Here is a 72089-nt window from a genome sequence, read left to right on the forward strand (position 1 = left end):
CTTCTCAGTTTTCTCTAATGAAATATTTTTACTTGATCAATTATTTATTGCCCTTCATATTTATCTTCATCTTAAATATCTATGTTTACCGCAGGTGCTAAAATGTTATGCCATTAAGTACTGACAGCCCTGTTATTTGTACAACTGTGTGTGTGTGTGTGTGTGTGTGTGTGTGTGTGTGTGTGTGTGTTTGTGTGATTTTCTATTCCTATTTTTTGACATTTTGGCCTAACCTCACTTCCTGGGTCTGTTTTAGCGTTAAAGGGGTTACGTTTTAGGGTCAGGGTTAGAATTCAGTATAGCTTAATTTTAGGTTATAGATTGGGATTAAGCATTGATGGAGTTAGGGGTGAAGAAATGTATTATGTTATTGAGGGACCTCACAAGTACAAGTACAAAAATGCCATCAAACAAATTTACTAATCACATATGAAGTCTCTGACAACTGATTTTCTGAAAGTACTGAAACGACAAGAAACCAGTAGCTACCTGGTGGTAGTCAGTCTAAAGTCTTATAGATGCCTTTAGGTAACTGTATTGTAACAGTATTGTCCTTTAAGGCAAGTATCAGATTGGAGCATTTGTCTCCATTACACAGATAAAGCTCAGCAGTGTGAGCGTCACTGCTGAAGGAGTGAACAGAGGTCAAAGTGCAAATGGAAATTTAAGTCAGATTGGTTGCTATGGTAAACAAATTTTGACAACAGTTTGTGTCTAAGTAGAACACTGTAACAAAGGTGATGATGCTGAAAATGCAAACCCGTAAGAAGACAATGACACGTTTTACCCTACAAAATCTGATGGAATGTAAAAAGTTACACATCAGTGAGTAGTAGTAGTAGTAGTAGTAGTAGTAGAGAGTTTTTTTGGTTCTCTTGCCATTTGCAGTCCTTTGGATGACAACATCACAGAGATGTTCATTAACGTTGTTGGTCCAGATTAAAGGACGGGTTTGCAATGTTTCAAGTATGTCCTCAAACAAGAGTCAGGTGACCAAATGAACATTGAAATCATTCCTCCTGTTCATACTGACATTTAGAAGATCCCTTCATAATGCCCTTACAATGTAAGTGATGGGAGCCAAAATCCACAGTCTTCCTTCTGTGCAAAAAAAAATCCAGTATGAACAGGAGGAATGATTACAGCGAGGAAAACCTCTTTCAATGTTCATAGGGGCACCTGACTGTTGTTTTACGGCAGACTTGAAAAATTGTGAACCTGTCCTTTATGATGCGCAAACAATACAGCCATCAAATTGATGTGGAAATTTAATGTACACTGTCATCAGAAAATGATTCCACATGCTTTTTGTGACCCTATAATTTTTTCTCTGGTATCAGTATCAGGTCAGCTTTTCCAATTTCCATTTCTACACAAGGAATACAATAATCCAACAAATGTCATGAACTTTACCAAGCACAATAAACAGTAATCCTCTGTTGATCTGTGCTCATGCAAAACTGATTCTGACAATAATGTTTGATGTTTAAAGGTTCTATATGTAGAACTGTGAAGCAATTTACATGTATTAAGAGTTTTGTTAATAGTTAACATTTGTAACATAAAAAATGAAACCCTCCCCGACTTTCTCGATTGTCTGTATCAAACACTATATACTACTCAGAGCTTGGCAAGAGAAAAATCTAACATACAAAGGGGAGAGAATCACTGTGGATCACCATTACTCACCAACACTGCAGAAGAAGAGAAGGGAATACACAGTCATCAAAAAACAATGGAAAGTCAAAAAAATCAAGTACCAAATCATAGTGTATCCCACTATGCTGAAAGTCCATATCAACAGTGAAATAGTGGCCTTCAACTCTGCTTGGGAGGCAGCTGAGGGCCTACAAGGCCAGGGGATCACCATGGAGCTATAGGAAGAGGAGCGGCTCAAGAAAGATCTGCATTGCCTGGGGTGGACAGCAGACAGTGCGCGGAACAAGCGCACCCGAGTGGACCGAAAGACTTTTCGTGATATGGAGGGACTGCTCAGTGAACCAAATGGTTGTGGAACTTTCAGCCACATTGTTCATGTGATAACAGGTGGTTTTATACGCAGGGAGATTGTGCCCTCTGTCTCTGCTCAAAGATGGTCTCTGCTGTCAGATGTGAATGTCCTTTCTCTGACCGTCCACTTACTCCTGGTCGATGACCTCTGACCTCTTATCAGTGGATGCTGTGAGTGGTTTTGGTCTGTTCACAGACAACTGATTTTGTCTGTGTCTGGTGTTCATTCAGTCTCTTGCCCAGGGGTCCTTGCTGTTCCACTCATGTAGTGTTCCCTACAGCTGTCACGTGTGATGTCATGATGATGTCATACACCCCTCCAGTCTTCCTCTGTTGACTCCTTGTGATCTGGAGACTCTGGCTAAATCTTCTGACATTCCAGTTATGTAGGGGAGTCTTACTAGCATACCCCTGATGGCAGAGGTGGGGGACTCGAGTCACATGACTTCACTCAAGTCAGACTCAAGTCACAAATTTGAGGACTTGAGACTTGCTTGACTAACATTGGTAAAAGACTCGACTTGACTTTGACTTGATATTCATGACTTGAGACTTGACTTAGACTTGAGACAGATGACTTGAAAGAAGACTTTTTCAATTCAATATTTGCATTTTTCTAGATATTGAGAAGTTACATTTTGTTTTTGAAACATGATCGCACATGATCGGATTTATCAACATATCTGTCCTGCTGATTTCTAGTGCAATGCACGCAAACCTAGGAACCTACTAGGATGCGGCAGACCAGTGGAGGCCAATGCACAAGTCAGCTATCATGGAGGGGGCTAGTCCAAAAATAATAAAATACAGATTTAAGGATAAGGAGCCTCATTTTAAATTCGCAAGTACAATGACAAGTGCAAGGTGGTAGGTCTGGCATGCGGACTGGGTGGGCATCTCTATGCGCACCTGCTATTTTTGGTCCATGTATGTGCGGTAGCACGACATGCAAAGGGCTGAGTGAAGTTGAATATAGATCATTTATTTAGTGGGTGTGGTGATTATTAAATACTCTCTCATCCCATCACATCACTGCTCTCTTAGCTCTGAAACAGTTGTGCCAATCACAGTTGAATGTGATAGAGACAGCTCAACAAACAAAAAATTTTCTTCAGGAAATGTCTGGATGGTTCAGAGTATCATGACATGAACACACATCACCCCAAACTGCAGCCAAAGACAGATTGAGTGTGATTTTTCATCAGTTAGTTACTATAATAACAAAAGAAATAAAAAATAAAGAAGCTGATTTGGTAAGGCTGTTTATATGATTATATCAGACCAACGCTATTTCAGCAATAATTCTGATGTATCTCACCTTGTACATGGTCACATAGTTTAGTAATTAATGTTACACAACTGTGTTTGCATCGCAATGTGTTTCAAGGATAAAACATGTGACGCTACTTTTGCTAAAAAGAAAGTTGATGAGGCTGGTATAATGATATACATGTTCATGTGTGATGAGGTGTGTGTGGTTATACTGTATAAGCCTGGTGACATCAGGTGATTTAATCAAGGTAAACATAGTGATGTCATGCGTAACGGCACTGCGCTCTGGCGCAGCACTTCTCAGAGGCTGCGGATTTATAAACATATCTGTCCTGCTGCACTCAGATGCTGCAGGGATTTAATGAACTGAAGTAGAAGCTTTTCATACAGTATAAACAGCTGTGGACAGCAGATACTGTAAGAATCATTTATAGATCAATGCAGACTGACTTACTGACTTTCCTGCTTTAACCACCATAAACGTTATGATCTGTGCTGGTTGGAGAGTTCGTTCAATTAAAATGAATTATATAAACTTATAAAAAAGTTATTGCAACATGTCTGCAGCAAGTATTTAGTTTGATCCTGTTGATAAAATCACCGAAGCAGCAGCGGATTGATGTGCCACAAATCGACATGGTTCTGAGACATCTGTTTTCAGGGCAACGTCTAGGTCTGCAGCTCAAAAATCAGTGACACAACCACCACAACATCCAACTTCATCTGTCACTAAAAAACCCACAAAGAAAGGTACGTGAATGTCTCTTTGTAGCTAACTTTTTGCTGGTTTGTTTACAGCTTTAGAGCTATAGGGCTATAGTATAATTAAGAGCCCCACTCTCCATTGTTGTTCATTTAGGAGGCTTGTTATAGATTGCAACAAAATGTCAAATATCAGCAAGATTTATAAGGTGTTAGCAGGCTGAAAAAAAGTTTTCATTAATGTTGAAAATAAAACTCAACTTTTCATGACCACTGTCTCTTAACTGATTTAAATACGGAAACTGGGGTAGATCATCAAAATTTCATATAACTTGACTGGTCTTGCTTGACTTATAGACTTGCTTGTGACTTGCACATATGTGACTTACTCCCACCTCTGCCAGGTGGCTCTCAAAACAACTAGAGCAAACATTTGACAACTTAGCAAACTGCATGCACTGAGGACGACCTGAGATGCGACTGAAAGAAGCTAGTAAGTGAGCCTTAGACATTAAAAGAATAATTCCATCATTTCTATCAGCTGCGATAACATTGTAGTTACCAAAGTATATGGACTGCACTTATAATACACCTTTCTAGTCTTCCGACCACTCAAAGCACTTTACACTGCATGTCAACATTCCGACACTCATGGCAGGGGCTACCACGCAAGGTGCCAACCTGCTCATTAGGAGGAGTATCTAATGCATTCACACATACTCACGCACCAATGGCACAGCCTTTGGGAGCAATTTGGGGTTCAGTATCTTGCCCAAGGAAACTTTGACATGCGGACTGGAGGAGCCGGGAAACAAACTGCTGTTCTTCCAATTGGTGGATTAACCGCTCTACCTCTAAGCCACAGTTGCACAAGTAGAGACCTAGGAACATGGTGACAACACCACATCAAACATCACAACAGGGAAAGTAATGTGGAATAGATGTTCTACTGCTTTATATTGTGATGTGTGTTGGTCTAAGGTCACCAGCTTGCAGTGTAGGCACTATCCATAAGTTGGGGGTGAGGGGTCAGCTGGAAGCACGAATGGTAGTCTAATAAAAGGCTCGAGTTACTGTATGTTTAGTCATAGTATGGTATTGCTTTTTCTCCAGAATAAATATTTGAACATAGGAAAATGTATGGGTTATCTGACACATTAAAATGTCCCAGATAACCTATAATGAGAGCCAAGCCTTTTTTACACACCTTAAGATACAGACGATGCTAAAAAGCTGTGTCCATGTGATCAAAGTATTCTGTTTATTACGCAACAAGCTCTAAAATGTCTTAAAGTACAAGTTCTTATTTGTAATATAGTGTTTGATGGGCATCCCCACCCACTCTGTAAACTGCTGAGAGGTCAAAAAGCACACATAAACACATAAACACCTTTAAACTCACACTCAAAGAGAACACACCTCGTCCCTATCTCTTACAGTTACTCATTTACACATTTTGCAACACTGAGTAATGCAGCAATTCAGCATTCACATCACCCACTCAAGACACCCACCCTGGTTTCCACACAGCACCCCCCTAACCCATCCTAGCTCTCTATATAAGGTCCTCTGCTCTGTCCCTCTATCTTCTCTTGCTAACTAACAGTTAGCCATGGATACATTCAAGTTTCTAATTCTGCACTTATGGCTGTGTGTCTGCAGAGCTGGACCACAGACACAGCTCAGGTGAGCCACTTCCCAAAAGCTATCATGTTCATTATGACAAATCAATCTTGTTTGAAAATTTTTATCAAAATTGTCATCATTGAAAAATCATTTTTTCATAATAATTTAACCTATAAAATGTCAACATTAATAATAAACAGGTTTGCCTAATGCCGAAAACAATGCCTTCAAATCAATTATTTTCTCATACTAACACTACAAAAATCAAGTCAGTTTACACATCATATGAAAAGTAGCAAATCTTCTAAATGAACAACTAAAACTGTAATATCAAAAGGATTAATGATTAATTGTTTTGTCAGTCCATAAATCAATTAATTTGCTAATTATTCAAATGACTGCATTATGATTGCATTATTCATTCAAAAGAGTGTCTGCAGTATTCACTACTGATTTTATTTAAAGGATGGGTTCACAATTTTTCAAATGTTTCATCCTTGGTGATATCCCCTCTTGAACTTTTAGGTTTTCGTACTTTACTGTAAAGGGAAACAAACTTTAACCTGAATCTGTTCCTATGTCTTCCTCAGCCTCCACAGAACATACAAAGACAATGGTAAGTTGATTGTCTTCAGCACACTTTAACACAATAAATTAAATGGCAAACTAATGTAACTTTGAATATAAGTATAACTTGGATGGCATGCTCCCACAGAGCTGAGCCAGTAGCACAGCATGTGATCCGCTGCATCAACCACACTGTCCTTGAGATGGTTGTGGACTTTAGTTCTCAGACACTTATACACTGCGCACCTGTGTTATGAGTAAACACAGCTTAAACATTCATATAGCAACCTATAGAAAGCCATAAATATTACTATATGTCATCACAGCAACAAGCTCTCTATACCATTTTATTTTTTTGCAATATTTGTTTGTGGAAAAACTTTCACAATCACACTTAATTAAGAGACCATAACAGCCATAATGATGTCAATGAATGTTATTGAATAGGCAGAATGCAACATTTTTGAATTGTGATTCAAATTGAGTTTTTTAATAAATGCAGGTCAAAATTAACCGATAACACTCTCTATGTATGAAAATGTGTACCAGCTGCACAAAGAACTTAAAAAGTTTAAATATTTCAATTTTTTGATATTCACATCACATATTACACATTAACATTTCAGGCTAAAAATGTGTTTGAGGTGTTTTTATTGCTCTCAAATGTAAAAATGGGTCCACTGTGAATAGTATGTAAGGGTCAAAGAGTAGCAGCCAGTGTCTTATGGATATGTTTTTTTTTTTAAATATTCCCTCAAAAAGAAGTTACAAATTATCAGAGAATTAAAAAAAGAAGAAATTAAAGAACAGTGTTCTTTGTAGTTAAGATGTATTCAACATTATCTTTAATGTAAATGTGATTTTAAGTAGTGAGGGCATTAATAATACACCCCTGACTTCATAGTGTCCCCTCCACCTCTGAAACCAAACCCATGCTCATCCATCCATTGAAGATGACACTTGAAGATGACAAAAGTTTTGCCCCTTTTGCCTTGTAATACCTAGCTAGGTTAGTCAAGCCATGCTTACATTAACATATAGTGATAATTTAGTCTCCACTTTACCGCAGACTGTTGACCTGGCAACCCATGGCCTTGCTGTGAGGCAGCACTATTAATACCAGAGCCACCATGAAAATCCTTAGAAAATGTATTTCATTTTGACTCATCTCTAAACTGATTAATTATCACATTAACCTAGTGATGAAATTTTATCAGTTAGTAAGTTGAATAATTTATCTCACAAACCAAACAAAATGTTGGCAATAACTACATTTACAATGGTGGTAAATGATAAAACATTGTATTACATTGTCAGTTTTGAACTAATGCATCTGCCTGTGTTGTGTTTCTCTAGCAGCAGTGTTGACCTCCTGTAACTTTAACCAGGACAGTGAGCCGTTCTGCAGTTTCAGTCAGGACAACACAGACAGCAGTGACTGGACCCGACACAAAGGTCCAACCCCGACACCTGGCACAGGCCCCAGTGGAGACTACCCTGATGGAAGTCAGTTCTGAATGCATGGTTTATTTGAATCATTTCATTACAATTCATGAATAATTACCTCGTTCGTAACCAGGCCATGACTGGGGTCAATTTGGAGTTCTAGGATGGAAACACTGAATTCCGAATCATGATAAGATAAAAACATATCATACTTCTGTCTCGATCTGTCCGCAGAGGGATTCTATATCTACCATGAGTGTGACAATGTGTCGAATGGACAGAAGGCTCGTCTGCTGAGTCCTGCCCTCTCATCATCAACCTCTCAGATCTGTGTCCAGTTCCAATACTACATGTATGGCTCTGACAGTAAGAATGTGTTGAGAGTTCTGGCCAGGACGCCTAGCAGTGACAAAGAGGTCTGGAAGAAGACTGGTTTCCAGAGTCCATCCTGGCTAAAGGGCTCCGTCACCGTGTCCAAACCCAGCAGTCAGAGCATCACTGTGAGTGTTAGCAGGTCACTGCAAATATTGCTTTAACAATCAAACATGGAGACATATAACTGAGCAGCAATATGGCAACTAGGATTCATCTGGTAATTAGATCATGAGTGGAAAACATAATTAAAATTTTTAGTATTTGTTCAGACCTCACTGTTAACGATTTAAATCTTGAAATTTTGAACACACAATAAAGTATTACTGACAGGCGTGTTGCATTAAAATAGTTAAAAGGTAAATCTGAAACAACTCATTCTGACATCAAGGCTTTTAAAACTAGTTGTCTTGTCTGGTATTTCTCTGACATCATAAAATAGTCTGTGTCACTTTGACAGAAACTGTATTGGTAACAGTCTTATTATGAAAAAAAAAATTTGAACTGGAGTAATGAATGAGGAGGAAAAAAATCACACATTTTCTAAGAAATGTATTGTAGTGTAAATTCTGATACATAATTGCCTATTCATTTTATTTTGAAATTGGTATAAAATTCAAATGGATGTCAAAATTCAAATGCTGAGATAAATGTATAAAAGTTTTTTTTTTTAAATCCACATCCTCTTGTATAAATTACTTGGATTATACAATTAATATTTACCTAGAGTGGGTACATTGCATTGGATAAGACATAAATGTTTACAGTAGCATTTACAGTATATAAGGGTTCAATTTTTGATCTATTTAATTTCAAGTACAGTCTCAACTGATGTTACCAATTCAATCACTTCCTGCACAGTGAATCTTTTATGAGAATTAGCCATATCTCACTTACAAACACCTCTTCCCCTGCACCTGCCAGGAAGACTGATAGCGGCCAACTGCAACAAACCAGACATGAATAAAAAGTCATTGTGTGTGTGTGTTTGTTTGTTTGTTAGTGGTTGAGACACCTCAAAAAGAAACAGAGGTTATTAGTCAATGGCCCCCAACTGAAAAATTGGCGCCTCGATGACCCAACTCCAAATATTTACATGACAGCAGTAGATGGAAACCTAGCGACTGTTTTGGGAAAGAGAAACACAAAGTTGAGCTAAATGAACTGCAGCTTACTTACTGTAACTTGAGTTAAATGCCATGAGAATTCATATGTAGTCTAATAAGACTGCAAAGCTAAAATCAATCTATAACTCATATCCAGAGTTTATAGTACAACAGTTTTTTCATACTATCGATCAGTATGATGATGTTTTCCCTCTGTGTTTATAGATTGTATTTGAGGCTCAAAGAAACCTCAGTGCTTCCTGTGACTCAGCTCTGGACAACATTGTCATCACTGAAGGAGCATGTCCTTGTGAGTTAGCTGAGCATGACCACACACACACACACACTCACACACTCATTGTTGTATCACTGATTGTAGAAATGTTTTCTCCACAGCTTGTTTTTCTGGCTGTGATTTCGACATTCTTGATGATCTGTGTGGATGGACGACTGAAACTGAAAATCCCGATGTGTTCGGCTTTGGTCAGTGGCTTGGGCCGACAGACACTGAAGGCACCGGACCCGAGGATGACTTCTCAAAGCCTGGATGTAAGTGATTCTTCTTTTCAAAAGTCTGTATGGAATTGTAGTTGACTGTTTTCACAGTCTGCCCGAACGATGCAATCATGTACACAAAAGAACATTAAAGTTACATGAGTTCAGTAAATATGATCTGACTGAATACTGTTTCCTGCGATTTGCATGAATTTGAGTGTTTTTGCAGGCGATGTTCACCCCTAACAACCAATCTACTACCTGCACACATTAACATTAACATTATTTTCCTCCTGACCCTCTCCTTTTTGTTCATGACTTGGTATCATAGAAGCCTCAAACTACGAACTTCATCTTCAACAAACACTTAAACAACACTTACACAATAAAACACATGGATGTGTTTTGCATCCACATTGATATTACAATATTTCTGCAACCGAAATAAGTGTACAGTGGAAACTCATATTAGTTACACTATTACATACAGTTTTCAATGGCATGGGCTTTTTATTATATAACAAGCTAATTATTTCAACTTATATTATCAATAAATATATTACATAGCAGGGAGAAAAGATGTGTTTTAATTTATATTGATAAATCAGATAACAGACCAATAAAGTTAAGAAGATGATCTGGCAGTTAACTAAATTATCTGCATCATTTTACTGTTACGTTAGCATCAGAGCTTTAGAACATTCTTACCATGAAAACAGCTACAGTAACGCAAAGTAAGCTAGCTCAGCTAGCTGTAAGCTAGTTAATGCAGAATGTAACTGCACTGCACCAAAGATTTGTGGTGGATGTAGTCATGTCTATTGAGGATATTTTTTGGTCATAATTAAATTAAAAGTCCAAATAGAAAATTAAAAGAGATAAAATTAAAGATTAATTTTTGGGAACCTTCTGTTGCTGCAATAGTTTATTGAGGAACATTTATTTTAACATTTTATTATCCTATACTTAGAAGTGCAATGAAAAATTAGGATTTTAACGCCTATTTCCACTTTTATTTGAATACAAATACAAATTATTTTGCTGCCTAAACACATTAACAGTTATATTCTTCCAGACAGGATAACAAATGACTAACTCTACATAATCATAACTAAATCACTGTAATAGTAGTTAATAAAAACCTGTGGCTGTGAGTTGGCAGCCAAATGAGCCATCAGTACAGTCATGTAAAGTCTGTTCATCTTTAATAGGGGAAATTCAGGTGCTAAGCAGTAATCACAGGGAGCACAGTAGGGAATAGCAAGATAGAAGCAAAATACAATAAGCAAAATAAAACAAGGTAATTATAGATCACAAAAATATTTTTAAAAAACTGTATAAGATTAAATGAAATACAAGACACTAACAAAGTGTCGATGTGTCTAAGTAAGAGAAAAAGTTCTGAGTATAGTGGTGGATCCATTGATCCAGTGGTTACAGAATCAGCTGTGTATCTAACGTCCAGCTTGTGCTGTGACCCAGTGAGCACTTCTGGAAACACTGCGGCAGACCGCTGATCCAAAGCTGTTCTCTGAGAAGTCGGTGCAACAGAAAAATAGTGGAGCTTATGTTCACCTCATGCTTCAACAGTCTAACCCTGTATTAAATCAGGCCTATACATTTTTAGACTAGTGTATTGGGTAATGTCTGTTTCTTATACAGATACACTGTTGTGGAGCAAGCACCCAAGACTTTCACTCGCCTTTATACTTGAAGTGACCAGTGACAATAAACGTGATTTGATTTTGATTTGACCATAGCCTCTTTCACACATGCACTGCAACCCTGAAGTTATCTGGACATTACACCTGGGACACACTGGATGCATGAGCAGTGCGTGTGCTTTTCATTTTGGCGCCCATGTTTCTGAGAACCGCGCACGTCACGCGGAGAAAATAGGCGAGACCTCAAATCTCTAGAATTGAATGCTCTAACCTGGTTAGAGTAGCCACACAGCCCGCATGAGAAGCTGCTGCGTCATCTAGAGATTCGAGGTCTCGCCTATTTTCTCCGTGTGACACGCATGGTTCTCAGAAATAGACAGGGAACACGATATGCAACAGGCTAGCTAAGCTGCATTATGTTGACTGGGCCTGAATGCTCCGCTGTGAAGCTGGCACTAATAGGAAAGAGGACTTCCTATGATTTCTCATAAAATAAAAGCTGTTTTATTTCTGGTGAAAAGCTTAAAAAAGCCGAATTACTAATGCAGGATACTTTTTGCATCAAGTCCTGCCACCTGCAAACTCTACCTAGGTGCCACCCCACACCTAAACCAGAGTATTTCCAGTAGGTGAGAACGTGTCTGACACAGACAATCTCCTGTTGTGTGCTATATGTGTGAAAGGACCTGATTCTCCTGATTTTCTACCTAAGTTACTTGACACTGCCTGTTTATTGTTTGCAAGTGGCCATGGTATCAACATAATGTTAGTCATGCATGCCAGCAAATAACAGCTAGTAAAGCTAGTCGCTAATGTTAGCCTCTTACCTGCTGCACTGTCCAATGCATTCTCGCCGTCAAACTGATAGGGAATTGTGGTGTTGGAGTTGTTAATGCTACCACTGGACAAGATGTGCATTCACTGGAATTCAGGAACACGCACATACAGACAGATGACAAATTTAAGGAAAAACTGGTACAGGTCTAAATACTTGACCCCTACAGTGAGGGGATCTGGTGGCTCTGTTATGCTGTGGGGGGCATTTTGCTGGCATGGTTTGGGTCCACGTTTCCCCTTAGAGGGAAGGGTCACTGCAAATCAATCGAAAGTTGTTCTGAGTCATCACCTTCATCCTGTGATGAAACATTTCTATCCTGATGGGAGTGGTCTCTTCCACAATGACAATGCCCCAATTCACAGGGCACAAAGGGTCACTGAATGAATGAAAATGATGTGAAACATATGCTATGGCCTGCTATCGCAGTTGCCAGATCTCAACCCAGTTGAACACCTATCCCCTCACTGTAGTGGTCAAGCATTCAGGCCTGTACCGGTTTTTCATTTTAATTTGTCACCCATCTATATGATAATGCACAAGATACAGCGCAAGAGCTGAGGAGGAGAAGCTACTTTATAGAGACACCAGGCCACAGAGCTACAGAGCCAGACTGAGAGATGGAGTGTCTTCTTCAGGCAATGACATGGCAGCGCGCTTGGTAGAAAAGTGTAGACGAGACCACGTGTCCAGCAAAGGAAAGATTACAGGAGTTTGAGTGGACACCCTCCAAGTAATGTTTATTTTGTGACAATATGTGAAACTTCGTTAGCCCCTTTGTAGAACCAGTGGTGACCACTACATGACTTTTGCCTGTGGCGTGAATCTCAATATAACAAGTGTATGCAGCTTTTTTATTTCGACTTTGAAGGACAATTTATTTATTTATTTTTGGGTTTACTTAGCGATTCAAATAAGGACTGACTGGTAGGGAAGATACTTCCCTCTTGTCTTATTATTTTTTGATGCTGGTATATATTGGGCTAAATAAATTTTGATCAATGCTTAAGACTTCATTTGGACCACCAAATAATTGCTATTGGATGATGTTGGACTAGTAGGATGCGTGAAATGGTGTAATTCACCTCTAGTGAGGGGCCCTCTGGAAGGAGGCTCTCCCCTCTACCTCCCAACAGTGACTCAGGGTGGCGAGGAATCACCTATACTTGGAAGTCATCTGTTTTTCTTTCATTCTTTTCTCTAGTACACGTTGTCCAGATGTTCAAGTCAAAATAAAATTGGTGTCACTTAATGTAAATGGGATAAATAATCCAATTAAAAGGGGCAAAGTCCTGGCTAAATTGAAACAACAGAAGGCTCAAGTACTATTTTTTACAGGAAACCCACCTGCCTCAACAAGAACATGAGAAATTAAGATGTTTTGGATTTAGAAATGCATTTTGTAGTTCCTACAACCCTAACCGGAAGAGGGGAATGACTATCCTAATCACAAATGCAGTCCAATTTGAATGCCATAAAGAAGTCAGGGATAAGAGGGAAGGTATGTATCAGTCAAAGAAAAATAGAAAACAAAGTGGTGACACCGGTCCATGTATATGTCCCCCAGAAAATACCAAATGTTTTTTCAAAACATTGCCTTAGAGACTAAAAGTATTTTTATATGTGGAGGGGACTTTAATGTGGTCATGAACCTTAGTCCCAATACAACAAGTCTATTAACAAATTAGTGCAGGAAATGGGACTAATTGATGTTTGAAGAGAACTCCACCCCCTCGAAAGGAACTATACACACTATTTGGTACTATACACACTGTTTGGTACTATTTGTCTATTCCAGAATTTATTATTTATTAATGAATAGTGATGAAAGTCACAGGGTCACAGAGTGAGGTACAGAATGATGTCATTACTTCACAAATTACAAGTAGGGGCCTGGAAGCTGCAATTAGTAGACTAAAGGCCATTAAATCACCAGGTCATCCTGTTTTAACTGGACCCTTAAAGAGGGCAGGGCTCTCCCATCATGAAAGGAAGCAATTATTGCCATTTTACCTAAGGAAGGCAAAGACAAAAAACCAAATTAAAAATTTTAGGCCAATCTCACTTTTAAATGTAGATTACAAGATATTTACATCAATCATTTGCAAAAGATTTGACACTTTCATACCATCAACGAAGATCAAACTAGTTTTATTAGAGGATGTTAAGCACGCAACAATATTAGAAGAACCCTCCATATTGTGGACAATGCTCAAAAAAAGGGCACAAGTATGGTTCTGGTTAGTGTGAACGCAGAAAAAGCATTTGATTGTGTTAGTTAGGTATTTTTATATGAATTATTAAAGAGATTTGGTCTTGATGAAAATGTGATTCGGTGTATTAAAACTATTTACCATGAGCCTACAGCCAGGATTAAGATAAAGTGAAACCTGTCTAAGAGGATTCAGTCGGAAAGAGGTTTAAGACAGGGCTGCTGTCTTTCTCCTACTCTTTTTGCTTTATATGCTGAACCCCTAGCACAAGCAATAAGGCAGAATGAAAACTTGCAGGGCGTAATTATAGGGCGGAGAGGACAAATAACTGGACTTCTCACAGACAATGTCATTATTTTTCTTGAACAACCAGATATATGTTTCCCAAATCTAATGAACCTACTAGAAACATATGGACACTACTCAGGGCATAAATTGAATATCACAAAAACACAAATCCTTTCATTTAATTAATCTCCATCCCAACAAATCAGAGATGCATATAATCTGAAATGGAATTCTAAAACAATGAAGAATCTTGGAGTAACTATAACTAAAACACTTTCCAATATGTTTGAAACCAATTATAACAAAATTGATGAAAAATCCAAAAGGATGTTAAAAGGTGGTGTACCCTACCTTTAGTAAATTCCATATTTATAAAAGGAGGAGGCCAGGGCACACTTTGCTGTAGAAAAATAATCTTCTGGGAGCATTTCCAGTTGTAAACATTATTGGTGTGTATGCACCTATACTGATCTTCACCGCTATATCATATATCATATCATATCATATCATATCATATCATATCATATCATATCATATCATATCATATCATATCATATCATATCATATCATATCATATCATAACATATCACATTCAGATTAGCCAGTTCTGAATGTGCCGTACCTTGGCCAAAACCGGCCCAGATATGTTTTAAGATGACTGGGCCACATTGGCTGCATCATATGTTGGCCACCTCAGGCTCACTTCCAGATTAGCCAGTACTAATTGTGCCGCATCTTTACCTATAGTTGCCCAATACTGTTCAACCATATTTGGAAATTCACCATTTCAAATATGGGCCATCCTAGGCTCACATCCTGATTAGCCAGTGCTTACTCTGTCGTATATTTGCCAGAACTGGCCCAGATATGTTTAAGATAAATGGGCCACATTTGCTGCATCAAATGCGGGCCACTTCAGGCTAATATTCAGTTAAGCCAGTACCAATTGTGCCACATCTTTACCTAAAGTGGCCCGATAATGTTCAGCAATATATGGGTCATATTTACTATTTCAAATGTGGGCCACAGTAGCCTCACACTATGACAGCCAGTGCTGACTGTGCCATACAATTGCCAAAAGTGGGCCAAATTTGTTGTATAGTATTTAGGCCATATTTGCCATATCATATGTTGGCCACTTTAGGTTCACATCAAGTCAAGCCAGTACTTACTGTGCCGTATCTTTGTCAGAACTGGCCTAGGTATGTTTTAAGATAACCAGGCCACATTTGCTGCACCATATGTGGGCCACTTTTGGTTTACACACACATTAACTATTGTCGACCGTGGCAGGCCAGCAGTGCTGCATCTGGGTATGATATCCTCAAATATGTGGATGTGTGTTTCCAACTTTGAGAAATGTGTAGTAGAATAAAAGTATTTTCTTGTGGTATAGAGAATCAATCAGCAACATGATGTCTTTATTTTATTGTATTTGTTTTCTTACCTAAATGTTAATCATTTATTTATACCCCTCCATATGTAGTCGGCGCCTACATGTTGATGGATTCTTTTGAGGCTGTCCCTGGAGTCCAGGCTCAGATCAGAAGTCCTCTAATAACTCCCTCCTCGAGATGTCTGGACCTGAACTTCCACTACTACCTGTATGGCACCAGCACCACCATGCAGCTCAGTGTCCACACCATCACCACAGGTAAAGACTGAATTTATCCTAATGTCCATACAGTAAGAAACACAGGCAGCATGAAAATATTTGTTTGTCTTGAATTTGTTTGTCTACTTACCAGGTGGAAGCCTTGGACCTGCTCTCTTCACTGTCAGGGGGAACCAGGGCCAAGGCTGGAAGCCTGCAGCGGCCCGCTACCTGGGAACTGCTGCCATTCAGGTAAGTACTAGAATTCTGTCTGTCTCTGTATGTGTTTATGTGTGCATGTGAGCACATAGGTTTACATTAACTTTCTTGTCACATTTATGTTTATATCAGTTTGTGATTGTGGGTACCTATGGAGAGACTCCTGAGACAGATATTGCTGTTGATGCTGTGTGTGTCATGGCCTGCAAAGGTGAGAATCTGACCAGAGCGAAATTACTCACTGCACCATTAGAAGCATTTGCTGTGTCAGTGACAGACATTTCCATGATTTACAGCTGAACCAACAACTCCTCTACCACCGGTAACAACTCCAAGACCAACTATGCCTAAACCAACAACTCCTGGATTGACCACACCTAAACCGACAACTCCTGGTCCATCTACACCAAAACCAACAACTCCTGGACCAACTACACCTAAACCATCAACTCCAGGACCAACTACACCTAAACCATCAACTCCTACCCCGACTACACCCAAACCAACAACTCCAGGACCAACTACACCTAAACCAATAACTCCTGGACCAACTACACCAAAACCAACAACTCCCGGACCAACTACACCAAAACCAACAACTCCCAGACCAACTGCACCAAAACCAACAACTCCTGGACCAAGTACACCAAAACCAACAACTCCCAGACCAACTGCACCAAAACCAACAACTCCTGGACCAACTACACCAAAACCAACAACTCCTGGACCAAGTACACCAAAACCAACAACTCCTCGACCAACAACACCTAAACCAACCACTCCTCATTCAACAACACCTAAACCAACAACTCCTCAACCAACTACACCAAAACCAACAACTCCTGGACCAAGTACACCAAAACCAACAACTCCTCGACCAACAACACCTAAACCAACCACTCCTCATTCAACAACACCTAAACCAACAACTCCTCAACTAACTACACCTAAACCAACAACTCCTGGACCAAGTACACAAAAACCAACAACTCCTCGACCAACAACACCTAAACCAACCACTCCTCATTCAACAACACCTAAACCAACAACTCCTCAACCAACTACACCTAAACCAACAACTCCTCGGCCAACAACAACCAAGCCACCAAGTATGACATGTCCTTATCAAAGGTTTCCAATAATTATGAATTCATTAATTATTTATCTAATTTTCTTTTCCCTCTTTTTCTTTCTGTCTTTCTTTCTTTCTTTCTTTCTTTCTTTCTTTCTTTCTTTCTTTCTTTCTTTCTTTCCTTATCAAATTTATATTCCCTCATTTTTCTTCAACCAATTCTTTTGTCTGCTGTACAGAACCGTGCCCTCCTAATGCTGAGTATATAGACTGTGGTCCAGCTTGTATCCCTACCTGTATGGAACCCTCCACCAACTGTACCGGCTCCTGCATCAGTGCCTGCTTCTGCAAACCAGGATTTGTCTTCAAGGGACGCCACTGTGTGCCACTGGAGAAATGTGGTTGCCTGGATGACCAAAATAACTATTATAAGGTCGGATGTCATTGTTAATATTCCATTGTACAAAGATATAATGACAAGACAGTAAATGACAAGTAGGTTACACTATGTAGTTCTGATGACATACAGTACACTCTGCCAATACCGATCCTTTGTTTAAATTTGTTTCAGCCTGGTGAGGTCATATTTGGAGATGGCTGCTCAAAGCTGTGTCGCTGTGCAGGGAACTATACTTTGGAATGTGTTGATAACTCCTGTGACCCTACTGAAGAGTGTCGCGAGGTTAATGGTGTTGCAGGCTGCTATCCTAAAGGTAATAATGTCTTGTAACTTGTCAATACATTATACAGGAACTTGTCCAACCACGTCTGAAGGAAAAACATGTTCTAAACAGCCACACTCAAAGGCAGAAAGTCTTTTCAGGGACTAGTGAGAGTTTTTCAAGAGAATTGTTCAAACAGGGTAGCGGTTCACACTTTTGACCACTTTTCCACAAAGACATTCATAGTGGTGCACTTGGTTGTGCACACAAATGTAATGGTATTAGCTGTGAGAAGAATGAAAAAAAAGAGCATGAGGGAGAAGGTCACCCCTTGCCTTTTATCTCACTTCTGCACACCAGGTGAATCACTGTGTAAAGTGGACTTGCTTGTCAGATTGGTGTAGGACTTTCTCACAGCTGAAAGGTCTGGTGGTGGTGGTGGTGATGGTGGTGGGGGTGTTTGCTTTGCTTTTGAACTTTTTAACGCTGTTTGACAATCCAACAAGCTGTTTGTTTGAAGCATACTGACCTGTTAGAAAAAGTCTTGACAGTGTTGATCTCAGAGGGTGTGGTCATACTGAGTCCAAAATAGAGGAGCTATCATTTTAGCCAATGCTTTTTTATGCACTGCTTCTATAGCTAATGTTAGACTGACTGAGTCAGTTTGCTGACCTAATGATTTATCTCTACTTATGCTACTTTTAGACTACATTTTAGCATTAGACAGTCCTGTAACTGCCAACTGTGACCAAAAGTGACCAAAGTCCCAGGGTGATTTGTCGTCACCATCAGCTTTATTCTACAGATGTTAGGTTTTAAGTTAGGGCTTTCTTAGTCTTAAAATTATTGATCAGGCCAGTAAAACCTGTCTGTCACAAAATGACTTTATTTGTTATTCCCTTAGGTACATCTACATGCATAGCGTCTGGTGATCCCCATTACACCACCTTTGACAAATTTAATTACAACTTCATGGGCAACTGCAGCTATTTGATGTCTGGGCCCTGCAATGAAACGACTCTGCCACATTTTGAGGTCCATGCTGACAATGAAAATCGCTATAACAGGCCCACCATCTCATATTTGAAGGCTGTACATGTATACGTACACATGGTGAAGATCTCCATCCTCAAAGGTGGCACTGTGCAAGTAAGAAATGAAGGCAGGAAACACACTATTGTCATATCTACAAATCACTTGCATTCCCTGCTGAAAATACACCTTTTCGGTCACTAATGCCATTGTAACTTTAAAGTGTTAGATTTTATGTGAAGAGTTTTCAATAATTTTACCATTTCTATTATCTCAGTAAGTGCTCATTCACTCGCACACTTACTCACACCTGCTCTCCCAATACAGGTGAATGGGACCAAAGTAAACCTGCCAGTGACTCCGGTCCCTGGTGTGTCTGTGTTCAAGTCAGGAAAGCACTACACTGTGTCCATGATCTTTGGTGTGACTGTTCGCTATGATGGAAACCATTTCATGGACATCAAAGTGATCAAAGAGTGAGTGTAGACTGAACACCTGCTGTCACTGGAGGCTGTCTCGTTACATGTATTCTTACCACAGCCCAGGACAGAATACTATTTGTAATGGAAGTTTTAAAATAATGCTGACAATAAACTCTGATAATCATACTATTGCTTGGTTGGAGTGAAAACAAGTTGCAAACTCTTGTAATCTCGTAATGTTTCTTGTAATATTCAGCTATCAGAACAAGCTGTGTGGACTGTGTGGAGATTACAATGGAGATGCCAAAGACGACTTCCGTAATCCAGATGGGTTGTTGACCACCAATGCCAATGACTTTGGACACAGCTGGAACACCGATCCAGAGTGAGTTTTGCAGAGGCGTGTGCCTGGATACGAGCAGACACAGATAGTTTTAGGACTTAATCCGATGATCCCACATATATTTATCTCTCTGTCAAACTAGATGAAATAAAGGGCCAATTCACCCAAATCATAATAAAACTTTTTTGTCCCCAGTTTTTTAAAAAAAAACTGCTAGAATTAGAAATAAATAGAAAAGAGAATAACATAATACAATTTCTTAATATTAGTCTGAGTTTCAAAATGTATCAGATTATTTCACAATTTATATTAAGTGCCTTTTATTTATATGATTATATATAATGTCTTTTTGAGTCTTTAAATACAGAATGCTGGGTCTCCATGCCAAACAAATGGGTACAGATCAATATAATTACAAGGGACAAAACTAACTAACACACACAGAGCTTTTCTAACTGACTGTCTGTGTCCACAGGTGTAATAAGAAACCCAACACCACCATCCCTGGATGTGGTGAAGAGGACCAGGAACTTTATGAGAGCTCTGGATATTGCGGCATCCTGCTGGACAAAAAGGGTCCCTTCGCTGTGTGTCACCCCAAAGTCAACCCCAATGTAATTCACAACATTCACACACAGTACACAGAAATATAAAGCTGTTCCCTCTTTTGATGTTGTGAGAAATTCAGCAGTACAATGTCATTAAAATAACTAAGCCATTTTCAGATGCTCAGATTGAGCTTTGGACTAGTAGAGAGTGATAATGGAATATTAGTAAAAGTGGGTTTGTGTGGTATTGTCTCATCTGCAAACCCTTGAAAATTTGCAGATGCCCAGCTGCAACAGTTTTGTTAGAGTTAATTGAGTTTATAACAGAATGGATTGACAAACCAGCCCCTGATAGCACAACATGAGGTATTGTAAGTGCTGGTACTGAGTCCTCTGCACCAGATATAAAAGAGTCTGAAGCAGCAAAGAATCAAAAAAGCAGGAGACAGAAATCACTGTCACAGTGGAAAAGGAATTTAAACACAAAAATAAAGTTATTACTTTTTGTTTTAAGATGAACAGACAGAATTAAGCATTGTAACTCAACAAACTATATGTGTCTTCAGAATTACTTCAAGGATTGTGTCTTTGATCTGTGTGAGCTGGATGGAGCCAAGCCCATTCTTTGTGAAGCTATCGAAGCCTACATCAATGAATGCCAGGACCGTGGGGTCAAAATCGGACCTTGGAGGAATGAAACCTTCTGCCGTGAGTGTTGGGTGAATGAATGGACATAGAAATGATAGGTGGATGGAGAGATTTAGAAATGGTGTGATGAAAGCAGTTCGAAAGTTGCATTCCAAGGGTCAGGAAGGGTTCTTATTTGATATGGGCCTGTATTTATCAAGCCTCTCAGAGTAGGAAATCACTGCAAACTAGCTAAAAGTTCAAATTCAAAGAGTGATGCAAATTTGGTCCTACAGGACTATGAGTAAAGCATTTGACTACTTTCCACTACTATTTACTACTTTTTTGATTTAGAAAATGACTCCTGTCTCAGGCAATATTTAGGGGGGCACCAGAGGAGTGCTAAATTGCTAGGAGTCAAGTCTGAGATGCTTGATTCAGTCTCAGCATATACCTCTATGCCTGTCCTATCACTGACTTCAGCTTCCTATCCTCCCCCAGCCCTGAGATGCCCCCTGAACAGCCACTATGAGCCCTGTGCAGACCCTTGTCAGGAGACATGTTCTGGGAAACCTCCCTCCTGCAGTGGGCCCTGCTCCGAGGCCTGTGTGTGTGATCCTGGCTACATCCTGAGTGCCGGCAAGTGTGTGAAAAAGAGTTTGTGTGGCTGCAAACACAATGGCCAGTATTATGAGGTACAGTGAAGTGTATCTAAAAGGAAGGGTGCGTGTGTGTGTGTGCGTGTGTGTGTGTGCGTGTGTGCGTGTGTGTGTGTGTGTGTGTGTGTGTCTGTATGTGTGTGTGTGTGTGCGTGCATGAGAGCTTTATACATTTCTCAGGACATCTTTCTGTTCACATGCTGTCCTCTTTAAGTGCATATTTGAAATGTGAAAAACACTAACAAAGCCAACAGTGCCCATTATGCTACTCTACTGAATTGTCTGTTGTGTTGATCTGACCCCATTTGCTCCACTGACCCTACTTCATCAATACACTTTATAAATGTTTGATTGAGGCTTCCCTCTGCTAACGCTGTGCACATGTGTCTCAGCCTGGAGAGGAGTTTTATGTGGAGGACTGTAAGCAGAAGTGTAGATGTGATGCCTTCTCTGTCACCTGTGTGACCTCTGAATGCCCACCAATGCACGAGTGTAAACTCCAGGGTGGAGAGCTGGGCTGCTATCCAACCGGTAAGTTTACACCCACCACACCATAAGAAGTGAGTGAGTGACAGATGGACAGAAAAACAAATTACTTACTAAAACAATACTTTTAGTAAGTAAGTAAGGATGCCCCAGATAACTCTTAGAAACATGGATGATTCCATTTAAACTTTCTAACAACCTAAATCCCAACACAGGAACAGTGGAAATGTACTTTGTCACAGAAGGCCTCTGCTACTGCTCTCGGTCTTAGTTAAAAACTGAAATGCATTCCAAAGGTTTACTATCCCAAATTGCAAATGGAGTGAACCACACAATATAGCGCCACAGCCGCCCAGGAGGTAGAGCAGGTCATCCACTAATCCAAAGACAGGCTGTTCGATTCCAGGCTCCTGCAGTCCACATGTTGAAGTGTCCTTGGGCAAGATACTGAACACCAAATTGCCCCTGCTGGCTGTGCCATCAGTGTGTGAATGATTAGATTGCCTCTGATGGGCAGGTTGGGACATTGTATGGTAGCCCCTGTACCTATTCAGTGTGTAAATGAGTGTATTGTAAAAAGCACTTTGAGTGGTCAGAAGACCATACTGTTGAGTTAGGTTATGTTCCAAGGCTGTTTTTTTGGTAATTTCTGTTATTACAGATATCAGTTATTTTGAATATGGTTTTAACTTCTGGAACACAATCTCAAAGTTCTATTTTCAAATCAGCTCTCTGTCAAGTTGAAAAATGTAACTCAATTGTACTGAAGAGAAAAATCTGATTACCTCATCATGCTATCACAGTTAGTTTTTGGTTAGCACCCAAACCAACATATCCTAAATGCAAGCTGTACTTTTCCAATTTTAATGTAATTACCAGTCTTCTTCTTTGTTAAAGTGGTCAGGGTGTTCATTTTTAGTCTAACACAGTGGTTAATAGTAATATCCATGTAGCTTAGAATATGGACAGATATGAATCAAAATCAGATGAGAATCGAACAATTCAGTCATTGTTTTAGGAAAGCAGTCAATCAGCCGCTCATAGCTATCTCAGCTGTGCTGTAATTTAATGTTCTAGAGTTGTTCAGGCTGCTTGTCCCTCTCTCTCAGGTTCTCAGGACTGTGTGGTCTCTGGAGATCCTCACTACAACACGTTTGACAAGAAGTTCTACAGCTTCATGGGAACATGTACATATACACTTGCTAGAACCTGCAAGAACAACACAGGTAGGAACAGGTTTAGACATTTATAAGTGTTACATTATAGATTTTTTTTTTCATAAAATTGTGTACCAGAAATGTTTAGATGAGCAAGGTTTTGTTTTGTTTTTGTCACCTATAATTGTTTCAAAATTCTTGTGTGTGTACCTATTTGACATGAACTGCCATAACACATCATGCAATTGCATCCACATTTAGATGACATATTGTATACACATATCAACTCTGGGTGATCCTATAAAATGTGATGGCCATACACCAGGAGGTGGCACTACAACTGCATGATAAATTAAAATAACCATACCTTCATCAGTTACTGCAAAAAGCCAACAATGAACTGTTTTGTGTAAATGTACTGACTGTGACAGCTGTAGGTAGGAGAGACATCTGAATACTGACTATTGAATGTAGCTTTTACATTAATAAGACTATTTCAACACATTTCAACACAAACTATTTATCTGATTTTTTGTCTTGACGTGATCCGTCACAGAAGTCTGGTTTAAACCATACCTGCTATAGCAGGACAACTTGGTAGAGCCCGAGTCATGCACCATATCAACCAATATTCATTTTTAATATTAACACACAATATCTGTGGTACTATATGGTGTTGTGTTCCTCGTGCAGGTCCTTGGTTCTCAGTAGAGGGGAAGAATGAGGAGAGAGGAGTGTCAGGTGTGTCCTACCTGAGAAAGCTCTATGTCACTGTGAATGGAGTGACTGTGACCCTGATGAAGGCCAGGAGGACAATGGTCAGAATGACAACATATACACCTGTACACAATGTATTCTGTGTGTGTGTAGATAACCTTTACAACCTGTCATTATCACAAGAGGATGACTAAGCAAAACATGTGCAAATGAATGTACGCACACACACACACACACACACACACACACACACACCAGCTGTATCACTCTCTTTATCAGTATTAATCCTCCGGTTTAGTGAAATTACAACTCAAAGCCTGTCCCTTCTTCTCTTCACCTTTCATTCGATCTTTGCATTCTCTTGCTATATCTTTTAATGCCATAATCCAAGAAATCTATCCACACTCTTCCTGTTCATCCTCTTTTGTACTCATCTGTTTGATCCATCCACAGATCAAACAGGTTTTCCCACTCTCAATACGTCATCTTATCTTACAAAAATAGAGCTAGAGAAAAAATCCCTGTGTGCCCTGTTCAACTTGAAAAGCTGAACGGAAACCACAAATATGTAACAAATATAACCTGAAGCTTCTATTTAACATCTTCTTTATGTTGTATTTTCTTCCTTCCATCCTGCAGGTTAATGGTCTGCGGGTGGCCCTTCCGCATTCCCCCTCTCCTCTCATCTCTCTCAGTCTTGCGGGTCAATACGTCACCCTACAGACACCCTTTGGCCTCCAGGTGCGCTGGGATGGAAACCATTACGCCCAGATCTCAGTTTCCAGGTTGGTATGGGTAGAGGTTCATTCAAACTTAATAATCAATGGTGACACTCTGTCAGAGGTTGACCCTCCTCTGCAGGTATTTTTCTAATGTTTATCAAATATGTCAACACTCTGAATTGTTTGGATATTTTAGGACCTCTTTGGTTACTTACATACATGTGATAGTGTATTTCTTTAATTCTTTTTTTATTCGGAAAATTGCAACATGGTGTCACAAACTCTATCAATGGCGTCCTCCATAGTTTAGAGGTTGGAGGAAAAAGCTTCAAAGGCCACATCCACATCCACACACACGTTAGTTACTATAATAATGATAGAACTAAAAACTAAATAAATTGATTTGGTGAGGCCATTTAAATGATTATATTAGACCAATACTATTTGCCTACACAGAGCTGGTGCAGACAGCTGCAAAGATTAAAATGGGAGCGTATCGGTTGCATGTGACGTGCACGTGAAAAATGACTCTTACATGCTTGCTGTCTAGACACAGGGTAAAACAGACCGTTCCAAGACACGTTAGATTCCACTGCTTTTCTTGGCAAGATACACCCCACATAGCATTCAAGCGCTAGGATTGGCCAGGCATCCATGCTCGAACATACAGTGAACATACAGTTAGACTAGCAGCACCATCATAGCAGGATGTGTCTTGCCAAGAAAAGCAGTGGGATCCATAATAACACTTCCAAGACACTCAACCAAAACTAAATTGATAATTGACATGTCTTTGGAATTACACCAAATGTATGAAACTATTATGATTCTACTGACATACATGCTTAATTTTAACATTTATGTACAGCTGTTTTTCAATCCACGTTTTTTGTAGAAATGATGAACTACTAATTTGACTGTTGTGACTGTTTGCAGTTCATGTTTATTTGCCCCAAACAGCCAATGTAATTATTGTCTGTTATTTTCCTCCAGCATCCTCTCATTTTCTTCTGATTTCCATACATTTTTGATCAATCAACTAATTTTTTCACTCAAGTTGAAATATTTTCAACTTACATTGACGCATCTACACCTCTTTGAATTGACTTTTAGTCACACATGAAACACACCTTAAAAGGCAGAATGATATGGGTACCAAGCAAATCTTTTAAATCCTAAATATTGATGAATTTCTTTAAATCCGGTCATTACAGTCTGGAAAAAATCTGTAAATGCTGAGGGTCATTTTTTACTCTCTTTTAAATACAATTTAACACCTGATCACTGCCCCTGGCGTAGGTTGACCCAACTACGGAGGTATATTTCATGAAAAGAAGAAATCACCTTGGCATCTGTGCAAGCTGTAGTTCAAAGGTCATTGCTATTTTTAATAAATCCTCTCTACATTCTACATTTGGTCATACATCTCTTACTGATGATGCCCTGGCTGATTATATGAGATGAAAGGATTTTTACATTCGTTCTCTTTGTAGAATTCCATTAAAGGGCTAAACAGTATTTGGCCTTTTAAGTCTTCTTAAGACATTCCTCCACATTTCCTAATCCTGTATCCTCTTTGTTATTGTCGCTCCAGCTCCTACTATGACCAGATGTGTGGTTTGTGTGGTGACTACGATGGGAACGCAGACAATGATTTCACCAGACCAGATGGCACTCTGATAGGAAATGTCAATGACTTCTGTAACAGCTGGCAGACAGAAGAGGATGAGGACGACTTGTGAGTTTATGCACATTCATCCCTGTTCTGTAATCTTAGAAGTGACAGATTTCCTTACAATTCCTTGGAAAATCATACATGTGACTAAATTACATGTCAATAGGCTCATGGATACACTCCGCATAATCTCTCTATAATCTGTGTATGCATTCAGTAAAAATATAAACCTACAATATAAGCTATGCATGCAATGTATGGATTAGTACTTGGATGTCTCAATTCTGAGCACACAATTAGACATTTTGATCTCAAAATGTATTTCTTGTAAGAACATAAAGTTTGTCTGCTCTAAATGTGCATGCTCAGAGCTGAGACATAAAGATAATGCTGTAGAATGTCTTCAGTTACCTACTCACCTGCTCTCACATTTCTTCCTGCTATAATTCTTGAGAATGAATTAAATTGTATGGGTTGTTGACTTAAGAAGTGGCATAAACTTGACCCTCTTGATGTGTTTGATCAGGTGTACCTCGGGCACCAAGCCTGACCCAGACTGTGACCCCAAACTTGAGGCTGAGGTGGTGAAACCAGACAAATGTGGCAAAATCAAAGATCCTGCTGGTCCCTTCAGGTGAGGAAACCACTTTTTGTCTGAATTATTGACCTGCCTTTTGAAAAAAGACAACAAGAAAAATAACTCTTTTCATGATCAGAATTTGATCTATACAGTCCAATAACATTTGGAAAGTCTAGGAGAGCAGCATGATCAAATTAATTTATACCATTCATATGTGTGGGAAACCAACAGGAAGTCAGCCAGCTTGGCCAGTGGAAGTCTCAGACATACATGGTCTGAACTGGCTTGGCTGGGCAAGGACTCTACTGAGCATGCTCTATGGGCCCAAAAACACAGAAGTGTATTTCGTCATATGTTGGTGAAAATATGAGGGCTTGAAACATACTGAACCTAAGGTTGGACAGCAGAGAGCTGCATTATTAAGTAGATTTAGAAACCTTTATAGACATGTTGATAACTTTTTGTCTGTTTTGAAAACTCATTATTGGAATCCATGGTAAAAAAAAAACATGAATTCAGGCTGACCACAGTCTCTGCTCATTTTAATGATCGACTTAGTTTCATGTCCTTCATTTCCTTAATTTAGCTAAAACTAGAATGCATGGTACAAATCTCGAATTACACTTTCTCATGTTGACTTCATCAGACTAAAGGATATGAAATTAATGTTGAACTTCAAAAAGAGACACCTCCCTGTTGTGAGCAGTGTCAGCACTTATTTATCTGACTGGGTGGAGGTGCATCAGACTATGCAGACTATTGTGGCAAAGGGTAGTTGGAGGGTGTGATTCAGTCTGAATATTTCCAAATGATGCTTTACTGTTTTAATTTTGTACTTGTTTTACAACTATGCAGACAGTGAGGACTTTGTTTTGAAAGAGGTGACCAATGGTTATTGGAGGAAGTCATCAAACACACACACGCACACACATATACACACACACACACACAAACACACGCAGATTATGGTATCCTTGCAAAGATTATCTAACTATCTCATTTATCTTACTTCAGATTACAGTTATAGTTTGTTCTTGGGATATTATATGAACAGCATTAAACTCTGTACCACACTAAAACACACAAACACACGCATGTGTGCGCGCACACACACACACACACACACACACACACACACACACACACACACACACATGTCTGTCATCAGATCCCATAAACAGACAGATCAACTACATAATACTTTCTGGCTTCTCGACCCTTTCTGTGGCTCTCAGCTCCAAGCCCATTGGAGCCCATTGGGCAGCACATTTTACACATTTACATCTTCACTTAAGTCTTAAGTTTATGTTCAAACTCTAAATAATTCATATGGACAGCAATCTGCCAAATCATAACAACACTGAAATACATCTATATTCAACCAAAAAACAAGATGTGGTGTCAGAAATAGAGCCCATTGAAAGCTTTCCTGCTGCATTTCTATAACTCGTTCCTATAGAATACACTGTATCGTACTACATCTTACTGTATTTACATAATATACACATTTCTGACACTATCAACCATTAAAAAACTATAAATTAAATAAAACAGCGATGTAACTTCACAGACTGTCATAAAAAGATCCTCATGTGCTGCCTGCCATTAGTGTTTTTATCTCAGTGTGTTCTCATTGACACATGAATTGTTGTGTTAGTGTGTGCTGAAAGGATTTGCTTTTGTGTGTAAAATGAGCTGCTGTGCCCAGCAGTGTGTTGGTAAAGTTGACTGTGTGAAGAGTTTTGAAGATGCATTCTCAGTGTTGAACCATGTGGTAACCAATCGTAAAAAACTGTAATACACATGAGGTGAAATCTGGCTTTAGCTCTTTCTTTCCTTGGCAAGGAATGTGTGGATGATAGAGCCCACAATATCTATCTTTTTTAGGACGTGATTTCATGTATTTCTATATTTGTAATTTTTACATGAAAAGAATTGAGAGCTACTTGAGAGGGTGGTATAAGTGAAATCAGCAACATGTGCCTTTTCCTCCCCAAACTGACTGAGTGTGTTTTCTCTGTTCCAGGGAGTGTGTCAGTGTGGTGAATCCCACTCCCTTCTTCCAGAGCTGTGTGTATGACATGTGTCAGTTTAACGGCCAGCAGCATGTGCTGTGTGACCAGCTCCAGGCCTACACTGATGCCTGCCAGAGTGCTGGGGCCAAAGTCCATCAGTGGAGGACTCCAGACTTCTGCCGTAAGTGTTCATTGTTTTAATATGACATAGTTTATCATTCCGAGAGAAGATCACACTCCTTCCTGCTTCCGGTTGGAGCACAGGACATCCTGAGTGCAGCTAGTATCTTTCTCATCGGGGTCACTGAATATAATGTCCCTGTCACTCCAAATGTATTAATTATTTTTTCTTGGAAAATGTATATATTTTGTAATATCTCTCATAAAATGTTTAGAGAAAAAGTTACTGTATTTAACCTTTAGGGATATTGGATTAGGCTCTAGGGATGGCAATGGTCAGCCCAATTAGTCCAGAGTGAAATATCTCAACAACCTTTCAAGAACTAGTGTGTAGGATTTAGTGGCATCTAGTGGTGAGGTTACAGATTTCAACCAACTGAATACCCTCCCCCACCGCTTCCAAGCGTGTAGGAGAACCTACGGGTGCTGTGAAACTCGCAAAAAACATGAAAGGCCCTCTCTAGAGCCAGTGTTTGGTTTGTCTGGGCTACTGTAAAAACATGGTGGTGCAACATGGCGACCTCCATGGAAAACGACTGCTCCCTTTGTAGACCTAAAGGGCTCATTCTAAGGTAATGAAAACACAATTCTTATTTTCAGGTGATTATACACTAGTTAAAATATACTTATGAATATTATGTTCCATTTCTGCCAAGTCTGTTCTGCTGGATGTCACTAAATTCTACATATTGCACCTTTAAATGACCATCATCAGTATTTCAACTTTGATATTGGACATCTTAGTTTAGCACGCTAAAACACAAAGATATGGACTTTACTGTCATAGAAGATTGGGAAATCCAACATATCCTCACATCCGGGAGGCTGGTGGCTACAATAGTAACTGGACATGACATGTAGCTTAATCACCTCAACACCTCAGCAGAGACGAATAAATTAATCTTAAGCCAGAAGGTTACTATTGTGTTATTCATCCAGAAAAAGCTCGAACAACAACCATCATCCGACCAACAACATAACATCAAACTTTTTGTCCTTGTCTTAACCCTACTGTCCCTCCTTTTATCAATCTCTGTCTCTATCCTACCTTCCTTCCACTCGTCTATCTTCTGCTTCTCCTTCTGCTCCTCCTTAATACACTGCCTTTGTCCATCCTCCCTCCATCTGTCATGCCTCCGTTCCTCCATGTAGCGCTGGCCTGTCCTCCCAACAGCTCCTACTCTCTGTGCGTGAGTTCCTGTCCAGAGACATGTCTAGGCATGGTCGGACCATCCGGCTGTGAGAACGTGTGTGTGGAGGGTTGTGAGTGTAACCCAGGATTCATCCTCAGCAATGACAAGTGTGTGGCACTGAAAGACTGCGGCTGTGTGGACACCAGTGGAACCTATCACCCTGTAAGTGAGCTTCAAGTGACTTTAATCACATTCCATTAATTGTGCACATGGAGCAGTACTAATCTGATACTCAGTTTGCCATAACAATGAAGTTTGTCAATATTATACAACATGACGAGAACAAGAATGGTACTCTGGGTTGAATTATAAGCAAAGCATACTAACAACAGATGGAGGAATTATTCATGTTAAGTGAAGGAGTGAGGCTATTATACAAATGCCATCAATCTTAAGCTAATGGCTTCTTAGCTTTGCAGCTCTGACATACTCCAATGTACAACCAATTGTAGGCATTCGCTGCTCAGAACATGTGCTAAAGAATGTTGAAAATATAAAATAGCCAAAGGGAAGGTGAACAGAACAGTCAGGAAAAAACATTAAGATGGTCTAAAATAACAAAAAATATAATTCATGGCCCACAGCCCATTGAAACAAATAAGTGAAGTAAGTCTGCCTTAATGCTTGTGGCTCCATTAATAGGCACAAACATAAACCAGAGCTCATGTAACATGTTTTTGAAGGTTAATATTCGAATACATCAATAAATGAATACATGGAAAAAGCAGAAATATCTCAGAAGAGCTATTATGCTTAGCTGTGGTGGAAAGGTTGGTGGAAGTAAAGGATACAAAAAATATAAAATAATATTAAATCATTACAAATACTATTATGATTTTGCAAAAGAAAAATAGGATTGAAAATATTTCAAGAACATACTCAAGATATTTTATTGTTTTAGTTTTCCATCATGTAAGCAAAGTCAGATAATAGAATTATGGGTGGAGATGATGAATATTTACAATAATAAAATTCCAACAACAACGACAAATTACAATGGTAAATGGTAAATGGACTGTACTTGTATAGCGCCTTTCTAGTCTTCCGACCACTCAAAGCGCTTTTTACACTACGAATCACATTCACCCATTCACACACATTCATAGGCTGAATGGGTACAGGGGCTACCGTGCAAGGTCCCAACCTGCCCATCAGAGGAAATCTAATCATTCACACACATTCATACACTGATGGCACAGCCATCAGGAGCAATTTGGGGTTAAGTGTCTTGCCCAAGGACACATCGGCATGTGGACTGGAGGAGCCGGGAATCGAACCGCAGATCTTCCGATTAGTGGACGAATAATAATAACAATAATAACAATAATAATAATAGTTATTATTATTGACTATTATGTGAGATATGAGCAAGCAGGTGGAAGCTTAATGTATGTTTTGGTCTTGGAAATATCACACTGGTCAGAGCTTTGTGCAGACCAGCATGTACTTAATATCAGTTAAGAGACTGAGAGAAGACCCTCATGCATTTTGTGTGTGCGTTTGTTAGGTGGGTGATGACTGGTACTTGCCCGGTTGTGAACAGAGGTGTGTGTGTCACAGTGGAGGTTTGATCCAATGTCGCAACAGCAGCTGTAAACCAACCACTGAGAGTTGCCACCTACAAGACGGAGAGTATGAGTGCCGCCCTCTGGGTATGTTGTTTATATTATTTATTTTTACAGAAAGAGAGGGGGTTGTACCGGCACCCAGCAGCTCATTTTTGCATTAGGGCCAACTCACAAGGACCTTAAAGTCAGGAGGTCCTGTCTGAGAGGGGTCTTGTGTCAATGTATCAAATGTATCTTTCAGTTCTTCATTATCTCAGCTCATTTTGTGCTTATAGTGCATATTCCTAAATTAGTTTGTGCCTAATCAAATTACCGCACTGTAAGCCTGGGGCCATGTATTATTTCAGCAGAATACATACTGTATACAATGCATAGAGAGTGGGAGAAATGGGGGTTAATAGGCCCCCACTACTTCATTATTTTGCCCTGGGGCCCCCAGCAGGTGAATCCAGCCCTGGACTTTCATGACTCACACGAAAACATTTGGATGGAAACTGATCATTTGTGCTGTTATGCAATATCTTTTTTTGAAATAATGCAGCTGGGAACTCAAATAAGTATAAAATTGGAGTATTACATACATACATGCATAGGTGTATAAAATTCACAGTGGAAAAAAAACTTAGAGACTCCTTAAAGAACCATAAATATTTTCCATGTTTAATCTGATTTACAACCCATTCCATGTACTGCATGCTACAGTGGTTTATTTTTTTTCAGCTCAAAATAGAGGAAGACTAAGATACATCAGCAAACTCCAACAGACAAAGTTTAGACTCCACACATCAGTGCACACATCAAATCAAGCTCAGTTCTTCCCCCTCTTGTTCTACCACAGGAAACGGTATCTGCTCAGTGTCAGGTGACCCTCACTATACCACCTTCGACAAATACACCCACCATTATATGGGAGCCTGCTCCTACACCTTGACAAAACCCTGCAATGTCTCCTCCGGCCTGTCGTACTTCACCGTGGACACCCAGAATGAGCACAGAGGAAATAACAAGAAGGTTTCCTATGTCAGGGCTGTGGTGATCAATGTGAGTGGTGTGACCGTCATCCTCGGCAGGGGCCGCACATTGCAGGTATGTCACCTGACTCAGAGGGTTGGTACTTAAATGTGTCTGATACAGTGGTAGATTTAGAAAGAAGTTTGGCAACCATGTATGTACAATCCTGTCTGACTTGGAGGGAAATCTGCCACCTTTGCAGTAGAGCAACAAAAGGAAAACGTACGTTCAGCATGTCACAAAATAATTAATAATTGATAATTAGAGTAACATGCCATTATCCTGTAATTACCACTTATTGCCACAGTGGCCACTGTTGCAGAAATCACAATGGCTAAATACATATGTCTCTGTTCTGCAGGTCAATGGGACAGTGGTCGTCCCACCTGTCACCTCCATCAGTGAAGTTAAGATCTACTTGAGTGGGAAGTTTCTTGTTCTGGAGACATCCTTCGGCCTAAGGGTGCGTTTCGATGGTAACCATCACGCTGATGTCACAGTGCCAACCTCCTACAGTGGCCTGCTTTGTGGAATGTGTGGTAAGAACCAGTATCAGCAATTATCTGTGTCCCATTTCATTCATTCTACCATAAACTTAATATAACAACTAATGACTACTGTCATGTCTTTTTTATCATGAGATTTGTCACTGTGTGGTGAGTCTTAACATTGTTGTCTCGGCAGGAAATTTCAATGGAAACCCCAAAGATGACAACATGAAACCAAACAAAACACCCGCTGCCAACACTAATGAGCTGGGAGACAGCTGGCAGGTTCCTGACCCACGGCCTGAGTGAGTCACACAAACATGAATACATGCACAAACAGAACTCACTCTCCAAATTCAGTCAGACGTAACAAAATCACTTACTGTTACAGAAAATACTGAACTGCAGAGAGAACCAGGCCTTAATTTGCAATAGGCTTATATTAGAAACTGGTAAACTCACCACTTCCTCTATGTTTACCCGCTGAATTATAAATTCAGTATAATGTCCAGTCACACTCTCCTGTCTGCTGCTCTCACTTTCTCTTTTTAATGCTGTTCTCATTCATTAATTCCAGTTGCTTTTCACCATTTGTCTGAGTTCAGTTGTGGATGAAACTTATCGTATGAGCCGTTATAGCACAGATCATTCCACCCCCTCTTGATATTTTTTAGCTGAATGTTAAGGACCACCCTTTCTTTGTTCACGCTGGCCATGAAAAATATTACTTTAGACTTAACCATTATCTTAATACTGGCTTGTATTTGAGAATTTTCCTGTGAGAAAAGGTTTGGGCATCTGATGCTCTAGACCAAAGTGTTAGGTGACAGACTGACAGTCATCTGTCATACACAAATATGCACACGCTCAAGCACATAACCAACATTCATCACTTTATGCCATTGTAATGAATCTTCCACCTCTTCTCCAGCTGTACCAATGGTGGCGCACAGGAGGACTGTGATAAAGAAGTGCAGGAGGAGGCCGAGAAGCCCACCAGCTGCGGCATGATCACTGATCCCAATGGTAACTGTCCTCATTCATCATTCATTGTCACCATTTTCATCAATATCACAAACAGCCTACTGTGCAGATTCCATTTGATATTTCAGAAAACATGTTAGCAAATTTTCATAGAAGAGGTAAAGTGTAAAATGTTTTAAAATAGGAGCTGTACTAGCAGGTTCAAGAGGATGTTCTGATGTTCTGGGCTCTAGGATTTTTGCCTAGAGCCCAGAAAATCACAGCAAAATGAATTTAATAGCATTCACCACCACTACATCTCTACTCCTTTCCCTCTCTGACCTCAGGTATCTTTAAGCCCTGCCTCTCTGTCGTGCCTCCTGAGCCCTACTTTGAAAACTGTGTGTATGACATGTGTGCCACTGGAGGCCAGACAGTAGCTCTGTGCCAAGCCATAGAGAGCTATGCCGACATGTGTGCTGCTGGGGGAGTCCCCATCGTATGGAGAAACAACACCTTCTGTCGTAAGTCTGTGTGTCAAGTCTGTTAGAATGAATGTTCAGTTCCATACACTCAGGCTTGGTCTGGTGTGACCAGTTGCTTGTGGTTATAATGGTAGTTCCTATAATTGCCATTTGCCACAGTGTTCATTACAACACTAAATAGACTTGATTTAAGAAAATAAAACTTATTCTTTAGCTGAGGAAATACAGGATCCTGCTTTATGAAAGGAGAGAAAGTGCTTCTGATCCACAAGTTTGTGTTGAATCAAATTAGTTCACTGAAATTTAGCAGCAATATTGTAGTTTGACTCATTCTATTTACATGATATCTTTCTGGTACTACAGTTGCTTCTTATAATTTTTAGTATAGCCTTGAGTTTCAAGAAGAAGACACTATGATTTTAGATTTAGACTATGCATAATGCACATGTTTTTCTTTTTTGTTTGGGGAGGAATGACAGATATAAAATTGTGTATTTCACAAACATCCCAAAAACATCCACTTACCAATGTCCTCTTCTGTGATACCCCCGTCCAGCTCTGAAATGCCCCCCAGGCAGTCATTACACCCCATGTGGACCCGCCTGCCCACAGCCCAGCTGCCAGGACCCTGCAGGCTCTGGTGGCTCCTGCAACCAGCCCTGTGTGGAGGGATGCATCTGTAACCCCGGGCTCATCCTCAGTGGGGACAAATGTGTCCCGCTCAGTGAGTGTGGATGTACGGATGAAGATGGAAAGTACAGGCCGGTAGGTGTGCTCTACTATGGAACGCTCATGGGGAATGATTTTCATTTTTTTGCAAGAGAATATCTTTTCTTATGTGTGTGTGTGTAGGTTGGAGACTCTTGGTTCACAGAGATGGACTGCTCAGAGCGCTGTAAGTGTAATGGCAACAACAACATCACCTGCGAGCCCTGGCAGTGCAGCCCCGCACAGGAGTGTAAAGTGGTGGAAGGAGTGCTGGACTGCCACTCTACAGGTACATGTAATAATAGACTGAATGATCAAAGATTCACTACACCTGAAGTTGTGTCAGTTGCCCTGGAGGTCATTTAACCCTTACCCTTACAATACACCCAGATTAAAGGATGGGTCTGGTTATTACAACTTAAGTCTTATTTTTGTCTCTTTGAAATGATGGAAAAGACCACAAAATTATCAAACATATTTGTCACTTTTCCCTGGATATCATTTCACTCCTCAGGTAAAGGAGTGTGTCATGTGGCTGGAGATCCTCATTACTACACCTTTGACAGTGTGATGCACACCTTCATGGGCACCTGCACTTATACTCTGGTGGAGGTATGGAATGAATTTGAATTTTATGTCACATTCTTTTTCAACTTTACAAACATCTCTTATGTTTGTGCCACTGTAGTAACTTCTGAACTGTAGAAAACTTAAAAACAAAACAATGTTATTTCTTCTAGGTGTGTAACGTCACCAAGGTAACGCCATTCAAGATAGTGGCCAAAAATGAGGAGCGTGGTCAACCAGAGGCCTCCTATGTTCGCTCTGTCAAGGTCTACCTGCCTCATGACACTGTGGTTGAACTGCAGAAGAGCCGCAGAGTTCTGGTAAGGAACATTTTACATTTTTTATTTTTTTTTAGATTTATTGGATATTGGTGAGAAAACAGGAATGGGAAACAGCGTACTTAAATCATTCATGGTGGACTGACGTCTCTATCTTGCCTTAGCTGAATGGACGGCGGGTGCGAACCCCTGTTTCCGTTGACGTAGCTGGAGTCAAGGTGATAACCAGTGGATCCTACAGTCTGCTGGACACAAACTTTGGTCTGCAGGTGAAGTTTGACGGAGTCCATCACCTGGAGATCACTGTGTCTGGAGAATACTTCAACAAGGTATGAAGACATAACACCAGTCTGCCTGTCTTATTGTCCCTCCTCCAAAATTTCTCGGTGTAAATAATGTTGCTCCGCCTTGCTTCTCTCCAGCTGTGTGGCATGTGTGGGAACTACAACTACAACTCGTCTGACGACAACCTGATGCCCAACAAGAAACCAGCCAAGGATGTGATTGAACTGGGCAACAGCTGGAAATCAGATGGAGACAGTGATCCTGGGTCAGTGGAACTCTACCCTACTCACTCTGACAACCATTTGCATGCTCCATAAGTATTTCAAAAATCACAAAGTACACTGTAGTCAGTATGGTTTATGATAAATTCTATGAAAGTTGTATATATATTGTATAGTTGTACATATATAACAAGGTCTCTAGTTTGATGGTAGTAAACTGGTGCAACTGGTTGATACATCACAGCACTATGTTTTCAACCAGTTAGAAGTATATTCTCTTGTTAACATTATTAGAGCTGTGCTAGATGTAGAGATGTATTATGAATATCCTGCTAATGGTTTTTAGCTTTGCAAACCTTTAGCAAACTAACATGTTCAAAAACTTTTTATGAGGGAACATGTCATCCAGTGCAATAGTGTGGCTCATTGATGTGTTTTTAGGCTTCATAATATCAGTATCTTACTGTAATGGTGAGCTCACATAAGCTCATTGTTTTTAATAAACCCTATCTTCACTTGGCTGTGAACTTCATCTTTACCAATAATGTAGCAGTGTGTCAACAAGTATTTTTAGTGCCACCCTTGAACAGTTTAAAGTGCCACTAGCAGCCCCTAAAGGCTGCAATCTTTGCTACACCCAACAAATTTGTATTTGGAATTCACAACATATTGAAGATTTAGTGGGGTCTTTACCATCAAAGAGAGTCCTTCCAATGGGAGCACAAATATGCATGGTGGTGTACTGTAGTTGCAATAAATCAACCAGAGTATCAGTAAAACATTCTTTGTTATTGCAGATCAAGTCAACTCAATTTTATTTATATAGCGCCAAATCACAACAGAAGTTATCTCAGGGCACTTTTCACATAAAGCAGGTCTAGACCTTACTCTTTAATTTATAGAAACCCAACATTCCCCCATGAGAAAGCGCTTGGCGATAGCAGCAAGGAAAAATCTTTAACAGGAAGAAACCTTGAGCAGAACCAGGCTCTAGGTGGGTGGCCATTTGCCTTGACTGGTTGGGTTGAGAGAAAAAGAGGGAGGGGGAGAGGGGAGAGAGAGACACAGAAAAAGCTACAACAACAACAATAATAATAATGATAGAAATATGACTAATAATAGCAGCAGTGATAGGTGTCAAACTGGACAGCAGTCGGTCCGCAATCGAAGATGTCTTGCGAGACGAGGAAGCACAAAACTACGGTGAGGATGCCAAATTAGAAACATGTTAATGGTACATGAATGCATATAGATGGAGAGCAGGGGAGGAGGAGAGAGGAGCTCTGTGCATCATGAATATTCCCCCGGCAGTCTAGGCCTATAGCAGCATAACTAGGGGCTGGTCCAGGGCAAGCCTAGTCCGGCCCTAATTATAAGCTTTATCAAAAAGTTTTAAGCCTATTCTTAAACTTAGAGAGCATGTCTGCCTCCTGGACCAAAACTGAAATATGGTTCCACAGGAGAAAAGCCTGATAGTTGAAGGCTCTGCCTCCCCTTCTACTTTCGAGACTCTAGGAACCACAAGTAAGCCTGCATTCTGGGAGCACAGAGCTCTAGTGGGGTAATAGGGTACTATGAGATATGATTTGTTAGGGCAGCCTGATGATAAGGAATTGTAATAATCCAGCCTAGAAATAACAGTAATAGATGCACAAATTGTCATATATATCTATATGATATCAGTTAAGTCACCAAGGAAAGCACTCATCCAAACACTCTCCTCTCTCAAGCTGTCAGCCAGACACTCGTCCAGACATCCATCCCAACTGCACAGCACAAGAGGAGAAGATGTACGAGGCTCAGTGTGCCGAGGTCATCCTCTCTGACCGCTTCAAGCCCTGCCACTCTCTGGTGCCTCCCGAGGCTTTCTTGGGTAACTGCGTCTACGACATGTGTGAGTATGACGGCATGCAGGTGACACTCTGTGACAACGTGGAGGCGTACGCTCAGGCCTGTCAGAGCGCCGGAGTTACCATCAGCTGGAGGAACAACACATTCTGTCGTAAGTAACAGTAATTAACACTTTAAATGAAGAAAAGATTCTAGTTTTACTCTTTTAATACTTAATTCTCTTCCTGCAGCCCTGCCCTGTCCTCCTAACAGCCACTATTCAGACTGCAACACGCCCTGCCCCCCCACCTGCTCCGACCTCTTCCCCATGTTCTGTCACCTCCCCCCAGCCACCTGTGTGGAGGGCTGCCAGTGTGACGCCGGCTTTGTCCTCAGTGACAGCAAGTGTGTCCGTCTAGACAAATGTGGCTGTCTGGACTCAGATGGAGAGTACCATGATGTGAGTGAAGCAGAGTCAATTTTGTTGCTGGCTGGATATGGTATCATACTGCACAATATCCTGAATACTGAAATCAGAAACACATACAATTTATAAGCATTAAAGGTGCAGATTAAATGTTTTAGTGCACAGAGTTTAGTAGAGACAAATGGTAGGGTCTATACCAAAAATAAATTTGATGAGTAATAAGGGAGAAAGAAAAAAAGTAAATTTAATATTAGTTTTTACAGCTGTATACTGTCCCAATAATGTAATAATAATAATATTTTTTGCGCTAATTATAGAAAAAACATTATAAAATCAAAACTAATAAAAATTAGAATTTTCTTGTGCAATTTTGAACACTGTCACCACTTCAGATTTCTCGAAAACCTTCAAATGAAACAGAGGGAAATTGTTTACACTAAGGCATTGACCTGTTCTGAGGACTCAAAAGTAGACATTGTTTAGTTTGTGCAGTCTCAGATAAATGGTATTTAATTAGAGAACAAATTATAGCCAAACAAATAAAATATTACATTTTCTAAAGGCCAAGTTACCCGTACTAACTCACATGGTAAATTCAGTACAATGTTCCACAGCACTAATTCCATCAGTACAACAGACATGTCGATACTCACCACTCTGTGGTAATAGAGAAAGTTAGAAAGTATATGAGTTATTTTGAAAAAAAATGTTGTTACATTACTTTGCCACTTTGCAGTTTTTTAAATTGTTGAACATTATTGTTAATAAGACTCAACACATCCTGGATCCTTAAAAAAAAACAGGAAGATGTCCTACTAAAATATTATCAAAAGTACAAAACAGAATAGAAAAATGAATAAAGGCCTGTCTGCAATATAATTCAATCAGAGACATATCAAGGAGTGACCATTTATAGCAAATGGTTACACAGTTAGATTCTCCTCCTTACCACATAGGGAGGAGGTTAGGGTGTTGGCGTTGGCATGAGTGTGACAAGCAGAGTACAGTGATAGCATCAGGCTATAATGTCTGCAATGTACACCTACATGGAAATGATAGGATGTTACCAGCCACACAGCTGTGAATTCGCCAATGGTTGTGAAGCATACTACAAACAGCTAATACAACCACAACTTGAGTGCCCTGCCTTAACTAACACTATGCTCCAAGCCAGTTTAAAATAAAGGCAATATATATTTTTTGGTATAAAATGTAGTGATTAAAAATGTCATAACACTGGAAGAGGCAATTGTAACTCCGTATAAGTACAATAGAAGCATATTGTGAGTGCATAAGTGTAAGTATGGTGCGGTTGTCTCACAACACCAACTGAAACTCTTCGCTGTCAGGTATAAAGAAGCAGCAGGCAATTCTGCAAAGGTTCCACAAATATAACTTGAAAAGAAATATCGTCAGATGTAGCAATACATCTTTGTACCAAAAATATTTTAATTCAAAGTCCAACTGAAACTGATACTGAGTAGTGTCTATAAATCTAAATGAGTGTGTGTGTGTGTGTGTGTGCGTGTGTGTGTGTGTGTGTGTGTGTGTGTGTGTGTGTGTGTGTGTGTGTGTGTGTGTGTGTGTGTGTGTGTGTGTGCGTGTGCGTGCGCGCGTAGGTGGGAGACTCATGGCTGACAGATAAATGTGCTGACTCATGTACCTGTAACCTTGGTGGCAAAATCACATGTAAGGACCACAGCTGTGATTCCAACTCAATGTGTGCCCTGGACAAATATGGAGACCTCTACTGCAAACCCACCAGTGAGTCTATCAGTCTGAACGGCCTTATGTGTCATATTACAAAAAGCTTTGTTAGTGTAAGAAATGTTTTGGTCATAATGCATTTTAAATATTCCATGTACTTTATCATCCTCTTTAGAGTTCGACAAGTGCAGCATCTCTGGGGATCCTCACTATCGAACATTTGACAGATTCACCCATCACTTCCAGGGGCGCCATACCTACATCCTGACTCAGGGCCACAACCTGCCAAACTCACTGTCGCCCCTGGTGGTGAGGGGGAAGAACATCCGACGTGGGTGGAACAAGAGGGTGTCGTTCCTGGATCAGATGTATATTGATGTTTACGGTCTAAATATCCGCTTCCTGCAGAAGAAGAAAGTTCTGGTTAGTAGTTTGTCTTTGTCTGATGGAAGCACTGTTTATTTTTTGCTGTTCCTTCTAGTGAAAACTAAACACTGAATTTGCTGTATCTCCTCTAGGTGAATGGGGAGCGTGTTGCACCTCCTCTCAATCCAGTTGATGGTTTGAGCATCACAATGACGTCCAGGCAGGTCCAACTCACCACTGACTTCGGGCTCACTGTGCGCTTTGATGGCAATATTCGCGGAGGTAAAAGAAGAAGAAACTTTTGCTAACTTTTACTAACTGAGCTCTTCTTTGACTTGTTCGTGAATCATTTCCCTCCTTTATCTGTGTGTCTACAAATCAGAGATCATACTGCCCAGTACCTATAAGAACCATGTCAGAGGGCTGTGTGGAAACTATGATGACATCACCAGAAACGAGTACATGAAACCAGACGGGACAGTCATCAGGGACCTGAACGCATTCGGAGAAAGCTGGAGGGTCAGTGACAGACAGGCTGACGGACTGAGGATCTATGACCTTCCTCACACAGTCCATGCCCACAGGTAAGAGATTCATTCTTGACCTTAGAAACACCTATCAGTAAGATATTCTAAACTTCATTTACTAGCAATTTCCTGGACTTATGGACCATATAACAGCCTTCTTCAGGCTATGATCTAGAGAAATTTGGTCATATGACTGAAGTCTAACACCCGAGTAAGTCTCCAGATGTTGGGGTTTGTTTTTTTCTGACCTTTGTGTTAAAGTGAATTGCATGAGTCATACATCAATAATAGCCTAATTTTACACATGATCCATGATGACAAAGATACAGAAAAATAGAAATTCATGGCAAAAATAGCATATTGTCATATTTTAGAGAACCCCAAAAATTTCAGAAATGTTCCCCGACTCCCCTGTCGTTCGCACCCTGTGTGTCAGGTTAGACACAGCAACATTAACAAAGCACTGTTTCCCTCTGTCTTCACATCCTTTCTGCCATCTGTATCCAGGCGGGAGGTGGAGACGGATCTAGATACAGGATTTGAGACATCAGACTGCTCTCAGTCTCAGCTCAATGACTTCAACAGTTTAACTCAATGTGGAGCACTGTCTGACTCCAAAGGACCATTTGCTGCTTGCCACGCCACCCTGCCACCCCAAACCTACCAGGAGTGAGTAGTCCCAATGTGTGGAATGTAGTTTTAATATACCACCCCTCTTCCAGATTGTCCCTGTGCGAGATAATGTGGTTCTGTGAGTCGGCAGCCTGTTCATGCTCAGTATGTATGTCCGTGTTTGTCCCTCAGTGACTGCTTGTTTGACCTGTGTGCTGAGCCAGATGGTGTAGCGCTGCGTTGTGCCAGTTATGAAGCGTACGCTGCAGCCTGTCAGGAGGCAGGAGTCAAACTGGGATCCTGGAGGCAGCAGCTGGACTGTGGTAAGATGCTGAAGACACACAACAACATTCACATCAAGTAGGAATAACAAGTATGTTAGAATCAGGACCATACCAGTGGCTTGCTTTTTTCACCCCATTTACTTCAAATCCTTTAAACTAGACATTTTTATGACTATTTTGAATGCATGTTGCACAGGTCTGTTTGTGTGTCAATTCATTTCTACAAAATCAATTAGAAGACTGCTGCTTGGTAATCCAGATAAGTGAAGATAAATCTAGAAAGTTTGCAGTGTGTTATCTCATAACAATAATGTTACTTTGACAGAGATGGCTGAACTCAACTTAAGCAAGTGTCTGCTTATGGATTCTTTGACTGTATAAAATGAATGAAAACCAATGGAAGCCTGGAACTGGAGACACAGTTATTCACATTTCTAAAACACAGTACTGTAATCAGCAAAATGTTTTGCTGTAATCTGAATGAAGCATACATGATTTGAAGTAAATGCACTAAATCAAGCAAAACCACTGGTATGGTCAAAGTACTGTGGAGTTCAACATAGCCTTAATCTCAATATGTCTTGTACAGTCATGTATGTCCACAATGCCTTTTGTGGTTTTGCAAACTACAACTAGCTTGTTAAAATTGAACTGTATGAGTTTAAATGATCTGCAATTATCCGTATGAGACGTGTGACTTCTCTCGGTCTCTCCTAGTTCTCTCCTGTGGTGGCAACAGCACCTATTCCTCCTGTATGTCACCTTGCCCTGCCTCCTGCGCTGACCTGGCCGCGCCCTCCGAGTGTGACACCACTTCCTGTGTGGAGGGGTGCCAGTGTGCCGCAGGCTTTGTCATGAGTGAGGGAATCTGTGTACCATACACACAGTGTGGCTGCACCTTCCTCAACAGATACTACCCTGTGAGTACAACACCTTATGGAACAGTTGCACCAGCAACAGAAAGATAGTCTTTTTTTCATCCTTTCTCTCTCTTCTCTCCCTCCATCCTGCAGCTGAAGGAGAGGTTTGTGACTGAAGACTGTTCTCAGTCCTGTGAATGCACCAGCACCGGCGCTGTGTGCCAACGCAAAACCTGCCAGAATGGTGAAATTTGCACCATCTACGACTTCAAACGTGACTGCTACAGAGGTGTGTATGTGTGTGTGTTTGTGAGGCGCTCTCCAAAATTAAATTCCAGTCCCAACCCAATGTCATTTCAGTGCAAACTCCACTAACTATACATACACATATTTAGCCACCATGTCAAGCTTCTGATGAACACCTTTTAGAACTCAAAAAAACATTTACATATATTTTTTTTATTTTTGTAGCCTTGAAAAATTGGTAAAACTCAAGAAAAAAACAAACGGCAAAGGGAAAAACATTGTAAGCTTGTTAATAAACCTGCTGTGTTTTTTATTCTTTCGCTTCTTTTTAGTACCTTAACACAGTGATTCTGAATCAATGCAAAAAAATGATTGTGAGAAAAAAAAACTACATAGATTTGCCCCCAAAATGACATTATCTTTAATGGATATTCAAGCAACTGAATTTCAAGTTAATAAGATTGTGCAGTAAAAGACTTCTACCAGCTCTGTTCAGAATGTCTGTCTTAATAAATATCAGATAATGAAGAGGATGAAGCTCTCTGCGGTTGTAATAAAAATTTCTCTCTACTGAAATATATTCACTGTGGATTTTTTGGATAAAAACACTAAAAGTTGTTTTATATGCAGAACTTACACTCCTCCTCTTGATATGTAATGAAATGCCATTGTCTCCTATTCTTTGCCTGATCCTCAACATGCAATTAGGAGAGAAATGTGGCTTGACACAAAAGATGCAATTGCAGCCTGATGCACCTGTTTGATACGTGCAGAACATCTGGTCCAGAGGGTAGGCTGTTAGCATAGTAAATCTAACATTACAATATTCATAAACTCAATAATGTCTTATTCTGTGTTGCAGCAAGCCCCTGCCTCAGTTACCCTTGTCTGAATGGAGGAATATGTAAGGAGGCCAGCAACAACAAATACACCTGTCATTGTGCTGAGGGCTTTGAGGGCACAAACTGTGAGGTGGAGATCACACAGAGTGGAGGACTCGGTAAGAGCTGCTCAATCATCTGTTTCATTCTTCAGGACAAAAAGTAAAACTAAAGCTTACACATTGGGCCCTATTTTACGCCCAGCGCAAAGTGGCGCCAAGCGCAATGTTAGTGTCTTTGCTATTTTAAGACTGACGCAGTTGTTATTTTCCCATCCAGTGCCCACGTTGTTTAAATAGCAAATGTACTTGCGCCCATCAGTGTGCCCGTGGGCGTGTTGGTCTTAAAATGAGGTGTGGTCAGGCGCATTGTTGGTACATTGCTATCTTGAGGCAGCACAGAATGATTGCGCTATTGACCAACAAAAACCTGGTCTAAAGTCAATGGCACAGTGTTTCACTCATTTTAAGGCCGCATTATCAAGATAGTAATATTCACCTACACAGGCACACAACATACACTCTGCTTGTTACACACACGGACGCACAGCAGCGCACAAACGTGCAAAAGATGAAAAATAAAAAGATTACAGTGTGAAATAATATTATTATGTACATCAACATATTTAAAAAAATACACGTCATAATGGTTAGTCATAATATTTATCAGAATTAACTAATCGCAGTAATGACAGATAAAATTGTCTAATTACTTGACCAAATCGTGGCAAAACACGTAGGTATTTAAGCATACATACATACATGATGACATGAGGAACATGAGGAAATAAATGAGGTGAAAACAATGATTAAACTAAAGAAAGAAATGAATCTGCACAGCTTCTAGCTGCTGCCAGCAACAGGATCAGCACATTGAAGATCTGATCAAGTCCTGATAACTGTGTTGATGATTCGTTACATGATTAAAATTAATGATTTAATTTATGAACAATATTTAACAAATATTCTTTGCATTTTTGAGAGTACAGTGATCAGGTTTCCATACTTTCAGCAATTAAAACCTCGCTGATTTTACCTGTTACTCCATGACTGAACAAAATGGTTTCAAAGAAACAAAAGCTGTAATCAAAAAAATAAACCTTTTCAAAAAACAAACGAAAATAAATTTCAACAAATTAATGAAATTAAGGACAAATTAAGGATCTTAAACTGGTGGTCTGGGGCTGGTCACAGGAGGGTTCAGGAGCAGCAGGGGCCAGTGTGCTCGTTATGGATCGTATGCTTTCACTTTGCGCTCCTTCTCTCTACTTGGCAAACGTGCCACCATAATAGCAATACACCAAGGTACAAGCACACCTGGCTCTTAAAGGGAATGGGAGATGACACTCTGATTGGTTTATTGCATGTTATGCCAAAAACACACCCATGATTAATCAGGAGACTATGGATAACCCCTTTGAACCATGTGCCTGGCGCATTGACCATTTTTCCGCCATTAAAATAGCAAAAGTGGATTTGGACACACCCTAAATGCACTTGCGCCATGCGCTTCAGACCGTGCACTTTAGATCGTTAAAATAGGGCCCATTGACTCTACTGCAAGTCCGCAAGAAGCAAGTCAAACTTATGACGGACTTTCTGACAGAAAATTTTGATATTTTTATTTCTCTTGTCAAGACTTCCTAAGACATATTTTATCTTTCTCTGCATAGACAGTAGGTTCCATAAGAATCAAAGTTTATTTTATTGCTGTCTTACAGAAACCAAATGGATCATCCTGATTGCGGTCCTGGTCCCAGTGGCTGTCATCATAATTGTGATGACATTCGTGTGTGTTTGCAAACAAAAATCCAAGTGAGTCTCTACTGCTGCCAGACAAATAGACACTGGGCCCATATCAAGGCCCAAATATTATAAAAACACAAGTGCAATACAGAAAAACATATGAAACTACATTTGAAAACACATAAACCATATGCTTAACGAATTTAAAAATATTACATATGTTCAATAGTTTTTTATTATGGGGTTAGATAAATTTGGCAGTTCTTCTTTTCTCTTGTCCAGCTTGGTTTTGGCAGCAGGGATATGGTCAGTTAAGAAAAATGTTTCATTTTCATTCCAGGTCACAAGTTTATGTAATTCAGAAGCAGCAGTCATCTCACAGTGGGTGAGAGAAAATTACAAATTCATCCCCTTTTTAAGAATTTCTGGGAACATACTGTATCAGCAGTGGGGAGGGAAGGGTTTGATTCACTGACTGCCTTCACTGTATCTATAAATCCTCTGTTCAGGCAGAATGTGTTCATCATGTCCATCTCTCACCTCCATTCTTTTTCACAGGAAAATCAAGTGTGAGGAGAAAAAACTCAGCCTGAAATCCACAAGTAAGAATGATCACCATCTAATCTTAAATTGACTAAAACTCGGGTACATTTTTTATTTCAGTACTAAGACTAAATCTAAAAATGGCTCCCAAAATTAATATTACTGTTTAAATATCTTTGAAGGCAAAAGGGAAGCTTTTTAAGTACATTTTGAGGTACTTAAATGTTCCAGTTTAGGATACATCACACTTCTAATTTACTACATTCACAGTTTTGATATTAGTAACCTGTTACTTTCCAAATGACAATTTTACATTCAAACGTGAGTTAAGTGTGTAAAATCTGATGCTTTTGGAGTGTAAATCCACTCACAGTATATAAAGTTGTTAGAATTAGCAGCCCAGCTGCTTATGAGATGACTCATCAATAAATTCACTCTCTAAGTTATGAGAACATTTGTTGTTTTACTGCCAGTATTTGTTTCCTTGTATGCAATTTAACTTAAATTTAAAGTTGATAAAAATGTGCAGATTATAAATGAGAATCAGACCTTTTTCTCATGACATTAGTGTCATGAAACTAAAAAAAAAAAAAAAAAAAAAAAAAAATCAACTGGACCCCATAATAACAGTTTTCCAGAGGTCCAACCCAACACATATGTATTGGCATGTATCTTGGCAGATATGCAAATATAAATTGCAGTGCATAAATGTTTTCTAGACTGCATTTAATTAACATTTTAAATCTATTTGTTGTGTTTTATTTATATTTGTATGTTGGTTTAATTTTCAACATATTGTTCAAGATTTACCGTTAGTGTGATCTTAGATCATCTAATCTAGAGTTTATTTATCAACTTCAAAAACCCGGCCCCACTAGATACTTTTGTCACAGTTCTTTAATAACTAAATATTAAGTATAATATCTGAAAAATGATTATGTTTTTGTGTAAAAATAAGAAACTAGCAGCCAATATCACTCTATTTTAAGGATCTTCTTATAGGATTTTCTTATAATGTCCAGAAAGTGTCCTGGAAAGACCTCTGATATTTGGGACTAAAACTTGTGAGCTGGCCTCATGGTGATCATTGTAGTATGAATTGTAGAGCTCTAATACCTATCACTTTTTTCTCTTTTAGGTGTTTCCTATACAAACATAGATGACCAAAGAAATGAGAAAGCGACAAAGCTGTGATGGCAAATTGTGTCAGCTGTTTACACCTGCTATATGAGGCGAACATACAATAATCTGGTCTGAAGCTTATTCAACATGCCTCTCAAAGAAAAATAAAACTGTACGAAATGAAGGAAGTACACTTTGTCTTGTGGAAGGTGTGAATATTATAGATATTGTTCATATGTCCATGTGTTGCTTTCTTAACTTATGCTTTTGAAAATGTAATTTTGGCGTGCCTGTAATTAATGGAAAAGTCTAAATTTTTCTATGTGTGCATATAGTAATATATGTATTTTTTGCATAAAATACATTCAAAAAAAGAAAATGTGTCTTTGTCTTTGATAAAACACCAACACATCCATAACACCATTATACACCAGAGGAGGCTGGTTCATAGAGGCAGAGGAGGTTTTTTGAGAGGCAAGAGATCAAAATATAAAAAAAGAATATTTGGTTGAAATAAACCATTACCAAATCTCAGTATCATTTATAAAATATTTTTTCTCTCTTTGGAAAAAAATCCATTATTGAAATTCTGATTAAAATGCTTCAACAGCGACACCTGCAGGGCAGGAGGAGAAAGGGCAGTCTGTGTGAGGTGGTGTGGGGGGGAGCAGTGGGGGGCAGAGGAGGACAGGCTCCTGCTGTCCTCCTCGGGCGGCATCTCTTACATCAATTTAATGTACTTAATTTTTTTTCATGCTAAGGTATGATTGGCCAAGACACGTAAAATGACGCTCCAATGGAGGACCAGAGCTATATTAATCTCTTTCCATATAAATCGCTCAGCCTCAGCTGTGCAGGCTTGGACCCTCAGCGGGAGAACGGTTACAGGCTGCGGCCCGACATACCACTGCTCTGAAGTGAACTCCTCTCAACGACAATAGAAAGTTAACAACATAATGAAACAACCAGGAGAGTTAGTTTGTTTGTAATTGTTACTAATGATATCAGACTGGTTAACCAGCAGCCACAAAATTCTGTAAACTAACAAACAAGATGACCCACAGCCACAAATGGACGTTATGACATGAATACTTAATTTCTGTGAAAGAAAGAAGACATCAGATAACGTGAGTCAGATACAACTTCTCTCTCTGTGTCTCTTTGGTCACTTATTTCATCTCTGATGGTTAAATGTCTCTGTGGCTGTTGTGTGAATTTATCTCCTTAACAAGAATGTAGCAGAGATCATATAATGTGCTGTGGGTAGTTTGCTTGTTGAAGTTACAGTGAGCTGTCCAGACTCACTCATTCATTTGGAATTGATCCAGTTTTTAATTGAGTGGTTGTGCAGGAGGTCTGGCTGCTGGCTTGTGACAGTTTCTTCAGTTCATTTTTAAGCTGAGTTGTATACTGAGTAATTCGCTTAAAGTAACTAGAATAACAAGTGTTAACATGTCAGCTTTGTAGACTATGTTTTGTATGTGGTCCATATAGATAAGAGTGTGTAAGTCATGTATTTGATACATGTATTAATACGTATGTTCAGTCTTTCTAGTGTTCAGCACTGATCTGTACCTGTATCAGATTATAAACTTGGTGATACTTTATATATTTCTTTATACTAAGAAAATACATATTCCATGTTGGTTTTCCTCCTGTCCTCCCCAATTTTTCAAGTCACCAGCTGCCACTGTTATAGACTGTAGATAAAGCTCATTGTTTTCATTGTTACAGATTGACACTAGGATTGTTGCCATGCTTGCCATAAAATGAGGCACAGACATTCATGTTCCCCATGGGGTTAATTCCATGAACTGATCTATGTAAAAGACTGCCTCACTGTCCACAAAATCACTTCATGCACTAAGCTCAAGAAATATGAATATATTGTGTTCCCTGTTTGGGTAGGGACATGTACGTGACCATTGTTGGTATGTATCACTCCCCCTCAGCACATTTTTAAGCTCTGGAAGATATTGCCAAGCTCTGGTCACTCTATGGCTCCTCTGAGTTAATAATAATGGGGAATCTTGACCTGTGCTGGCTCTCTGACAGCTCTAAGAACTAATTAAAAAGAACAGTGCCTGGAACTTAATCTTTCTCAGTTTATAGACAAACCCACCAGACAGAATTTTTAAAAAATCCTCTTAACTCCACATTAATTGATATTATACTTACTAATAGACCACACAAATACCCTGCTTCTAGAGTTTTTGCCCTTGGCATTAATGATAACTAAATCTCAATCTCAAATTATCACCACAAGAAATTATAAACATTTTAATCTTTAGGATTTTTTTAAAACTAAGTATGAATCACATTCAGCCATTCACACACATTCATATGCTGAATGGGTACAGGGGCTACCATGCAAGGTCCCAACCTGCCCATCAGAGGAAATCTAAACATTCACACACTGATGGCACAGCCATCAGGAGCAATTTGGGGTTAAGTATCTTGCCCAAGGACACAACGACATGCAGACTGGAGGAGCCAGGAATCGAACAGCCGATCTTCCGATTAGTGGACAACCCACTCCTCCTCTAGCCACAGCTGCCCCCTCTATTACTGATCCTGCTGTGGCACTAGAAAACTTTTCAAAATCTTTTAATGTTATTGCTGCAAGGCATACCCCTTATATAAAACAGAAATAAAAACAGATACAGTCCTTGGTTCTCCCCACAACTCTCCAATGTCATCCACAACAGAGACAAAGTCTGGTCCAAGACTAGATCCAGCGGCACCCTTGAAGACTGGTTAACCTTGAGGCAACAAAGAAACATCTGCACCAGGAAGGCTACATAAAATTATTATCAGTCAGCTCTCTCTGCCTGTGATAGTTCCACTAAAGTTTGGAACACTACAGCATTTCTTAGGAATACATCATGGTCACATCTCCCAGCACAAATCAAACAAGTATCTGGTCATATTTCTGATAGATCATCCATAGTTGAAGCTTTTAATCACCATTTCCTCTCCTCTGGTCTTTATTTAATGTCTGCTGATTCAACTGTAGACGATTACCATATCTGTCCAACAGAGGGAGTCCCCAATGCCTCAGCTTTGTCTGACTGCAAATTTTCTTTTAGCCTGGTAAGCAGTGCAGATGTTTACAAAGCTCTGCTTATGTTAAAGTCCATGTCAAGGAAAATCATAGATTTCTTTTTAAACACATTATACATGTTAGAAAATAATTGCTGAAAACATGAAAAGACTGTGAACTATGTAGTACTGCATTGATGAGTTAGAATGTTAAACTGTTTTTTACCATTTCTGTGTTCAGGATTGTTTGGGAGGGCCTGAAATGGTGGCTCAATGATATAGAGGGGTTACTAGCATGACCCCTCCCCACTATATAAACACTACAGCGCACATACTCATAGAAACAATTTTTACACTGAGAAGTTTTACAAACTTTCATTGGAGACAACTACAATTCACTTTGGATAATCTGCTGTTATTGGTGAATAGGGCCATTTTCGGTCAACCCTAACGCTCAAGGAGTTATTTTAAACCAGCTTAAGCAGCTTCGACTTCAGCACCAGCTGTTCGGCTAGGAGGTCCCCAGCCAGAGGGAGAGCATGTGCTGGCAGCACTTCACCAAAAGGTGAGTGGCAATTGCTCTAAGGGTGATGGCCACAATGAAGCCACTTTTCAGCAGAGAAGTGAGTAACGTTAAGTGCACCGAACTCCATTGAAAAAAAATTATTTAACATAATTTAACATAATAATGATTGGAGATGGATGGCTTGTTAACTAGTCAATGAGTTACATTTTTACTGAAACAAGTCCACATTTACCTACAAAATATGTGCCAATTAAATAGTGGCTCCTAAAGTTACTTTATTTTTTAAAATATCATCCATCTTGCGTGCCTTAAATCTACAAACAAGGCCTGTTTTAAATTGTGTATTTCTATACAGGAGTTTGGTATGAGCGTTAAAAACTCACAGGCTGTTCAATTGGGCTGTGCTTTCAGTTCCTTCAGCGGACATGCCCCCAGCGTTTCAGAGCAGAGAATACTGCTTATTTTTCCACTATTTTGAAACGTAATTTTATATATTTGGCAATCTTTTTAATCATTCAAATTTGGCTGGGTATGTAATTACACATTTTTCTGTGGTGTGACAAACTCACAACACATTTATTATTGCTTTACATGGACTTCATGGACTTTAAAAGCATGCAAAAACACTGGTGCAGATAATCTTGACTCATATCTTCTTCATCTAAGTGCCCCCAAAATCCGTCCACTTTTAGCACATATTTTCAACCAAACCGCTTGATTTCAGCTTTGTGGAAAAGCACCTTAGTAGAGCCCTTACAGAAAAGTGTGAAAAGTGTTGGACATTACTGGTAGGCTAAGCATAGGAAGACTGGGACACCTTAAGTTCAGTGACAATACTGTCTTGCCCTCTAAAGTGCCCTCACAGTATGATAAAGTTCCCTCTAAGGTGCCCCCATAGACTGTAAAAAATAATGGACACAGCCACTGTGATGTCACCCATTGGTTTGTGGACTCCTGTTTTGAAGCCGCGAGTTTGCATTTTGACCATTGCTGTCTTGGAATTTTGGAGCCAGAAGTGACTATATTTGGACAAGAGGGTGGAGCTGACCCTAACACTAGCTGCTAGCTGCTAGCTTGGTTAGCACAGTGTATTTACAGTCTATGGTTAACTGTGATAATGCTAATGATAATGCCAGTTTTCACTTTCGCTTAAAATCATCAAAACAAAATTTACTTACCAAAAAAACTCCATAGAGGGTCTTTTAGTACAACCAAATGCTGAACAAGACTTTTTTAGGCGACCAAAATGCTACAATTAACTTTCATGAATATAAACCCCAGATTTTGTGAATCTTAGTTTACACCATGGCTATGTTACCCAACCAACACTGTAGGTGTGGTAGCAACTTGTCCATCACAAGGGAGTCACGCCTTAAAGCATACCCTGCTTTATAATCAATAATTGATAATTGATTGACACTGCAATCAAAAAATGTCTTATTGCAAATAAAATAAATTTGTGATTAAAATTCAAATCAAAAAAATTTGTTTGGGAATCCAAAAGTTTGGTTTGCAAATCCAAATGTTTTGCTTGCTGTTGAGCTGAATATTATGGGCGGGACCTGCACTGAAAGATGTAAGACACGTCTCTATTGGCCAGTATTGATCAGAGCGACATCTTGGCAACATCCACAGTTAGTAAATGAAAGAGGGATTTTTGAAGTCCATGGAGACGACAGAGTGGGAGCTGAGAAGAAAGAAAATCAGTGTGCAGGTATGTTGACTTCCATCTTACTAATGGCAAGAATGTTATGTTTGAACTGGTGCATATAGATTGCTTTTATTTAACAATCTGTGATGTTGTAATGAGTTAAAAAAATACAGATTATTTTGTCAGCCTGTAGCTGCTAGCTTAGCTCAATTAACTAGTCACTCTCTCGTCATGGGGACTGCCCATTGGTCCAAAGGCACAATATTCCAAAACCCCCAAAACTTTGAGTATTGATACTTTCACTTAAGGATCTGTGTACTTCTTCCAACACTGCAAGTCACAGAATCTGATGGGTTGATGACAAAATAAAATGTATTTTTTAACCCATTACTACATCACAGACAGTTAAACAAAAGCAATCTACAGATACAAGTTCAAACATAACATTCTTGCCATTACTAAAATGGAAGTTATGTGTAAACATACCTGCACATTGCTTTCCTGTCTTCTCCACTCCCGCTGTCTTCTCCATGGACTTCAAAACTCTGTGCCTGCAGGGACCTTGTCCATCAGCCGCTGGAAAGTAGCTGGTGCTTCATGGAGGCCAAGGGGACAGTAAACTGAAAGTGTCCAAACGGTGTTCTGAAGGCAGTGATATCTCTACTTTCTGGGGTGAGCGGAACCTACCAATAGCTCTTGCAAGGGTGCTGATGTACCTTGGACTGGAGCATGTAAGTACCCCACAAAATTTGAATGTCTTGAACTGTCTTGAATGAGGTCATACAGAGTTGGCAGGTCTGTCCCTAGCAAGAAAGGATAGGGCAATTCAGGGGCTATACCAACCTTCATTAAGTTGACCTGTGTTCTTCACCACAATGAATACCTCTGCAGTGGGGGCCTGTTCTTCATGCCCATGGATGCAGATGATGGGGACAGTGTCCTCTTTGTGCCACAGCTCTCTTGAAACCAACTACGCTTGAACAAGAGACTGGGAGATACCTGTGTCAAGTAAGGCTGAACACACTTTGCCATTAAGCTGCACAGAAATAACTGGTGCATCTGACTGTGTCTCAAGGGAAATGGAGAACTCGGGTCTGGGTACATAACACAAACTGGTAGCCTTATGCTTTTTAACTGGGCACCCTGGATAAGTATGGCCTGTTCACCACAGTTGTAACAACAATAATCTGCTGACTGTGCCTCACTCCAGGTATATTCCTGCACCCCTGGTTTACAAGGTCTAGGCTGGCTGGCATAGTTACTGGCTAGACCATCCCTTTTTTGCACACCCTCAGACCAACCTCTGGCTTGGCGCAGTTGTCCAACATAGCGGTAGGTTCCTGGCCCCCTGTGTGCTGTGACATAAGCCTCCATCAGCTCTGCTGCCTCTGCCACTGTCTCTGGATCTTCCACCCAGGCCTTCACCTCTGGATACAGCACCCTTAAGTAGTGTTCTAGGACAATCTTCTCCATGATCTGCTCCTTGGTGGCTGTGGTGAAATCTACCCACTTGCAGAACAGGTCTTTAAGATGGGCATATAGTTCTTGGGGAGACTCATCTGCTGGTGTGACAGGGGCCTGGAACCACTGGTAGTAACTTTCTCTGCCAATTTCATATTTCTTTAAGATGGCAACTTTCAGCTGATCATAGTATGTGGTGCATGCGGGGTCCATGGCTACAAAAGCTCTCCTGGCTTTGCTAGTCAGGAGGGGAATGAGGCGAACAGCCCAAACTTGTTGTGGCAATTTGTACACCACTGCCAGTCTTTCAAAAGTGGTCAAGAAATGTTCAGTGTCGTCAGACTCTTCCAATCTGACCAACTTGGGTTCTCCCACCAGCACCCCCATGCCTCTTGATGCTGACCTGACTTCAGCATCAAGACTTCAGCACCCAACTTCAGCTGGCCTCTAGGTCCAGCTGAAGTTGGGTGACCTGATGGTTAAGGACACTTAGCTAATGCTCCTGTTTGGTCGACTCCTAATTTGTCGTTTGTCTCTTCCCATCTGGAACTTTATAAATGTTTCAAACATTTTGACTAGGCTGGAGAGCCTCGCCTCTGCAGATGGGTGTGGAGTTGCAAGAATGAGGAGTTGCAGGCAGAGTTCAGCAGTCCAAGTGAGTTTTATTCAACATCAATGGAGTCCCATGCAGATATATACAGTGGGCACAAAAACTGCATTGCACATTGTTTTTCCAAAGTAAAAAAAGAACTAACTGACCAAAAAAATAACCCTTTGCTCAAAAATAGGGAAATACAAATCAAACAAACAAACAAAAAAGAAATCAACTCTAAACTAGTGGTTACACTCGAAGCAGACTACTCGACACTGTATCGACCTTTAAAAGCAAAGGTATTGCGGCAGGATGTATGGACTCCTCACTCCACAATGGCTAAAATCACCTGACCATCCCAAACGAAGCTTCTTTACGTGACACACGTACTGGGAATGTGTTGTGCGCATGCATGAGACTGTGAATGTGCTGGTTATTTTCTGAACTGGGTTGGTTGAATCATATGGGTTGAATGTGGGGCGGGCACTTGTCAATCTCCCATAATGTTTAAAAGTGGGCAGAATCCCTCCAAAATTTGTGGGTTTTTTGAGAGGAGGGCATTTTTGCATATGCCAAATTTTCATTGAGAGACAGCCAGGGACAGTTTAATTAAAGTAAGAGTAGTATGAAATTAGATACATAGTATAGAATGGACAGACATAAAGAAACACACATACCTGTACTGTAGATAGACACACCAACCAACACACAGGTGCGTGCACACACACACCCAAGCATACTCAGATCAGCAAACAGGTTTAGTTGACTGATAAAAAAATTTATTGTGAGTGAGAGAGAACTAGAAAGTAACTTGCTGAAAGTGAGAGTGTGTGACTAAAAGGCTGTGTGTGATAGAGTGAGGGAGAAAAAGGGATAATGGAGGCAACACCAGCAAAAAGAGCCAGATTATATGTGTGGGGGCACTTTAACTTGATTGGTCCTATTTTGTTTTTTAATGAAAATTTGTGAACCCCCTGCACATACACATCAAAATCCACCACACGTTTTCTATTTTCTTTTTTCATTAACACAATCACTTTCCTAGCTACACAAGCATATCCTTAACACTGTATTATCATTGTAGCACAGTCACTTTTATTCCTTTATTTCATGTCACTGCTTAAAACCAGTTATAATATAGATCTGTCACATAGCTTACTGTTCCTAATTCATCAAAGAGTTTATAAAAGTAGTAAGGGGTTACTATAAACCTTATTAAAAATGACTAATTGTTATATATTATTATTCTCCATATATATGTGTACATCCACACACTGAGACAGTTTTTGGTAAATAACCTTTATTGAATAAAATATGACAGAAAACAGATGACAGCAGTGAGTTTACTTATATTTTGCCTGTTTCATGATGTCTTGTCCTGAATCCTTACATATAAAAGCAATATCAAAGTTGCCCAGCAGATGCCATTTTGATTGTATCAAATGCTTCAAAACAGTGAACCATTTTCAACACAATTGCCCCATATGATTTACTGCTTCAGAAAGCTTCATATCTCCCATCACTACTCTAAACTGCACTTTGGGGGTGCAGGGGTTGCGGACTGAAGCCGTGCACATCTCTGCTTTACCAGCAGCCTCAAGCCACCCCAGCCTTCTCGTTTTTCTACAGGTGGACTCCACCTACTCAAGAGAACAATATCAATTATCTCTTACAAAACACTCACAGGATCAGCAGTGTCAAATAACAATATATTATCAAAAAGAAATTCATTTAAGTTTACTTTACATGTTTTCTCTTAAAAAGAGTACTTTAAGAGCGAAATCCCCCCCAAAAGGCAAAACACCCCTCTCACTCTACCGCATTTGGTCTCTTCCCCCGGAACCCCTCTACTTAACCACGTGGACTGCTCCAGGTCGAGTTTGGCGTTTCCCGGACTGACAGGGAAAGAGAGAGCACAACAGAGAAGACAAAGGAAGCACAATTTCAACTCAGTAAACCGACTACTTTTAACACAACCGCAATGTCTCTTATTTTGCTTAACCACAACATTTTAAATGTGTGCATTGTACATGTCGATGTTAGGAAACACCTACACACTAGGTAAACAAGCTGTCGGGTAAAATTTTCCGACCAACAACGAGATTGAGAGGAGAGTGCTGCATGTATATATGTGTGGCGTTTGCGCCTAACTTTAAGGAACAGGGCTTCCATGTGACAGATATGTTTCAATGTTACAGTCTTTTTAGTGCCAAGTCCCCCTTTTTGTTACTATACGTCCAACGCAGCTCAACAAGGAAACAGTGGGAATTTGATGCTGAAAACCTCCTTAACTATTCATATGGGCACCTGACCTATGTTTAAAGACAGCTTAAAAATTGTGAAAATGTACTTAATAATGTACAATGTATCAAATGTAAAAGTGATCATTAAGTACAATAGCCTTAATGATAACTTTTAATTGTATGAAAAGTGATTAATTATATTAAGTGATCATAATTATTATGCGTATTATTATATTAATACTGATGCATTACGTTTAAAGCAGAGGTTAATGTTCAGATTTCATAGTCTATTTTATAAAGTGTGTAGTTAACTGTATAACAGCAGCCTATATTATGAATTGATCATATGTTTTGCATGTAAATGATGAATCTGCAAAGTAACTACAGGGATCAAATAAATATGGTAGCATAAAAAGTAAAATATTTTCCTTTGAGATGTAGATAAGTATAAATAAAGAAAAAATGTAGTATTTAAGTGAAGTATAAAGTCACCTGAGTACATTTCCCAGACTGGGCAGAGCTCCCTCTTGAGCCATGTAGCTCTATTCCCCAACATCAGTATAAAGACTCCGATGTTGCAAATTGCTTACCACATTATTTCAGGAGGTATTTAACCACTGAAAAACATATTCTTTAGTAAAAACTACATGTTTATGACTCATTGTACTATTGAATGACTTGATTTCAAGTTACTGATGCCATCAACAACTGTATCATCCAGCTGATGATAACTGAATGTTGGCTATCAACATGTGAAAATCAAGGAGACAAATGAGTGAAGTGAAAGAAATGTTGCTTTTATTCAGTACAAGAAAAAACAACTCAATGAATGCACAAAAAGAGCATGATCTGCTAAAAAAAACAAAAACAAAAATACGCAGTTTCAAGTAAAATCCACGCCAAGGTACACTGTTGCTTTCTGAATGAACTCTTGCAGTTCAAATTCAGTGAAATCTGTAACAAGTTAAATTAACTATCTCCTGTCAGTAGTAACCTGGGGTTGTGGAATTGTAGGACAGCGATGGGAACTGTTAAAATGAAGTGAGCGTGATAAAAGATGAATCATACTATGTACCAGAGCTTCTGCTCATTCTGTCCTCAAGACAAGACGTACCTTTTATACTCTGCATCATTCCTACACACTATGTAACATAAAACATGTTCACATATGAAAACTTTTATAATAGTAACAAGCTACAAAATAAGTCACAGTACCACATCAGTAAGAGTTCTTTAAACCAGATTTTGCCTGGAAGAATAAAAACAAAGATTAATAGTATGTTAGGAAGACAAGCATGAAAATTAAGCAGAGTTTTCACTTTATTTTCTGTTACCTATCACCAGAGAGTGAGTTTGTGGAGAAGTGTTTGTAGGGATGAAACATTGATGTGTGCACACAGCATGTATGGAACCACACTGTACACCATAGAAAACAAGTGGAGATGCTTCTGTATCTTCTAACTGTGACTTAGCGTCTCATAGTTATGAGAAAACTTTGTCATAATCACAATATCTCCATCTAATAATTAGAAGAAAATATAATCGAGAAAATATATTATAATTACAAGATCTGCAGCTCTCAATTACGAGATAAACATCCTGTGTTTACGAGACACCAATTATGATCTCCTTATTACAAGATATTGAGATGAGGAATAAGAATAAAGGGTCATAACTACAAGACAGCATTTCACTTTTTCTTTTTGTTGGGTGAAGGCAATACTCTTCTGTGGTTACTGATCCTTGTCTAAGCATTATCTTGAGATCAAGATGTAATGTATTGTTGTCTAGAGGTAACACACCCCTATATTCTTCAGTTATCCCAATATTGTGATTTATTCACCATTTTGAGGAATCAAACCATTTTTTGATGATCATGATGTAATTACCTGATTATATTAAGATAACAACAGTTAGTAATAATGGTAATATGAATATTTCTATGATTTGTAGGCCTACTCTTTACCTCTTGATGAATGAATACTGATACTTAGGTCAGGAGGGAGAATACTTATTTATACAGACAGGGCTGGGCAACATGGTTGAAATCAATATCATAATATGTATACAAAAACAATCCCATATGAAATAATTGAATTAATTTTCAATGTACTGGATTATTCCACCATCATGTATTACACACACCCTTACCAACATGCAAAACAAAATCTTCAGTAATTCATTTTGTTAGATTTAATTACAGTTGGCTTAAATTCTAAATTTGTATGATGACATTTTGTAAAACAATAGCACTGTATGACCCTATCATCACGCTACAATCCCAGTGAAACTAAAAAATCGTCAAAACATCCACTATCACCCAGCTCTAGTTACTGAGCGACATTTATCATCACTATTTCAACCATGGGATGAGTGTGAGCAGATTCAATACTTTCTCATCAACATCAATAGTAAATTCCATCATACTGTGACATACCAACTCCTCCCCTCGCCACCGCTGATCTCCAAAGAGAATAAACCCTGATAAATACAATATGTACACATATCAGTTTGAATAATAAATACAGAAGGACCTTGGTCCATAATATGACTGCATCCTAAGGCATGAAACAAATCCTAGTGGTAGTGTTTCTGAGACATATTCTGTGCATCTGTGTCCTACAGTTCAGTAAGCAGAGCTGTCCGAGCACAGGTTTAGTCCAGTTCTTCACTGCAATACAAGCATGTAGGGCTTGTTTATATCGGCACAATAAATGTATGGCATTGGTGCAAACAATATCCCTCCTTCGAACAAACTGAACAAATACTGAACATACTGTTCTTATAGCTAAACACATAAAGTTTGTCCTAATGGTGGGACTAGAGGAAAGATCACAGGGTCACTTAAATAAAAAAAACTGGGAGCATGTTGTCATGTTATATCCACACCTGACGTTTTGTGAAAAAAAAAGCTTGACTGTCCAACATGCTGATTTTTCATGAGCGTGCAATGTTGCCATTAGAATTTTATATTCTTACATGCATGTAGACAAATGGAAATTCTGACCTGCTGGTGTCTCTGGAGGGAAGGTCGGAGCTTCACCAAAACTATGATTAATTAATTAATAAGCACTACACACACATGTTGTGGAAATTGGCCACTTTCTTCCATATCTTGCATTACAGCCTGACCAAAGCATCGAGATCACAGATATATTGTTGATTTGTCTGATACGTAATGTCAGTACAGAAATGCCAAAGATTACTTTTTTTAACTGAACAATGTCATAATAGTCTATAACCAAAATATAAGAAATCCTTATCAATAATGTTTATGTTCTATGTTTAAGTCAGAAAAACTGTAAAAAAAAAAAAAAAAAAAAAAAAATCCCCTGGAATCTTGGCATCTCAGTCAATGAGCAGCTCATTAAAAAAACTGACATTAACGTAACTGATACAAACCCACTAGATGGTAACAACTTATAAGGTGGGATACAGGATGTCCAGGCAGTGCAAAGTAATAAAAAATACTAATTACTCTGATCAAGAAAGGTCCCTTCAAAGTCAATACAAGATACTGTATATTAAGGAGACTACCGACATGCACACTGTAGTCTGTGTGAGGAAAGGAGGGATTGTGTGCAGTTTTTGATTTGATATAATTTGTATTGACTTTAAGAGAAGAGAGCTTTCTGGGTCAGAGTTATTTGTCCTGTAACAAATTTATTCTGCTGAACAACCGAAATGTTACCAGGAGAAGGCCATGCAGGACTGTGATACATAGTCTGACGATCCTGGATCGGGGCTAAGTATTGGTCAGGCTCTATTTTGCAAAGGTCACTGTAATGATACATAGTTGTAACTGAAGGAAATTTCAAGACTGCAAGTCTGAGTTTCAGATTTTGTGAAATAAATATAATGCAGTAGTTGCTGGAAGGTAAGAAAATGTAAACACTGGTATGTCCCTTTACTGTTAAAGCTTAATTAATTCTTTATCAGCCCTTTGACTCAATGTCTAAACCAGATGACTGTAAAAGCTGATTAGCAATCTCCTGTCACCATAGGAAACAGAGGAAGTATCCACTCTGAACACAATGCAGTACACCCAATCCCCCCAAAGGGCCATGTGCTGCAAGGTGACACCATTCACTCTGCACAGGATGGAGAACTCACTCTACTGTTCAGTGGAATATTGGATATTTTACACACAATCAGAGCTCCAACACACTTCAAACTGTTTCCAGACTTTCTTTCCATACCTGCACCTGAACACTCTGACCAGCCTGTACATATATTCAGTTGGCAATATGAATATATTGTGTAGTGCATAAGATGTCGATGTATGTGTACTATGACTCGGCCTCAGCATTTTTCACAAATTGCCTAAAATTTCAGGCTTGCTTAATACCTTTTATTATTGCTGATGTTGGCTAATATGTTCTTACATGTGCACAAAGAGAAACTGTGTGGCATTTACACTTATTGTAATCAATATTTTGTAAATTGTAAATTCATTTCCATGGAGAATTTTCCGTTGTGATTGGTCAGAGGATGTGCATTATTTTCAGATATCACCATTCAACAGCATTTTTTCCAATGTTGGTGAAGAAAAGCGTGAGCTGTGCCAAAATATGAATAAATACTTGAGCTCTGTCAAATTGCTGTTCACTCCAAGCCATGCAGTGAAAAATAACACACTCCATGGAGTGTTTCCTTTTTATTTATTTATTTTTTTAACACGTACTGGCTATATGAAGGCAAGAAGAATAACATCTGTTCCACTTCAGACACCTACTTGTAAAATATTTATATAGTCTATACATTATTAATTATATTATTATTATTATTATTATTATTTATTATATAAGACTTTGCAATGGCAAAGTATGATGGCTGTACCAAAAATGAGACCAGTGTTTAAACAGTACACACTGCAGGAAAGACTTGTGTTGTACTGACTGACAGCTCGAAGTGAAAACCACAACTGACGGTGGAAGTACTCTGACTGCTCACACACCAACCAGTTTGTCTGCTCTCCATCCCACAGCATCAAGCAAGGTACCTGCCTGAGTTTTCTGTGTGTGCTCTGTTTTCCTCACACACCACTTGACAACCAGTAAATATAGGTACCTATAGCTTACATGGCATTCAGTGTGGGATGTGCTAATTTCTGTTACAGCTATCATTTAGATTTAGAATTGTCAAATATTTCCATGTTACAGAGCCTAAAGAGAACCACATCAGACGACATACTGACTTTGATCAGATTGAGATATAAATGAGGAGGTTTTACTTGATTTCAAATGTAGTGAGTCACTTTGCTTTGGGAACCATAAAATCTCTCCAGAGCCTCTTTAAAGCCCTCAGTGTAAACATGGAACTGCACCTGCTCGTAAAATGCTTCAAAAATGCAGTCAACCAGTGCGACTTTGTGACTCACATATGTGTTATATTTTTATATTTGTTTTTGCACAAAGACTGAGCTCTCAACAAAAGCTGTCTTGAAGAAGCAGCCAGACAGTGTCAGCATGCACACACATTGTTTGCACACAAATTACAGAACTGTGTTATTGGATTGTAGGTGCACATGACTATGGATAGAGATACGAAAGGGGAGAGATGTTGTTTTGTTATATATGTCGTAAACAAAGATGATTAGATTCCACTGGAAACATCACGCAGCAGGATGTTAATGACTAAATATCCCCAGCACTGTGACAAGGAAGCGGCACCACTCAGGGCGCATAAACAGATCCCTATAATAGAACACATGACTCGCTCAGATAAACACATCTAACGCTGCATTCCAGAGATGGTGGAGATTCAGTTTCCTACTCCAAGCTGAAGAAAGCAGGGTGGAGGTGGAGAGCAGGAATCAAAGAAATTGTGTTCTATTGGAGGAACATCAGGACTAACAGCACCACCAGTCTGAGACAGTGATGCCCAACATTTCAACCATGGTCTCATTTGTTACAGCACTTCTGACTATCTCTCGAAATGTAGTCACTGATCAATTTGTCAATTACTTGATTAGTTTATTGGCAAAAAATGTATCTGCAACAATTTTGATAACTGATTAAATCATTTTTCAAGTAATTCTAGCTTCTCAAATGTGATAAATTGCTGTTTTTCCTTGTCTTAACATTACAGTAAACTGAATATTCATGGCCTTTGGACTGTTAGACAAAACAAGAAATTGTGCATTTCACAGTTTTCTGATGTTTTATAGACCAAATAATTAATTGATTAATTGATTAGGAAGATAATCGTTACTTGCAGATCTGATTTAATTTCAGGTGAGCATGTCAAAGGTGTGCTTAGTTATCAGTTACAAGTACCCAGCTCTTTTGAAGCTTTTATGTGCCCAAAGCTGTGAAATTTAAGAGTGACAGGTGGCATTTGCTTGTTTTAAGTTTAAATTATGTTAAAAATATGGGTTGTATTTTTGACATAATTAGTTCCATGTTTTGTATGTTTTATTGGTCTTAATTTTAGCGCATCACTTATGATCTGCTTTTATTTACAAGTTAATCAATTGTATTTATATTGTTTTTTTAAGCTCCTTGAACAACAATAACAGAAAAAAGTCGTTTTCTGTGTTAGTACTGTATGTCATCTGCTGTGTCTGTCTAGTTTGCCCTGTGAGCATTAACAAAGTTATCTTAACTAGGCTCAAGTTCAAAGATACGCTTTGTGATTTTGTTTACTCACTCAGTGATCTGGGAGGAACTCTGGGGAGTTGAGGACAAAATTTCTTGAAGATGCAGCTGCTTTGAGATGTACTTTCAGCCCACATTGATGAACTGTATTTTTAATACCTGACATCATAACAAAGAAGTGGATCTCCATGGGAACAGCTCTGCATGTGGATACATTCCATCTACTTTATCAGATAGTGGAAGGAAGGAATGTTATTTACCAGTCTCCTAGTAAATATCAAGCAGCTGAGAACAGAAGTAGGCCTCAGATGATTTTCCCCTCTTGTATTATTAAGAGATATTCAACAAGCTGTTCAGACTAGTGGGGGCTCAATACTGACTTTGAAGCTGAACTAAGTTTGTTTACAAGAGTACCTTTATCCTGCAAGTACCAGCCAATGCTGAGTTTACAGAACATATCAGCAATGGAACATTAATGCAGTATACATACTCTAACCCCAGTTTGTGCCACTCATGTGTTACCATAACCTGACGTGCCAAATGGTTTGTTACACAGAACCTTCTGAGAAGTCATCCTTGGAAACTGTTCAGAAAAGGGCAGGCACTTAAAAAAAAAACAAAAAAAAAAAACTTGGCAGGTGATTGGATGAACTATCACTGGCTATCACTGTTCATCACACTAACTTCTCACTGTCATCACTCCTAAACCACACCCATAGCTGCCAGTAGTTTCACATAGGACAGTGATTGGTCCGAACTGTCTGAACTGTTGGTTCAGCCACAAGCACACTTGAACCACCTGACGAGATGGATTCTCGCGTGATCTCATGAATTCAGCTGCCTCGCAAGGTTAAGTGTTACCATGGCATTAGTCACATAGCTGAGTGTGTGCTGTTCTGAAAAATGCTCCGACAATCTTTGAAAAACCCAGAAGGTGCTTAAACACTTGCGATCATCTCAAAGACTCCTCTGAACTTATGAAAGAAAAAATGTCCTTTATGATAAAAAAATCATGGAGAAGGAGGAGGCATCTGCACTGTGACTCACTCTCCCTCGCTGCCTTCGCTGCCTCCGTTTCTACTCCCCCCCCCCACCACCAGGGAAAACTATATATATATATATATACACAAATATTTGATTACTGATTTTGCTGTTCAAATATCATGGCAACGAACAAAGCTTCAAAACATTCGGTACAGCCCTAGAAATAGCACACCTCTTGCTCATTTTACACAGTATATACAAGATAAACTCTGTCTTGGAACTCCCTGCCCTAAGATATCAGAGACTCAGTATCCCTCACTGTTTCTCACTCCCGCCCCCCCCCCCATCCATCCTTGTGTGTCTGTCTTATGTTTGTCTGCTGTTTGTCTCACTAACACCGCCCCTTAGTGTATAGTGTATAGTGTAAAGCAATTAAAGTATATTATGTATAAAGTATTATTAATGCATTATTTTGCATTAAATATAAAGTGACTCAAAGGAACAACAATTTCTAAAAAAAAAGGATGACTGAATAAATACTTTTTAAAACTTTTGTACATGTTGTACTAATTGAGCTGGAACATGTGACATTTCTGGCTATCAACTCTGTTTTGATGAAGAAAAAACATTTTTAAATCTTTTTTTGTTGTGCAGCAGACAAAATATTTATTTATCCAGAGTCTGAGGATTATGGTAATACCTTTAAAACATGGGTTATCTTTTTAAAGGCCTGTGTTTTCAAAGATTAGCTTCAAGAAAATCAGATGTGTGTGACTTGGACTGCATGAGAGACACAAACTGTGACTATAAGTATCTTTAATTTGAGAAGTTTCAAGCATGTGCACCAATGTCAACATGAAAAGTGGAACTCTTATAGTACTCGTGAACCAGGAATAAAACAGGCTTGTGTGCCCACCGTCACACATCACTGTGTAATAAACTGCAGCAGAAGCACCTGCCAACACTTCAGGAGTGTTTTACCATACCAAAAACAAAGTGGTCCTCTCACTTTATGACACAAAACCTACCATCATCTTTCAGCTTGTTACTGCAGCCATGAAAGCATCCCAGGCGCTCAGAGGTCAAAGGGCAAGTCCACGAGAATTACACTAACTAAAAGCAGAGACAGTTTTTAAGAAAACAAGCAAATGACCAAAAAAGTGGAAGTGCAAAGGAGGAGCTTTTTGTTTTCTCGGCTCAGTTTTCAGTTTCATTAGTCAAAGGTACCATATTTAGGGACAAGACTCACCTCAAACTATCTCAACCTTCCTTTTTCTTGCACTCGTATCAAAGTCTGGTTGTTCCTCATTAAATGGCTTCCATCCCAGTCTCTCTCCCCCTTCTCCACCGTCCTCCCCCCTCCCTCTACCCCCACCTGCCTCTCTCCTCCTGTCCTGGACGAGTCTTGTCTCAGAAAAGAGCCACCGGCTGCTATCATGAGTCCCTGGCTCTGTTGGCCTGGCTGGGCTTGGATCGGCTGAGCCCGTGGGAACTGTTTAACATCCAGTACATCTTTGTACTGGATCTCAGGTCTGATCATCCTCAGACAGGCCATCCTGGTGGTGTTGTCCAGCCCTGGCTGGAGCTCATAGCCAAGGATCTTCACTAATCCGCTCTGGAATGGCCGGATGGTTTTGTCTCGGATCCGGTGGGCCTCCACAGGCTTCCCGCCATCCCTCAGACAAACCCGGGCCAGATCGTCCCGTCGCATCCTGAGAAGAGCCACTTCCTGCTCCATCTGGGTGTGACCGAACCTGTCAATTTCCTCCCAGAAGGTCCGGTTAAAGGCTTTGTATAAATACCAGTCTAAGGCATTCCACTGCCGCAGCTTCTCTCGCTGTTCCTCCGTTAGTGACAGATTGGGCGGTGTCTTGGCTTGTGAGCGTCCACCTCTAACGTTGACACCAGCCACTGCTGCCGCTTTGCCCATCCAGCTCCCACTCATCCCTCCTATGCTGCTGGGCTTCTGCTGCCGAGCGTTGAGACTAAATGAGACAACAGCATCCAGCGGCCAGCAGAGGGCGTGTCTCAGCAGGATCATGGACTGGTCAAAGTACTCTGATATCAGAATCAGCTTAAAAGCCTGGTGGATCATGGCCTCACCGCGCTGAGCCAGAGCCACTGAGAAGTTAGCATTGTGGTCCATGCCAAAGTCAAACCACAGCAGGTTGCGTGCATAGTGGTTGTTGCGGAGACGAGGATCATAGTATTTCCTGGGGTCATCAGCAAAATCGCCCAAGCCTTTGGCTTTCCGAAAGGCAGGTGCCACTTCTTTGTAATAGGCAAAGGAGGACTCAGCCAGAGCAACCGGGTCTCTGATGATGGAGAAGTAGAACGTGTCTGCAGGCATCACCTTCTCCACCTAACAGACAGAGGAAGACAAACTCTTTTGCAAACAGTAGTAATATACAATGCCTGAAATGAGACATTTTCATTTCTCAAACATATCTGTGAAATAATAAGAAAATAAATGTGTAAATATAAAGAGAAATAAATAAATGAATGAATTAATTGGTAAATATAAAGAGAAATAACAAAATATAAAAGAATAATTATAAGCATTTTCACATATTTTCACATTTATGTGCCTACTTATTATTTGTTTATGTATTTACTTTTATATAGCTTTGTTTACTTTTATCCCTTTATTTTTCTTAATTCTTTTCCCTGTTGTTTTTGCTTTTCCTTTTCCATTGTTCTTTCTTTCTCTTATTGTCCATCAGTTAAGTAGCTGCTACGACACAAGCATTGACCACTGGGGATCAGCAATTCTGGGATGTGGGATCAGCAAACACACCTTGAGCAGCACGTTTCTGTGAATCTCTTGTGCGTGGGTGTGCAATTTGAATCCTGTAGTAATTTTGAATGGAAATTACGGTACAGATAGACAATAACAGAATGTAAATACATTGAATCACAGTATAATGAAAATCTAAAGGATTTTTGGACCTTTAATGATGTGCTCAAGAGCAATAAGTGTAAAAACTGCAAATGCTGCTCTACATTAAAACCCATCATTTAACCACCTTATCGACCAGATATTTCATGATAAATGGACTAAGTATTTTATCAGCATTACAGTGGCCCCACAAGTCCCAGGTTGACTAGGTCAGTTAGTTATAGTAATTTGATAAACTGCAAATTAATTCAGGAATTTACACCACTAACGTACAATACCTGTTGAGGAGGTGAGTTTGTCAGTTCACATATCATCACTTTTTGGCGTGCTGAGACAGCAGGTGTGCCATCAAAGTAATACAATATTATTACTTTCCTAACCTTTATCCAAAGACATTTAATATTGCTTCATTAGAAGACTTATGATCCCCTCTCTCACACTTGCTCAATTCAGAATGTATTGATATAATTATTATTATAGGGAAATTTAGTAATTATAGTTGGTAAATTCATCGTATTTGGCTACCCCTTTTCTGTAGCATGAAGGAAAGGAAGACTTAACCCTATAATTTTATGTATCTATGTATTTGTGGAAGTACATAAATACACAGTGTGTGGAATGAAGCTATGAATAGAAAACATAACATGTATTATGTTATTCAAAATCCCCTTTCCCCTTTCATGCAAAAATTAATCTAAAAACCGGTGAATATTAAGTTTTTCCAACAATTTAACTCTTGATAAACATAAAAGTCACTCACTGTCAGCAATTAAACAATGGACTATATCATGATGACATCCCAGGGATGTCAGGCACTCATCGTTGTCATCTTGTCCTCCATTATTTTTGTTATTAAAACAACATTCTTGCTATGTTATGCTGCTGAAACTGAAATGTGAGGCTGCCAAACAACTGTCAGGTTGCAAAACAATCTCCAAGCAATTAAAAGCTGCTCAGTGCATGATCCAACTAGTCTTCATTATTTATCAGATTCCTCATTTTGTATTACAGTGAAGTGGTAGAGTGGGACTATGACTGGCCCACCAACATCCACCCCTATCACAAGAATCATGTAGTAAACAGAGATTAATGAACTATAATGATTTATGGAATATTTGGGCCTTTGCATGAATGTTTTCTCATTTTTCTCCTATATTTCTTCTTGCACAATGCGATGGGAGGAAAACAGGAAAATCCTGCGTGGGATTCAACAAACTCTCCTAACTGCTTGGACTTGTCGTAAAATCACTTGTGTCAGCCTGATGAATGCCACCGTTTCATGAGGAGGTGCGTGTTCGTGGGATGTGATCACAAAAAGCATAATCCACCCCCTAAAATTGCCATATAAGGCTCCATACAAGGCTCCGTTTGTGGGCAAGTTTCAATCACAAAAAAGCTCTCAAAAGGTAAAAACACTGCACAGCTTCGAGTCCTGATTTTAGAAATCAGAAGACAAACACAGAACAAATTTAGGAGAGACAGTAGAAGACCTAAAACAAATAGAAAACGTGAATCCAGCTAACATCATCAGAGCAGCTCTTCGCTGTGACAGAAAAATAAAGAGGGAATGATTTGACGTCAAGTTAGATGCTAAAAAACATCTTTCTAAAGCAAAGCGCTCTGTGATGGGAGGCAGTCATGTGACAGTCACAGAGATAGAGAGAGGAGAGAATAATATAGACTACAGGCAAAATCATAAAATCTAAAAAGCCTTTTAAATAAATTGCCAGCCATGGTGATGAAAATATGGTGAACAGAATATAAATTTTGTTTGCATAAAGTTTATTTTAATTATATATTTATTTTTTTGTTAATTTCAGTATTATATGTAAACTCCAAATTAATTCAGATTAGGGCATTATAATTGTAATTCAAATGAGCGTTTGAATTTGACAAGGATGTGAAGAAAGCGGTGTTTCTTTTGACATGATTAAACATGTAAAAATTTACGCAAGAGGAAATAATCTCATGTTGCAAGTCACAGCTTGCATGTTGCAGTTTTAATGAAACCGGCCCCAGTTCCTCTCTGGCTGTTGTCTGCAGGATTACTGCTGCTAAATATACAATTATTTGAAGCATTTGGATACTTCTACTTTATGTGAGAAAGATGACAGCCCCACAGAACCAGCACACTCTCCCTCATGCTCTCTCTCTCTCTGGCGTTTTCTTTTTTCCCCATTGAGCCCTTGGCACAATTTGTGTAGCTGCAGTGTATCCACATGACTACAGAATATCCCATCATCATTGTGTCAAGCTTATATCCCCCCTAACCCCTCTTCTCTTCTGATTAACTCACCTCTGGCTTATTAAATCTCATGTGATTGCCCATGATGTGGAACTCCATGGCTCTGGGACCTCGGTAACCTTTGACCCTGTGAGCGTTGAAGGGCAGCGGGTAGCCCAGCTGGTAGCCCAGTGGTAGGGCAAAGTAGAGGTTGCGCTCCTCTCCAAAGCGGTACAGCATGTTGAGCACAGTGCTGCTGGCTGTCTTGTGGGTCTTGAGGAACATGATGTGGGTGTGGGGCTGACAGGAGCCCAGAGAAGGCCCCTGAGCATCAGGGGACGAGAAGATGGAGCGAGCAGCTGGCTGGACACTGCTGGAGGACAGATGGAAGGAAAATTTTACCTTTGTGTTCAAACCTCAATTTATATAAACCCCATTTATACAAATGCGTGTCATCTAGCAAATTACAAATTACGATCAAATTGTTTATCAAGCTTTTCATAATAATGGTAGTATACCAAAATTGCTGCATTGTAATAAACCAATCCTAAAATCACCTATAATTTCATGGTAATTTATGATAAATAATGTTATGATGATATATAAAAACATTTTACTAAAGTTTCAAACTACTACTTAAAATGTCAATCATTAAGCTTTAAACTCAATAAATGTTTTACTTCCATCCTGTCTTTTACTGCATTGTCTTTGACTGATGATCATAATTTGACTGATCAGTTCTAGCCTTGTTTTTAGGAGAATTATCTTTAAATAAAAACTTTTTTTTTCTTCACCAAAAGACACAACAAGACTTCTTTTCAGCCCTGAGTAGTGTCTGCAGGCCTCCTCACAGGCACCCCCAACAACTTCCACCATGGGCCTGAGAGGCTAAAGCCAGAGCAAAACAAAGTCTGCAAATCACTCACTGGGAGCTGGAGTCAATCCCAGCTCACACTGGGTGAGGGGCAGGTATGCAATGGACATGTCATCGGTCTACCACGGTCTCCAGTTAACCTAACTGCTTGCCTTTGGGCTGTGGGAGGGCACCCAAGCACCTGGAGGAGACCCATGGAGACACAGGGAGAAGATATAAACTTCATACAGAAAGGCTCCAGATGACCAGCAGGTTTGACCCCCATAACTTCTTTCTGCGTGTATTTAGGGGACAGTGCTAACCACAAGAAAGCGGTCAAGTTTTGTCGACTGATGAATGGTAAATGGACTGTACTTGTATAGCACCCATTCACACACACATTCACACGCTGAATTGGTACAGGGGCTACCATGCAAGGCCCCAACCTGCCCAACAGAGGAAACTAACCATTCACACACATTCACACACTGATGGCACAGCGTGTGAATGTATCAGTATCTTGCCCAAGGACACTTCAACATGCGGAGTGGAGGAGCCGGGAATTGAACTGCCAATTTTCCGATTAGTGGACAACCCCCTACTAGCCCACAAACTATATTTGGAAGTTCAACTTCCTTCAAATTCCTTCACGTTCTGCTGTGGCTGCAGATGGATATACTTGGGGATGACGGCTTGCGGGACACGCCACCTCAATCGTACCACGGCCTGATGGAGGTTTGGAGCTGTCACAGCTGTCAATCATGATGTCACACCCCTTTTTATATATTGTCA

General features: G+C 39.6%; 2 protein-coding genes across 6 annotated transcripts in view; one reads left to right on the forward strand and one right to left on the reverse strand.

Moving 5' to 3' along the window:
* The first annotated feature begins 5595 nt into the window (after positions 1 to 5595).
* Positions 5596 to 48566, forward strand: zanl (zonadhesin, like). Of its 2 annotated transcripts, XM_044342566.1 has the most exons (53): positions 5596 to 5670; positions 6201 to 6226; positions 7534 to 7683; positions 7858 to 8123; positions 9327 to 9411; positions 9498 to 9650; positions 16083 to 16250; positions 16345 to 16442; positions 16542 to 16620; positions 16706 to 17518; positions 17721 to 17914; positions 18053 to 18194; positions 19048 to 19292; positions 19503 to 19651; positions 19854 to 19982; positions 20416 to 20554; positions 21055 to 21196; positions 21617 to 21810; positions 22167 to 22305; positions 23370 to 23486; positions 24111 to 24235; positions 24774 to 24919; positions 26451 to 26594; positions 27058 to 27165; positions 29138 to 29307; positions 30459 to 30661; positions 32007 to 32151; positions 32906 to 33153; positions 33440 to 33617; positions 33763 to 33871; positions 34498 to 34592; positions 34877 to 35053; positions 35571 to 35779; positions 35867 to 36011; positions 36237 to 36334; positions 36463 to 36609; positions 36732 to 36896; positions 36990 to 37117; positions 38804 to 39075; positions 39155 to 39363; positions 40950 to 41094; positions 41213 to 41460; positions 41556 to 41685; positions 41786 to 41987; positions 42438 to 42599; positions 42735 to 42865; positions 43544 to 43746; positions 43840 to 43975; positions 44795 to 44932; positions 46534 to 46627; positions 46899 to 46943; positions 47117 to 47160; positions 48240 to 48551. In XM_044342566.1, exons 1-53 carry the CDS (start codon positions 5597 to 5599, stop codon positions 48293 to 48295), a joined length of 8457 nt encoding a protein of 2818 aa, XP_044198501.1. In that variant the 5' UTR covers position 5596; the 3' UTR covers positions 48296 to 48551. The 2 variants fall into 2 exon arrangements, with proteins under 2 accessions (XP_044198501.1, XP_044198502.1); XM_044342567.1 differs by lacking the exon at positions 46899 to 46943 and having other exon boundaries at positions 48240 to 48566.
* Positions 48567 to 65468: 16902 nt separating this feature from the next.
* The window catches only part of gal3st4 (galactose-3-O-sulfotransferase 4), a 20728-nt gene continuing 14107 nt past the window's right edge, over positions 65469 to 72089 (reverse strand). Inside the window, exons 3-5 of one of the 4 annotated variants that reach the window (XM_044342544.1) lie at positions 70517 to 70817; positions 66571 to 67683; positions 65469 to 66434 (exon numbers count right to left, since the gene is read on the reverse strand). In XM_044342544.1, the coding sequence (XP_044198479.1) occupies positions 66577 to 67683; positions 70517 to 70817 (1408 nt within the window). In that variant the 3' untranslated portion in view covers positions 65469 to 66434; positions 66571 to 66576. Of the gene's footprint in view, positions 67684 to 70516; positions 70818 to 72089 lie in introns of all 4 variants that reach the window. The other 3 variants (XR_006400391.1, XM_044342545.1, XM_044342543.1) reach the window with 3 other exon arrangements.

The sequence above is a fragment of the Thunnus albacares genome, chromosome 22 (assembly GCF_914725855.1).
Source record: "Thunnus albacares chromosome 22, fThuAlb1.1, whole genome shotgun sequence".
Classification (NCBI taxonomy): domain Eukaryota; kingdom Metazoa; phylum Chordata; class Actinopteri; order Scombriformes; family Scombridae; genus Thunnus; species Thunnus albacares.

Bases quoted from the DNA above. Each gene is read 5' to 3' on its own strand.
- zanl (XM_044342566.1), top strand. From the start codon at position 5,597: ATGGATACATTCAAGTTTCTAATTCTGCACTTATGGCTGTGTGTCTGC. The intron at 19,983-20,415 runs GTGAGTTTTGCA...CTGTGTCCACAG, and splicing joins AGCTGGAACACCGATCCAGA to GTGTAATAAGAAACCCAACA. The intron at 24,236-24,773 runs GTCAGAATGACA...TCCATCCTGCAG, and splicing joins TGAAGGCCAGGAGGACAATG to GTTAATGGTCTGCGGGTGGC.